The 63,478-nt window shown below is 25.5% G+C and overlaps 5 protein-coding genes and 1 long non-coding RNA gene across 7 annotated transcripts; 4 read left to right on the top strand and 2 right to left on the bottom strand.

The window, feature by feature from the left end:
* Positions 1-7,482: 7,482 nt before the first annotated feature.
* On the top strand, positions 7,483-9,920 carry LOC126549159 (uncharacterized). The gene is made up of 5 exons (XM_050197720.1): positions 7,483-7,962; positions 8,190-8,366; positions 8,440-8,556; positions 9,094-9,271; positions 9,688-9,920. Exons 1-5 carry the CDS (start codon positions 7,817-7,819, stop codon positions 9,727-9,729), a joined length of 660 nt encoding a protein of 219 aa, XP_050053677.1. The 5' UTR covers positions 7,483-7,816; the 3' UTR covers positions 9,730-9,920.
* A 4,244-nt stretch (positions 9,921-14,164) lies between these two features.
* On the bottom strand, positions 14,165-15,649 carry LOC126549161 (uncharacterized). Its single transcript, XR_007603336.1, has 3 exons — positions 15,312-15,649; positions 15,096-15,210; positions 14,165-15,028 (listed from the first exon to the last, which is right to left on the bottom strand). It is a non-coding gene; the product is annotated as an uncharacterized LOC126549161 (long non-coding RNA).
* Positions 15,650-16,917: 1,268 nt separating this feature from the next.
* LOC126549156 (scoloptoxin SSD14-like) lies at positions 16,918-27,453 on the top strand. Of its 2 annotated transcripts, XR_007603335.1 has the most exons (11): positions 16,918-17,056; positions 17,568-17,771; positions 18,229-18,449; positions 18,683-18,878; positions 19,289-19,489; positions 19,727-19,955; positions 20,047-20,237; positions 20,337-20,577; positions 21,785-21,898; positions 21,985-22,215; positions 27,392-27,453. XR_007603335.1 is itself a non-coding variant. In XM_050197714.1 (10 exons), exons 1-10 carry the CDS (start codon positions 17,043-17,045, stop codon positions 22,135-22,137), a joined length of 1,764 nt encoding a protein of 587 aa, XP_050053671.1. In that variant the 5' UTR covers positions 16,918-17,042; the 3' UTR covers positions 22,138-23,257. The 2 variants fall into 2 exon arrangements, 1 of the variants encoding a protein (XP_050053671.1); XM_050197714.1 differs by lacking the exon at positions 27,392-27,453 and having other exon boundaries at positions 21,985-23,257.
* A 4-nt stretch (positions 27,454-27,457) lies between these two features.
* LOC126549160 (ribosomal protein S6 kinase beta-1-like) lies at positions 27,458-28,487 on the top strand. Its single transcript, XM_050197721.1, has 5 exons — positions 27,458-27,519; positions 27,600-27,690; positions 27,763-27,888; positions 28,116-28,247; positions 28,312-28,487. Coding segments are annotated over exons 1-5 (486 nt in total). The 5' UTR covers positions 27,458-27,517; the 3' UTR covers positions 28,447-28,487.
* A 1,281-nt stretch (positions 28,488-29,768) lies between these two features.
* LOC126549158 (ribosomal protein S6 kinase beta-2-like) lies at positions 29,769-34,967 on the bottom strand. The gene is made up of 12 exons (XM_050197717.1): positions 34,787-34,967; positions 34,114-34,332; positions 33,574-33,617; positions 33,076-33,307; positions 32,854-32,987; positions 32,194-32,256; positions 31,408-31,536; positions 31,235-31,325; positions 31,037-31,162; positions 30,677-30,808; positions 30,499-30,612; positions 29,769-30,278 (listed from the first exon to the last, which is right to left on the bottom strand). The coding sequence occupies exons 2-12, from the start codon at positions 34,267-34,269 to the stop codon at positions 29,910-29,912; spliced, it is 1,590 nt and encodes a 529-aa protein (XP_050053674.1). The 5' UTR covers positions 34,270-34,332; positions 34,787-34,967; the 3' UTR covers positions 29,769-29,909.
* A 20,912-nt stretch (positions 34,968-55,879) lies between these two features.
* Positions 55,880-63,054, top strand: LOC126549157 (uncharacterized). The gene is made up of 10 exons (XM_050197715.1): positions 55,880-56,086; positions 56,758-56,925; positions 56,987-57,211; positions 59,914-60,114; positions 60,173-60,355; positions 60,425-60,604; positions 61,661-61,850; positions 61,983-62,104; positions 62,207-62,357; positions 62,629-63,054. The coding sequence occupies exons 1-10, from the start codon at positions 56,024-56,026 to the stop codon at positions 62,778-62,780; spliced, it is 1,635 nt and encodes a 544-aa protein (XP_050053672.1). The 5' UTR covers positions 55,880-56,023; the 3' UTR covers positions 62,781-63,054.
* The last annotated feature ends 424 nt before the right edge of the window (positions 63,055-63,478 follow it).

Below are 63,478 nucleotides of genomic sequence, written 5' to 3'. Positions count from 1 at the left end.
GACCAGCGTCAAACCGGCCGCATATTCATTAATCATTATATGGACGTGTCGAATACGTCAGATGATCTCTGAGCAGTCTGAGCCCAGAGCTAGTTCGGTTAATCGTAATAAAATGCCGTCTGAGAACTTGGCGCTTTCACATAACTTGCGATATACATGATTTATCCCTTTAACCTTCGAAGAGTTTTTTACAGTCATTTTCGGCCGTCTTTGTACAAGTGACCTCGCCATGAATGCAAAGTGTATACGTGTCATTGCCGATTTCCTAAATCACATGTCTGACAGGGAACTATACATTACAACCAGACTGAAGGAATTGTATATGTTATACACTATACAGCATTATTTTTGCGCGTTTTGGTTAAGTGGTACTTGCTAGTATCCCGAATTAAGGTCCAAAATGCTAAAAAAATTCTGCACCTCGCATTTGACGTATCAACGTATTGAGGTCCGGCATCGGTTAGTGCGAGCCGTCTTTCTTTTTTGCTAAGACGACGGGTGCAGCCCACGGGGAGGTGCTTTGTTCTACGAGTCCTTGTTGTTCCATAGGTATCCCGTATCATGGTGTCTATTTTGACCTGTTTTGCGTGCGGATAGGGATATAGTTTGAGCACTATTGGTGTGCGGTTCTTAAAGATAGGATGTCGTATTCGATTAATCTGGTGCGATCTACCCTACCGCTGAATACGTCCGGATAGTTGCAAACTATTTCGGTTATTTTCACGCGTGTGTGTGGGTCACCATGTATTGCCAAATTATCGATGTGTGGGGTCAGTTTTCCGGCCTTTCCAGCACACCGTTGTCCTCCTATGTGTATACCTAAGTGTATCGTGCTCGTTGTGTAATCCCAGGTGACTTCGTTGTGTATGAGAAAGTCGTGTCCTAGGAGCATGTCGTAGTGTAAGGTGTCCAATTGTAGCTCGGTCATACGTCGGAAGCAAAGAGACATCGTGCTTTCACGCGCGATCAGTGCCGGAGCCTTCTCCGGGCCAATTTTTGCGAGTACGACGCGGAGTAGGGAACGCGATCGCTGCGTTGCGCCAATAAAAACGTATATAAAATTCACAATGGTCGTATACAATTAGTAAAAACATAAAAACGAATATAATTCAAATAGTTGTTAACGAATATAAAATAAAAGGTAGAATTCATGTGACGAAAATGGTAACATATAATAATAATAATAATAATATAAGAACATTAATATAATCTCCATGAAAAAAAATTTGTATCGATACCGGATTTTTGCATCAATATGATAAAATTTCGAATCAAAAGTATCGATATTTATCATATCGAAAACATGGAAACGTCCTTAATCTACGGAAGCGTAGTAAGTAGTGCCACTTAGAAAAAAATATTTGAAATAATTTCGACTTATCAACTCAGTATTTCAAATTAAAAACTCAAAATGTTGACTTCCAAATTCAAAATTTCGACTTGGCAACTCGAAATTTCGATTTAACAACTCGATATTTTTGAATATAAGTTTTTAAATATTTTGGTTAAGTTGTTAGGTTAACTGTTATTTATCTTTCCCGATTACCACGGCTATGGATACTATATTTATAGCCGTGCATAAAACCATCAAAATAATTAAATGTTGTTTTATCATTTGTATTCCGTTCGTCCTAATTAATTTGTTATCAATATTAACTTATTAATTATATTTCCCTCGTCAAAATGATTTTAGATATTTTAGCAGTTAATTAGTTTAACTAGTTTAAGGTATCTTATAAATATTAAACCGTACTTGTCGGTGAGACTTTAACTATTATAATACACGTACCTTACAATGGTGTGAATAAGTCATGATATCAATAGTTTAAAATTAATCCATGCATCATTGTGTATTATAATGAATCTAGGAAAAAAAGCCCCATACCAACTAAATACATAATTCTTGTTTATTATGATTCATATAATTAATTATAATCATAAAATAATCATTAAATTATTTCATTTTTCTATGTAACACACCTTAACACATCCAAAACCAATTATTTTTCATTAATTATTAAATTATATTATTATGCATCTAATTTATTATACTAGGTAATATATTTATTTTATTATTTTTATTTTATTTTACAGGTAACTATAAAAAAAAAAATTCATCTAGTATATGATACTTAGATACTAAACAATAACTAATTATATCACAGATAAAAATCACAAAATATAAACTATAAATCAAAATATAGGTACATAATAAATAGTTCAATAATATTCCTTAACATATATTACTCTTATTATAAAATATACAAGTACAAGTAATAGCTGCAATCTGCATTTTACATTGTCATTTGTATATAATTTAAAAAACATTGTAAGGTAAAAAAAAATAGTAGTATTGCTTTCTAATGTTGCGGCTAACAGCCTTAAGAAAATCTAATAAACTTATACCATTATTTTTAATTTGCATGACGTATAAATTTTTTAAGCGATTTTCGGTTTATTGTTTTGTACTTCGTGACAATTACTTTTAATCCTATATACTTTTATCTTTTATATTTCAAATGTATATTTATACCTATATAGTCTAAAATATTTGATGTATTATTTTATTAAATATTATTATGAATTAGGTATGATATAAAAGTATATAAAAATTATTAAACGAATATTAAATATTATATACAAAAAACGTTTTACATTAGTAATTATATTGAAATATAGATAAGTATATTGTTTAAAAATTTAAAATTATAATGTATGTTTTATTAAAATAAGAAATACACAATTAAAATATGTACTACTCTATTACAATTAAATATGAAGCATACCATATTTTAAGGAGTAGTATTTAGGCTTTTCATATTACACGAACATTTTGGGTTATGTATGTTAATGTATTGTTAATGTATGAGAAGTAAACGAACATTAGTCGTGTAATCCGTTATCGCATTTTTTGAAACAAAATTTGAATTCTCAGATTTACGATAGTAATCAAAATAAACCATGCCGCACAAGAATTCGTCGGAAAAAAGGTGTAATATTATTTTTCTATACAACTACTATAAATTATCAATATTTATTCATAATAACGTCGCGTCAGACGTCGTACCCGCATCATAGAAAACTTAATTTACATAAAATAAAAATTAGTAACCATTGATAACTATATTACTTTGCTGTATTTATTATTATTATTGATCACAAATCATTTAACAAACAAGTAACAACAATAATAATAATATAAAAACGAACTGAATAGGTACTCATAATTCGTATTATAATTGTTGGCTCGCATTTGGCTTTCTCCACAATTGGAGTTAAATGCCTTAACGGCCTGGAGATAGGCAACACAATATAAGGCACTACCCACAACCCACCTCAGCGCATTCAGACGATAAATAATAATATATTAAAGATAGTTGGTGGCAGTTAATTTATTACAGTAAATAATATCAATAATGTAATAATGTAATCAAAGTAGGAACATCAGTTTAAATAAATAAATATATTATAAAATAAAACAATTTGCACCTGTTTAGCAATACAATAAAAAGATGCAATATCAGTGATATAATAAAAAAAAGGAAGACCTGAATGGCTATAAAAATATGCACTAATATAATATACTATAATAAATTAATACCCGTCGGTCATACACACACAAATTTTTGGTCGACCAATACTCACATAACAGTTGAGACACACACCTGGTTTTACACCCACGCTACCGCTCCAAGGCCTGTAGGTATATCAAATAGGTAACAATAAAAACAAATTGACCTTGCGTACGTGCGAATGTGTGCCGACAACTGTTCACGAAGACTTCACAACAGTGAAACACTGAATGCAGCCGGGACAGGATCTCTAGTTTACATTACTGTCCCCGCGAGCAACGAGGTACACCAAAACACGTTGAATCACTACACAAATCGCTGGTAATTTTGACCACCCTAAACTGGGGACAAGCAAATTAATGGTGGCAATAAAATTTCAGAGAACGATAATTACCAGACGACGAATTCACAAAATCACAACAACGTGGTTTGGGACGACTGCAACCAGAACATAAATATGGTAATTATTGACAAAGCTGACTGGGGTACTGGACAGCGGACAAAAGAGAAGTGAACATGTAACGGACGAGAGCAAACGAAAGAACAAAATGAATGTTCTTTCAGTGTCACCACACTAAACAATAAACAATGGAAAAACTAAGAACTTTGTGACACTGAAAGCATGACTAAATGAAAAACAACTTAAAGTTTTGAACATAACCGATATTATAAGAAAACACTGATAATGATTCCACAGCTAGCCGGTCGCACACGAAAGCCTGATAAGACTCCGCCGACAAGGCTGCAACCATGGTTGAAATTTACAGCGCATCTCTTTTTTCCCATTGTAATGATTAATTACTTTACAAAATAAAGAATAAATATGGTGAACAATATAAGTATTAAGAATCTAAACACTACACTTCACTCGGATGAAAAATCCAAAAGAAAATATTATAATATAAAGACAAGACAAGTATTATATATTCTAGTATAATGTTTAAAATAATTCAAACTGCAGATCCAAATAATACATTTGAACTGTTAAATAAAATAACGCCAATATAACTTAATATTCTATTTTTATTATAAATATTACAATCAGAAAATTCTTAGAAATAAGATATTTTAAAATGTATTCAAAAATAAACACATTACTTAGTATAAAGTACACAAGTTATACTAAATATAAAATTTATATATTTGATATATTTTGAATGTGTAGGACGTAGGTAGTGAAGACATTCAAGGAATATAATTACAATATTAATATAATATTATTACAGAGCGTATACAGAGCCATATTTCACACTAGGGTGCGGGTTTATTATTTATAATATTACTATATAGACAGTGTATATCTTTGTTTATATATACTGTATATTTCAAGTTTCAATTATGCTGAGCAGTAATTAATACAATTTTTTCACAACATAGTTTACGTAAAAAAATAATAATTTTGACAAATTCAAAATTACCGCGCATATATACTTGATTATGATTGGCTCTCTTTACGCTGCCATTTTTATTATTATCATCAAATATTTGATAGAGAAGGAGTTTATATGCAATAACCTTGTATATTTCTATCATGGCCGTAACTGTGGAACGCACCGTTACGTGCATATGAAAATGATAACATAAAACAACGCATAATAGAAAACGAAAAAATTGCCATATTGGTGTGAACAATAATGATAATTTATTTTTTATATACTTATATAATTAATTAATTCCTTCAGCAAGTATTTGAGGTAACATGTTTGCTAAATAAAATGTTTCTAATTTCATTTTCATTTTGTTTTCCCAAAAACTGTCGTCACGTTTTATTTTTTCCATCATTAAACCTATATAAATATGTATAATAAATTATAAACCATAATAAGTATACACAAAATATTGGTACCCACAAAGCTTTAGGCGTCCAAATACACAAATAGCAATATAATTTATTTGAAATGTGCAATTGCTCTTGTACTTGGTAGGTAATAGTAGTTGTGATTACGTTTGAGATGCAGCTGTCCATTTTTTATTTCACAACATTTCATTTTTTTTCTAAATATTCCATCTTCTGGACTAATACTTTTCGCTAATGCTGGACACTTAATTTCAACTAAAGTATTATTGTCCACGCGCATGCACGAGTCAATAAACACGGAGAAAATATTTTTGCTCCGGTTGTAGGGCAGAAATTTGATGCAAACAGTACCAAAAAAGAAATAAAAATTCACCTAGTTTCGATTGACTTATATTAATTTTGATAACATGATTGAATTCGTCAGTCTATTTTCTAGGTTTGCTCGGAAATAGATTTACGACTTTATTTTTAGTTAATGTAATATGATGCATAATAAGTTTATATTTGTTTCAAAAAAACCTATACTTGACTTAGTTGTAGATAGCGACAAAATGAAAAATATAAGATTGCACTTCCGAGCAAACTTAGAAAAGAGGAAGACAAACCAAAATAAGTTTTCAAAATTTAAATTGAATCTCTAGAAGTATGTTTAATTTTCTTTCGCTTATTGAGCTAAATTTATGAAAAAAAAAAATGGTTTCTCCAGCCCCCTTAATGATTATAATTAATAGTCCACTAAATCATAAATACTCATTTATTTGCGGTGGTGTACTTTTTATCTGGGTAATCATTGATTACTAATCAATGATTACCTAATTATTAAATAATTATGTATCAGGTTAAATTATTATTAATTTTCAGTATAAATATTCGGTAAAATACGATTGAGAACGGTACCATTGAGAACGTTATTTTTGGTATCTATTATATATTATTAAATTATTTAAAAAAAAATTGTGCCTATGTATTCTTATAATTTTTTAATCACTATAATGATCTGTAAGAAATATAATAATGCCAGCCGCAAGCTATTAAAATAAAAAATGTCTGTTTACGCTAATTGATAAGACTAAAATGTTAAGCCCCCACGGATGTGAAAAAATATATTTATTTTTAAAAACATAAATTTAATGTTCTGGCCTAACAGTTATAATTGTGTTTGGCAATATTTATTGGCTGAATGGGCGTTTGTCGGTTTTTTATTATTATTATTATATCGTGCGTGCATAGCAACGGCCACCTACTGATTTATGTATTCTACACTTTTGTAACAGTATTGTTACTACTGTTAAGATTTGAATGATCAGAAAATTTCAATATTCTAGTTCGAATTTTATTTAATGTCCATTGAATAGATATTGAAACTCTGCAAGTCGATACCAGAAACAAATGCATAATATACAGGTAAATTGATTTTATTGAAAAAACCTACAAAAACATTAATTGGTTTACATAATATTGTTTAGGTAAAACAATTAAATGTCGACAAACGTTTTCTAACTATTAGTTTTTAATATTTAAATCTAATTTAAAGATTAATACTATAATAATTGCATATTACTACTTATCGAGGAAATAAAATAAGTGAATTTTGTTATAATATTTAATAAAGGAAATTGCATTTTTAAGAATATCAATTATCATTTTACAATTTGTTATATATTTGTCTAAATTTTCTCAGTCTTAAAAAGCTACCTATAGTAAATAATATTTTATTTTCATAACCTATTGTTCGTTTTAAATAAAATAGTTTGAATAACTTTACTTCGAAATCCAGTACTTATATAAATATATTAGACTAAAATATCATAATTTTTTTCAAAAATATATTCTCTGGTACTGGCCAGTTTTAGTAATTTATATTTTTAATATTATATTCATAGATTCAAATACTGTATATATTTAATATTTTGTATGTTTAATAACACTATTTATTATGGCTGATGTTACAAGATATAATGTATAATGGCTATTATCATGGTTATTTTTTATTAATTATGTTGAATTTAAATTCTAATAAATAATCATGTATATAAATTGCACAATTGTACAGTTATTTAGTTTGTCTTATTATTAAATATTCTTTAATCTTGTAATCCTCCTCCCACGGGACCCACCTTGTCGTGGTGGAGGAGCTTGCGGGCCTTTAACTAGGTCTTACCAAGCGGTCCCAACCTCGGTACTGACCTTAAGTGGTTGGTATCGGAGCTTCCTCTGGTCTTGGCTGGCTGGAGGTGGCAGGTCGGAGGCAACCTACTCGTGATGAGCAAATGCCCTAAGGGAAGGAAAACCCTGACAAAAAACCCCTCAACTCCCAACTCCGTCTGTGGTCACTTGGCACGGAGGTAGTTTCGTGTCAACGAGGATCCTGCAGATACCTGGCGCCCTCTGCAGTACACAGCCTTCCCCGTGGTACGCTGCTCTGCCACGGGGTGACCACCCCTTCATGCCCACTTGTGGGAACTATATGGAAACTAAAAAGAAACCAAGACCACCAATAACTGGCCAATTGGTGGACGGGAGCCAACCCGTTAAATTGGACGGCCTGGCAGACGCCGTAAAGTCTGCGACGAAGGATCAAATTTCTAATCGGTAATTTTTTAAATAAAACTAAAACTAGTGCATTATATTAATCAATAATATTTTTTAATTTAAATTCACGTTAATATTTTGTAAGACAATTAAACAACTTAGACTCTCTAGAGAATAACATAAAATAATACACATTTTAATGACAATACTGACGAATCGCAGTACTTTTTTAAATTTATATTGCTTACAATAAAAGTTAAGAAATCTGTCTGTTAATTTCAATATAGTCCTCAACCTGCTCAATCGTCTATCAACAATCAGACCAATTTCGTAAACAAGCCGAATTATTCATCTCGCGCCGGTAAAATGGTCAAAGTGTTGTATGGACGCGACTACAGCCACTACGGCCTAACCAGAAATAATAATGTTACACTGTTATGCACGTACTTCGCGACTAATAAAAGGTACATATTTTTATACCTTAGAAATGCATCAATTTTGAAGTTTTAAATTTGACATATTATTATGTTTTTATAGGGATCGTAGATTCCCTAATAGATTCAAACCAAATCAAAATGAAACCTCGAGTAATGACTTCCATTCAGATAAACGTAAATTATGTACTACACCTATTAAAAATGAACAGATTAATACGTAAGTAATATTATTAGTTTCTTTAAAAAATTCATTAAGCCAGCATTATCAATTTTGAAAATATGCTAAAATTATTGCATCATTATATAAAAAATAATACTTTTTCAAACAAGAATTTTCAATTCACCATTTTAATATATTAATTATTAATATAAATATATAGACCAAGGATGGCAAACTTTTTGAACACAACGTGCCAAAAGTTTTTTTCATTTCTAGAGTGTCATTTTGAAAAATATTATATAATTTATATTAAATAAACAATATATGATCATAATATTTTTATCTATTATACATTTATATTATATTAATTTTTCGCGTGCCACCTCGGGAACGCGTGCCATGGATTTACTATTCCATCCCTGACGCATATGGACAATGATTATTATTTACTCTATGCTATTAATTACTTATTACAAATAAATATGCTAATAATCAAAAATGTATAAATTCTCACTGATTATATTAAATTATTATACATATTGTACTATTATATAATTATAAATTTATTAATACAGGTTTTTTTTTTTGTTACAGACAATCATATGATAAAAGCTCAAATAAAATGAATGCGGTTCTTGAAGGTCTAGGTTTTGTGTGTAATAATGATAAAATATATACAGATCGTGCATCACAAATACACTGTTATAATGTTAATAAACAATATAATACCGGATACGGCAAAAAAACTTATACTTCACCTGCAAAGTCAAAAGTAAATATATTTTTACTTATTTAATAAAATATTTAAGTGACTAGAGAAAACATAATTTCAGATTAATCGCAAGTTTCAAATTAATTATGAATAAAATATTTAGATTAGTGATAGAAGAATTAAGAGTAATAGGCGTTAAATACTTTTTAACTAAATTAAAGCAATTTTAATTAAAATAAAAAATTAATAGTATAAGACAAAACTAATATTTTTAAATTTGAGTCATTTAGTTATGCAGCTTGTTTATGTTAATACTACATTTATAAGTTTATAGTTTATCTGATGTAATGTTTTAAATAATAAACCATAATGCAATATAGTATCTCATCAATATTATTATAACTGTAACATTTATTTTTAAATTTAAACATATTTTTAACTAACAATAATTTTAAACATTATTTGTTATATTTTAGATTCCAGTTCTTCAAAAACCTTTCGCTAAAGTAGAGATCTAACAAAATATAATCAATGGGAAGCTGAATTCTCTTACAGCATTCTTTGGAGATTTTTACTGGAATACCTAGTAACTGATAGTTAGGTTTTATTTTTTTTAATAATTAATTTGTTTTTTTTTTTTTTGTTCAAAATTATTACCTTTTATTTCTGAATTTTATTTTTTATTTTTTATCGTGTATTTTATTATATAAAAAGAAAAAAATGATAAAAGTTCCAATTTTATAATTAAGTTATTTTTCTATGTTTAAATTGTATGTTAATGTTTTATTTTTTAATACGTTTTCGAAATTTTATAATTCTTTATATATTATATTATGTATAATATCATAAGCCAGTTGGCTACTCCATTTTTTTTTTTTGGATAATTTAGTTTTTTTTTTTTTGCTGTTGAAATTTATAATATTTTATTTCTTATTTTTATTTTTTATTGTGTAGGTATTCAAATATATAAGGAAAGAAGAAATTTACAAATTTTTTATATAATTAATTTTTAATTTTTTCCGTTCAAATTTGTAATATTTTATTTCTGATTTTAATTTTAGACCCTGAACGAAGTGATGAATGTATTGATTTTTTATTGTGTATTTTAGTATTTAAGGAGAAAAAAATGTTAACATGTTAAACATATAACGAGTTTATACTCAGTAATATTAAATTGAATAAAATAAAACAGATATATTGTATGAATTAAGTGTACATTTTTATTATACTAAGATTTATCTGAGTTTAGATAACTTTAATTTAAAAATGTGTGGTTTTGCAGGGGTGATATTATTTTGATTTTTTAATACACACTGCACATTAGTGCAGAGCACAATAGTCTATAAGACATATGATGTTATACGAAAATAGATCGAGTTATTCAGTTGTTCTATTTCCTTTTGTACGGGCACCTATAAATGCATAAACATAGTTGAATGTATTAATATTTACAATAAGAATAATCAAATCCAGTATCCACTCTGTTCATTTTCTAGTGTGCGACTTAGAGTTTGCTCACATAAAATTATACACATTGTTGTTTAGAATGGTCCAGACGACAAACCACACACTGATTCAAATACAAATCAAAGGAATAAAATCGATGAGATTCGAATACCTATATAACTGAAACTCCAATATATGGCTTAAAAAGATATGAAACTGAAGTAGGTACCTAACTTATAGATTGAAAAAAAACAAAATATATTCAAATTATAACTATATGTAATTAATGTAATTGTAGTCGATGATAATATAGGAGTAACCTATATAATCGACCTTAATCTATTTTGTAAGTTAAATTTGAGTTTAAACTAAGATTTATTTCCATTATGAAAGTATTTAAAAAATATTACTCTCTGTGTTTCCAAAATAGAATAAGTCTGTTTAGACAGGTTGAAATACCTTTCATTTCTCCGAGACTTTATTAAAAGTGGTGTCTACGCGGGCTAGAGTGTGGTGTAATATTTTATATCTGCAATCTAAGTTCCTATTACATTTAAAATGTTTATTATTGTTATTGCTTTTAAGGTATGTTATGCTCAAGATTCAAAAATTTATGAGTATGATGAAAAGTATGATAATTATTTCCTATATTTTATTTAATACGTCTATACGATTGACCATACACTCTACGGGAAGGGGGTTATTTATAATTAGGTAATATTATTAATAACATTTAACATTATTTTCTATTTGTGTTTTTTATTCCAAAAACAATACAATATGTCTTGCAATATTTAAAGGTTACACAGATAATAACAGATTTAATAAAATAAAAGTTAGTTTATGTTGAGCTCATATATTTTTCTTATTGTGTATTGACACTAGTATCATTAAAATATTACAGCTTTTAAGTGCAAAAATTATTATTAAAACACAGCATTTACACAGTCAAGGCATAATTTACAGGTATAACTTTTCTCCAGTAACATATTATTGATATGAATGTATTGATTTTACAATGGTTTTAGATTCTGAACGAAGTGATGAATGTATTGATTTTACAATGATGTGTGTTTTTTTTTTTTTTTGTGTCTGTGTACAGCATAACTAGTCGAAATAATGTTCCAATTTCAAACTATGGGGGTGGTTTCCGATGTAAAAGTGAATATCCTTGGTGCATTATAGAGGTAAAAAGTTAACATTTTCCAACAGTTTTCAAAAAAATCGAGAAAAACAAAAAAAAAAAAGTCGGCAAGTGGGTACCGCTCTGCTGTACATTAGAGGGTGGGGTGGACCTCGGACTGGGGTAGATTAAATTTGAATGCAATGATAGGTATCATTGTATACGAAAAACGATTCTGAACGGAGATGATTTGTCAGTCTAGAATATATTATAATTAAATATTGTCATATATTCTATTTTGAAACAAATATTCCGATTTCATAAAAATTTAAAACTCAAACGCTCAAAACATTTTTCCTATAATGACACTTAAAATTTTCTCTATAGCTTTTTGAAGCAAAACTTATGGAAAACTTAGTGTTGAATTTTTTAACGTTAGATATAAATACAAACAATTTTATGAATTTTGAACTACAAAATAATTTGCAAATATTCATGATTTTGACGAATTTTTGTCAAAATTTGAACTTCAAATGCTAATAAAAAAAAATTGTGCCTATGTATTCTTATAATTTTTTAATCACTATAAGAATAACATATGAGGAACTATGTATAAAATTTTCAAGTATTTTGATAGGGCCAAAAAAATTTTATCAACACTTCAAAAAAATTTTTTCAGAAAAATTGAAAATTTCAGTTGTCTATAAATAGCTCAAACAAATTCAAAATATTTTAAAAATTAAATCACGTAAATAAAATGCCAATTTAAATAACTGGTAAAATTTTCAAGTATCTACGACTTATACTTTTTGAATAATAACAAATATCAAAAATCGTTTGACGCTAAACCGTAATAAATTACGTAATAAATTGCCGTTTTTCCGTCATTTTTTTTTTGTTTTTCTCGATTTTTTTGAAAAGTGTTGGAAAATGTTAACTTTTTACCTCTATAATGCACCAAGGATATTCAATTTTACATCGGAAACCACCCCCATTGTTTGAAATTGGAGCATTATTTCGACTAGTTATGCTGTACACAGACACAAAAAAAAAAAAAAAAAACAAAAAAAAAAACATACATCATTGAAAAATCAATACATTCTTCACTCCGTTCAGAATCTAAAATGACGGAAAAACGGCAATTTTTACGCAAAACCAGTTTTCGACCAAATCGATTTTTTTTTATGGTTGTAATTCAAAAACTAATCACTGAAAATACTTGAAATTTTCACCAAATGTTAATGTCAGTGGTATCTGTATATAGTTAAATTTTCAAAAAATTTTGACTTTTTTTGAGTTATTTATAGACTACTGAAATTTTCGATTTTTTTGAGAAATTTTTTTTAAAGTGTCGATAAAAAATTTTTGGATGACCAAAAAGTTTTGAAAATTTAATACAAGGTTCCTTATGAGTTGTTTTTATTGTAGCTAAAAAAAATTAAAAATCGTTAATCACAATTTTTTTTAATAAGAGTTTATAGTTCAAATTTTTACGAAATCTGTCGAAAACGCGAAAATTTGCAAGTAATTTTGAAGTTGAAAAATCATAAAATTTTTTCTTTTATAACTAAGTTTTGAAAATTTGGTACAAAGTTCTCCATACATTTTTCTTCAAATATCTGTAAAAAAAACTCTACCGGATTCAGACAAAAAATTTTTATGAGTGTTTGAAATATAAATTTTTACAAAACCGCGCTAAATAACGGTTTAGCCTCAAACGATTTTTGATATTTGTTATAATTCAAAAAGTATAAGTCGTAGATACTTGAAAATTTTACCAGTTATTAAGATTGGCATTTTATTTACTTGATTTAATTTTCAAAATACTTTGAGTTTTTTTGAGCTATTTATAGACAACTGAAATTTTCAATTTTTCTGAAAAATTTTTTTTGAAGGGTCGATAAAATTTTTTTGGCCCTATCAAAATACTTGAAAATTTTATACAGAGTTCCTCATATGTTATTGTTATAGTGATAAAAAAATTATAAGAATACATAGGCACAATTTTTTTTATTAGCATTTGAAGTTCAAATTTTGACGAAAATTCGTCAAAAGCATTAATATTTGCAAATTATTTGAAGTTGAAAAATCATAAAAATTTTTGTGTTTATAACTAAGGATTAATAATACAACACTAAGTTTTCCATAAGTTTACCTTCAAGTATCTATAGAGAAAACTCGAAGCATCATTATAGGAAAAATTTTAAGTGCGTTTGAATTTTAAATTTTAACGAAATCGCGTAACGATAACGATTTATCCTCAAACGATTTTAAATATTTGTTATTATTCAAAAAGTATAAGTCGTAGATACTTGAAAATTTTACCAGTTATTAAGATTAGCGTTTTCTTTACGTGATTTAATTTTCAAAATATTTTGACTTTTTTTGAGCTATTTATAGACAACTGAAATTTTCAATTTTTCTGAAAATTGTTTTTTTATGTGTCGATAAAATCTTTTTGGCCCTATCAAAATACTTGAAAATTTAATGCAAAGTTCCTCATAAGTTATTATTATAGTGATTAAAAAATTATAATACTTGGAAATTATTTTGTAGATATATTTCATAAAAATTTTTGTATAAGTAGCTAAGAGTTGAAAATTTAATACAAGATTTCTCATAAGTTTAGCTTACAATAATTAAAACAGAACTTAAATTTTGGTGTATTCAGGCCGTTAAAATATAAACCACCTTTTTCACCAACCACTGGAAATTATATCCTAGGCTGACAAATCATCTTCGTTCAGAATCGTTTTTCGTATACAATGATAACTATCATTGGATTCAAATTTAACACTCCTATAATATATAATAATGATCCATACGGCACCTAATGTACAGCAGAGCGGTACTCACTTTTTTTTATATTTAAGACTATAAAATATTATTTTGTTATAATATTTCTTAAATGTATAAACTATGGTTTTTATTTGAGTATTTGTGTATTTAGAGATTTAAATCCAGAAAATATATTATTAGACTATGACGGTCTTTTTAAACTAACTGATTTGGGTTAATGTAAAGAACATATTCATGGAGTGATGTTACTCATACATTTTGTGGTTTAATTGAATACATGTAAGAAATCTCTATCGTTTATCAAATGTATTGAGCATCAATTAAAAAAAAAAAAAAAAAAACATTAATTTAAGGTATCAGGGCACCAGAAATTTTGACCCGGAATGGTCATGGAAAATTTGGTGATTGATAGTTATTTGGAGCTGTCGTGTTTGACATGTTAACAGGAACTGTAAACAATATTATTAGAATTAGTTATGAGTATTACAATTTTAATTTCTTTATTTTTTTATTTACCTTCAAGCCACCTTTTAGAGCTGATAGTGTTGATAGTAGACAAGACACTATTGAGAACATACTTGGTAAAGATCATGAAATATCACTGTATATATCTCCCGAAACTAGTGATCTCCTAGGAAAATTATTTGAAGTAAGTAAAAAACAAACTTGTTATAATTTTATTCATGTTACCTATTAACAAATAATATTTTATTATAAATGGTAGTCACTAACCTCCTGTTAAATCAACATGACGTCGTTCTATCTCGGATTTTCATTACGCCGTAAACATAATCAAAACTGCACACCGATTCGCGGAGAGACAACAATAACAGGTGTTATTGATACTTCACGGGTCGAGGGACCGGCCGCGGCGACAATTATAGAACTGGACAGTTCTAATCAAACGACAGAACGGACGATATAGATCAACGGAGGAATAGTTGCGGAACAGTAACATTTGATATGTGAAAAAAATATAGATTTATTGTATAAGTTGAATACATACAATTTATAAATTATTAAAAAAAATTTTTAGTAATAAAGTGGTTAAAATTTTACCATAACACAAAAAAAACTCTTCGACCGAAAAATTTTTATAAAATGTTTTTAAAATTATACATTAATAATTATTTAAAAACAGAATTCTTATGATGTTAAACGCATCAATAGCATTTTTGCAGATTAGGTATAGTAGTAATGTACAGTATGGGTAAAATTTAATTTATTATATTTAACTTAATAGTTTACAATAATGGTGTTTTCATAGATTTAAAACTCTTTTAATATTTTCACAAAATTCAAAATAGCAAATATTGATGCATTTCGGCAAAATACTTCAATTTAATTTAAATTTTATTATATAATAAAAAATTTAATTTTGTTAAATTGAAAAAAAAAATGAAAATGTGATTCCTAATATACACAACTAAAACTATTTAAATATTGAAACAAAAATATTAAATATGTACATGATAAATAAATAGTTCATACTTTAACTTGATAATGTGTATTTTTTAAATTTTATTAATCATTAAATAAAAAAAAAAAACAACTTGCATCCTTATGATATTATATCATTAAATAAAACACAACTATAGGTACATACGAGTATATATTTATAAAATAACTATAGTCATATTAAAGATACTTATAAATACCTAGATAACAAAACCATTTATATATTTTATTAAAAGAACTTCAAAACATTTTTTTTTTGTTTTATATTATTGTTGTTGTAAGTTGAGGCTTACTGGAATTTCATGTATTTGATTTTTTTTTAATTTGCAATCGAATAAAAATAATAATAATTATACAATAAAAAAATATTATTATATTCAAGTATAAATAAATAATCAACATTAATATAAATATTAAACTTGTTAAATGTGGAATAAATCTAGACATCTTGAAAATCGTCTTGAAAAGTCATTAAAAATAAAAATTTTACGTTTCATTTGAAAAATATGTGTGACGTTCACGTGTTGTTTACTGAATATGAACGTGCATTCATAAACTACGTTCTTTCAAAACACTGCTTTTTATGTATGCTACGATTAAGTGTGAAATTATTACAAATGCAGTACTAATCTTCATTATCTATACCATTTTAAGTTATAATACCTATCATATAATATAAGCATAAGCGAATGTAAGTTTTATGATACATACGTGAATAATTAAATTTGAAGGATTACAAATATCAAATCATACTCATATTTGAGTATATAAAAATTTAAAATCTTATTGGTTTGTTATAAAATAATAACTATAATTATAAAAAAAAAAATAATAATAATAACATAATTCACTTATATTTGATTACGCCCATGCTAATACATATAAAGTATATAATACGAAGGTATAAATTGATTCGATGAATAGTCACAATAATGCATTTAAGAACAGTCATTAGTTTTTAGCTTTTTGAAAAATCTTGGAAGCCTTATATACTTTGTAGATGACATGGCTATTTTCAGGTACGTCTAGCTTAATATGTATGTATGTATTATCTAACTATCTCACCAGCTACTATTCTTTGGTATGTACCTACCATGCAATTTTAAATGTATACGTTACATTATTATAATGAAAATATTATTTAAAAGTGTGAACGAATATCTTATTAAAATAATAATAATAATAATAGTATGATTTCTTACCAAAAAAATCGTTTTTTAAATTCAGCTATTGTTCGGAAAATAAATGTTTAAGTGATTGCTGTAAATTCAGTGTATATATTAGCCCAGTTCAATGGCTTATTTCTTTTAATAATAATAAAATGATTTTATGTTTAAAAAAAATTATTTTACTGGCACTAGAAACTGAAGTGATAAAGGCATAATTGTTAAGTTCATTTTATTATCAAAGTCTGTGTCGAATTTCGTCAATAGACTTTTATTTGTATTTTGACGCTTGTTCCGAATAATTTCAATAATTTAACCACAGTTTATAACTCACGTGGAACGTTAATATTATTTTTTTTTTCAGAATAAAATTCAAACCTTTCATTATTGTAATAGGACTCTCCATAGTGATTGCTATAGTTTCACTTTTGGCCTTTATCTCAAAACGCAACGATGAAAATGAAATGCCCGATCCGCAATTCGAATTGGCCACGTCGAGTATGCCGATGGGCTTGTACAACAAAGCCGGAGTAGTGTCAAATGGTGGACCGTGCGCACAAATCGGAGTGTAATACGATTTATAAACATAACCAAACATGATTATTTATTAGCTCGGAATCGTTTTTCGTATACCTACCATTGGATTCCAATTTAACACTCCATTATATTTATAGTGATCCACACTACACCTAGTGTACAACACCCACTTGATCATGTTTTTTTTTTACAACTGAAACAATTATCACCCATACTACATTTAATTATTTGATACTTTATAAAATTGATAAATATTAAAATGAGCAATTATATTCCTAATTATACATATATTCTTTACTGCATTATTTTGAACATTTAAAATTTAATATTAAATTATCTACAGAATAATTTTAACAATTTCAGGTTTTAACTCAACAATAATCTAATAAACCTTTTGAATATTTCAATTATAGAACTGTTTTCGCATAATATAATGACATCTTAAACTTTAAATTTATTTCCGTGTCTTATTTATTGTTTTGTAAAAGGGACGTGATGGCGAAAGGTGGAAATGCCGTTGATGCTGCTATAGCTACAATGATATGTGACGGTGCTTCATGCCCTCAATTCATGGGTTTGGGTGGAGGATTTGTTATGACTATATACAACGCTACGACTAAAAAAGTAATGTCAATCAATGCCCGTGAAATGGCACCAAAGGCGGCAACTGAATCCATGTTTGTAAAAGAACCTACACTTTCTGTATATGGTACATTTTTTATAAACACGAATAAAAAGATTTTTTTATCTATATTAAAATACATATTATCAATCGACAATCGATGTGAAAATAAATATTACGCATATTCATTTTTATTCATTATTAAATTTAACTTTTTTTAAAAAAATAAACTAAAAACTATAATATTATTATATTAAATATATTTAAACATATTTTTATTTTAATAATCTTATGCATTTTTAAATTTAAAAAATATACAGGTGGTTTGGCGGTTGCAGTTCCGGGAGAAGTTAAAGGCTATATGACTGTCTATAATAGATTCGGTGGTAATGTTTCATGGGCATCACTATTTGAGCCAACTATAAAATTATGTGAAGAAGGCATGCTGATTAGCGAACGTTTCGCAATAAGTTTAAAAAATAAAGAAGAATTGGTCAAAAATGACACGATTCTTAGGTACAATAAAAGTCAAAATTATTTTTATGTATAGGTACAGCTTGAAAAATTTAATAACACAATTTATCAAACCATAAAACATGACGTATCGTTTTTTAGTCAACTGCTATAAGTTGCAAAACATTTGAATAATACTAAATTAACTTTCACGAAGAAAAATAAAATTAAGGGCATACAAATTAACAGATATTCATTATTAGCTAGAAATCTCATTAACATTTCCTTTTTATTGTTAAAATCCAAGGTTTCAGACATTGTATATCCTTCGATGAATTTTACATATTTGGCGATATATTTTATTAATTCTTCATTATAATTACTTACAAAAGCCATTCATTAATTTTTACTATTATACATTAAATACATACGTTATAAAATAAATAATTAAATATTTGCGGATTGTTTCCTAGAAAAACTTTTTTCGACGAAAAAACTGGACATGTAAAGACAATCGGAGAAATGTACACATTACCCAAGTTAGCAGAAACTATGAAAGTCATAGCAAAGGAAGGTGGTGATGCCTTATACAATGGTACGTTAGCTGATAAATTATTAGATGACTTAAAAAAAGTAAATGGGATAATGACAAGAGAAGATTTAGCCGCCTACGCGTGAGTATATTACCTCTTTATAACATACGTGCCTAATTAATTTCAAATTGTGGTTTTATTTTTAATAACTAAAACAGTTAGTATGTAATAGTTGTATATTATATTTTCAATTTGATTAATTAAGTAAATTTAATTGCAAAAAAAAAAAAAATGCTTTAATGCTATTCCAATATTAAACGAATAGATTCCATTTTTTTAATTTACGTAACAATTCACAGCGATTAAATGAAATTTCAGAGTCAAAGTCGAAAAATCTTTTTCTGTTAAATTAAAAAGTGGACATACAATACACACGGGGCCACCACCTGGTTCCGGTGTAATATTAGCTTACATACTGCGTGTGTTGGATGGTTTGTTACCAGCACCCAATGAAGGTTTGGACGCTCACCGAATTGTGGAAGCTTTCAAATTTGGTTACGGCGAGAGAACCCAATTAGGAGATGCTATGTTTGTAAACGTGTCTGCAGTATGTTTTATCGATAAAAAATATTTTCACCATGAGCGAAAAACGTTTAATTTTTAAAAATGTTAAAATACCTATCTTTTGTGTATCGTAGATTTACGATAAAGTCAAGTCGGATAGTTACATGGATAAAATACGTAGTCAAATATTCGATAATTTCACTTCGGCAGATCCTAAGTACTACGGAGCTAATTTTAGTATCCCAGAAAACCACGGAACTGGCAATTTGGCTGTGATCGATTCAATGGGAAACGTTGTCATAAGTACATGTACCATAAACACATAGTGAGCATCACTGATATTTTATGAGTTTCTCGACATTTGTAATTTTTGTATAAACATCCACGTGACCGTTTTAACGGATCAATTTCGCTTTTATTTAAGTTTTGGTTCCGGTTTCACCTCTCCCAGTACCGGTATTATTCTGAATAACGAAATGGACGATTTCTCGACTCCGGGAGGCGTCAACTCTTACGATTTTCCATCTTCGCCGGCCAATTACATTGAACCGTACAAACAGCCAATGTCTTCGATGTGTCCAAGTATATTCACGGACAAAAACGGAGATTTTGCTTTCGCTGTGGGAGCAGCGGGAGGGTCAAAAATCACTCTTGCGACCGCCTACGTAAGTTTATTTTACCTCGAGTTCTAATATTTATGTGTTTTTAAATGTCTTCGATAATACGAATACCTGTCGAGTCCATCTCAACTTTTTTCCTCCGATTCTCCACGCATGTTCTATTATTATGTTTATATTACAAGTATTTTTGATATATAAGAACATTAAACAACTATTAAACAGTTTTTTTTTTATCCTAAATTAAAACTACACATTCTCACTACTATCTATAATAATAAGCTAATACCTTTATTGTTTTATTGATACTTGATTTTATTTGTGTATAACTGTTAAACTATTTTTATCGTATAAGCTCTTATATTAAATTAAAAATATCCTTCTAAATTCATAATATAGACGTACTTATAAAAATCTCGAGCTTAATACTTTTATAGAGTGTGCTTTTGATACTACGAATGTCATCGGAATACTATTATGAAACGCTTATTATAATTTTAAAGTATTTTAAAATAAATTTATTTTAATTCAAATTGTTTTTCTACAGGCTTAAATATTACTTGTATAGATTTTTCGATATTGCAGCTTATCTCAAAATATAAGAATATTTATCCAGTGCTCGACTTGGCAAAATTAAAATCTGTAAACCAGAATCTGTAAACTTTAAAAAAAGAGCGTTCCCATCACTTTTTAAACATTAATGAGCCGTGGGGGCTACGCCCTCACACCCCCTATTCCCCCTCTTTAAACATATAAGCAATATTTATAAATTATCAACTACAAAAAAAAAAATACTGTAAATAGTATATTGTATATTATATTTATACCTTATTAAATGTGACAACAAACTTAAAAGTAACTAAATAAAAAAACAATCCATTAACTGCTTATTTAAATAGTTCCATAAATTATCATAAATAAATAAATTGTCAAAACTATTATGTTATCACGTACATTTTGATAAAATTGCAGAATGATGCAGCGTACCAGCGTTCCGTACGTTCCCCTTATAAATATAATTAGAGGTACTCTTAAATTTCTGAAAAATTCCTCCGTCCCCTTGCGTCCCCCCACAAATCAAGCACTGTATTTATCTAGTCTTATTAAACACACATTCGTATTATGACTGAAAGTGTCAGAGTAATTTAACGAATGTGATAACCAAGTTAACTATGCTATTAAATACAAACCAATTTAATATTACTCTATTCTATATTATACTTAATTTAAAATATTAATTTGTTTTGATTTTAAGGTGTCTGCTTATAAATTATGGTACAATAAGACACTGAAAGAAGCTATAGACAAACCAAGAATTTTTCACCAACTTGTACCTATGCAAATTCAATATGAATACGGAATGACTAAAGTAATATTAGAATATAATAGTCTTACAAAATATTATCTAACTACTAATAACAATAATAATATTATTTATCTTGTTTTATCGTTCAGGATGTAATACAAACACTTAAAGATATTGGTCACCCAGTGACCCGATTGCCAAATAATAGATTTTCAGCATCAACAGCTATTGCTAAAACGATTTCTGGAATGATAGAAGTTATGCCAGATTATCGACGACCAGGAAATTGCTCTGGATACTAAAACCATTATAATAATTTTTAAAAATGTGTAAATTATTGTATAATATATCCTACCAAACACACTTCGTGTAATTAAAAGGTAAGTTAAAAAAAAATTATTATTAATGATTAAATCTCTAAAATACGGGATATAATATGAGAACTAAGTAAAATGCTATTTTGTAATATTACAAATACCTACGACGATAAATAATAAGATCAATAATTGTAAAGTTTAATAGACCGAGTCAACATTTCTAAATTTCTTCATAAATTATTAATTACAAAAAGTGCTATAGGTAGTAGACAGTGGTTACTTATTTGTATTTATTTAAGTATATTTACACGTCCTGCCAAGTAGTTAAACAATATATTGAATAAGTATTTAACTTTACAATTAGTCTTTATTATCGTCGTAGATATTTGTAATACTATAAAATGGTATTTTTACCTAATTTCCATATTATATTATCACGTCTTTTAAAAATGTAATCATTACTAAATTTAATTTTTTTTTAACTTAAGTTATATAACATGGAGTTAGAATGAAGGGATTTTTGGTGTCATATCAGCTATTTTTTTTATAAAAAAAAGTCATAATTTTATAATAATAATCCAGCTAGCATCGTTGGCAATCGTCGTACATTTACGTCGTCGTCATCGCCGAAATTAGGTAGTGCGGACTAATAAACGGCAGATCGGGAGACATATCATTTTACGATATTTCCGTAACGTACTCAAAATCAGTCTTAAAAGTATTTGAATATTTTTGGTTAGAACTTATAAGCCATCCAACCAATCTGCTTGCGAGTTCCTATATTTCCATCTGCACAATATTTCTGATCGATTGATACTTATACGGCTTTATATGTTCAGCCGTTTGCCCTGTAGAGCTGGCTGACGGATTAACAACAATTAAAACGGTATTTAAATATTAAAAATATATTTCCTGTTATTATACGTTGGTGATTAGTACGATATTATTATTATTATTTTTTTTTACTTAGTTTCACGCCACTACCCTCGCACTGAAATAATTTGAAAATTACAAAATAAAACTATTATATATTATAATTACGTCTATTGTCTATGTTCTCTACTTATGTACCATCCTGTAATATATTATATGACTTTTTTATCTATTGTCTATCTATTTTCGACCTTTGTTTATAATAATATGCTTTATGTTAGATAACCTATACACTCAAATTTCTTAATGCAGTGGTAAATTTAGTGCCATGACGATTGTTTTAAAGCAATAATTAATTTTGACACGTACATTTTTACATTGTAATAGTGTGATCTGATAAAAGTCATTTGTCAACCTCACCCAACCTTATAATAATATTATAATGTATTGAATATATTTTATATACCCAAAGATTAACATTTTAGACGGCGCTTTGTATAGGCAATTTAGATGCATATATATTTATAATATTATTATCATTATCACATAATATTATATTATACAATTGTATGTATTGATCTTGAAAATATTAAGAATTATAACATTTAAAATCAATACTTTTAAATGTTCGTGGTCAGGTTAGGTTAACCTAACCTTTCCCTCAACCAAAAAAAAAAAAATAATAAAATTATAATAAAGAGATATTTTGTTGGCTACGGCTTTGACGACATATATTATATTATACATAATATATTAATATATTGAATACTAATAGTTTTGATTTGAAATTTTTAAGTATTATTATAACTTATAAATTCAAAGTAAATTTGATCTAGTGATGCGTTTTAATGAAATGTTTTATTTTAAATTTACATTTGTAATTTAAACAGTATAATATTAGAAGTACGTATTTTAAGAAAATTAGGAAAAATTCAACATACGGTTCTCAGTGTCCAATAGTGTATTTTCAATTTTTTTCTTTTTATATGTAGTTACTCAAGTTGTTAAAATTAATATAACTAAAATCAACATTTTTACAATCTCAATTTCAAAAATATTTTTAGAGTAATAAAGTTTTTCCAGACCCTCTCTCTTAATACTTAAAATAGTTTTATAATTTTAGTTCAACAAAAACCGAATAAAAAAATATTGATTCATAATATTATACATATAGTCATAAAATCTCAAAAAAGTTTGAAATGTTGTATGTTAATTAAAAAATTATTAAAAAAAAAAATGTTAAGCATGTTTAATGTTTATAAGTTATAAATTTTATAAATTATAACATTTGAACAAACCAAATAATTAAATATTTAAATTTTATCATCATAAGCCCTAACAATAATTTTCAGTTACTTGCACAATTGTTTTAATGTTAATGCATGATTTAATTGTATAATATACCTATTAGAAATTCATATTATTTTCATGTTTGAAAATCAATTTAATGGGCAGTATGGTTATTGGTTATCACTTATCAGGTACGTACGATTATTGAGAGTATTAATTAGCACCATTACAGTTATGTTATACATTTGCTTATTATACTACTATATATATAACATGGCAATGGATTTTTATCTATATAAAAAAAAAAAAAAAATACAATACAATCGACTTGTAACAAAAAATGTAATTACTATACCTACTAATGGCTGCATTTACTATTACGACTACAACTACTGTAATACTTTGTTAAGTGATTCTGAACCAAATCGATCGTTCGGTTTTGGTTGTACATTTTGTTAGTATGTAGTATGTTGTAGGTATTTACTTATGATAATTAAATATATGAGTCGGAAGGGATAATATACATGTTAACGTAGTTAACAATATTAGAACAAAAAAAAAATTAAAACCAGATTATTTAGTGTTTACTAGTGAACGACTGTTGAACATATGCTTCTATTAACTTGGAAAAATATAGTGGTGTATTAAAAATGAATAATTTATATTTTCATTTTTTCTATCTTTTTCTTTTACATGCTGAAAAAAAAATTAGATCGTTTTCAAAAAAAATGATATCAATATAAAACTTTTGAGACTCGGGGAAGGTTCGTAACTTAATTTTTCAACCCATATAGGGTTGCTCTCACGTGAATTTTGTTTTAGCTCACGTAAAACGAATATATTTATTTTTTATACTTATATCAGAATTTTTCATTAGTTAAAGATAATAAAATAGTTATTACGATTGTATATCATTTTTTTTATTGTAATTATTTTTTTTTTTATATTTCGGTGAATATAGCTATATTATATAAATTCAAATTATTTGAGTTACGGCTATTAATTACATAATATAAGAAGTAAAGTGTATGGTTGAGGTTTATATACCAATTAAAATAAATAGGTATCTTCGACCGAATTTTACTGTAAGCAATTGAGAATATTTCAATAGAAGTAAAATGGGAACGATAGATAGATCAATTATAAAAAATAATAGGTAGTTTGCTAATACAAATATTATTAATCGGGCAAGTATAATATTATAAATGATGTCTAATAATATGCAAATATATAGTTATTAATTGATTGATTGGCACCAAATTGTGCTTAATTTTTTTTGTGAATCGAGACGGGTTTTAAGATTATTAGAATTTAAGCTACAGATAACAGATATTACATACCAATGGAATAGCGTAAGTCTGAGGCTTATGGAATCAAAAGATACTTTATCGATTTTGACGGTTTATAGAAAAAAATGGGTAATAGATTGAACCGGAATTCTTAGGGTCGCATACCAGCTATAATTAACATTAAAATTATAACCACAATAGTTCGTTTATTGGTTGCATAGGTATAAAAATAATCCAGCACAGGTAGAAGAGGCTCATCTCTGTATTATCATCTGATAACACTGATTAATGCAGCTAGTCATTTGAAATAAATGAAAATTTGTTGTATTTAAAAAATATTATTATTTATTTGCACGTCAGACAATTAGACGAAAACTATCGAACATTTATTTGATCATAAATTCAATGATAACTATTTAAAAAAATTATTTAAGCTCATTCCAAATCAGGAGGTTCAAAAAAAATTCCTGTCAACTCACCTTGCATTTTTGTTTAGTGGAGATCCTAGAATCGGCGTTTTGTCATTTACATCGAAAGCCGATATATTTGCTTCGGAATCCTGATTTTCATCCATATTTGGATGGATGGAAAATAATTACAGTTACGGAGTGTAAAATAAACTAATTTTTAATAATACCATGTAAATCAAACAAAATGTACAACCAAAACCGAACGATCGATTTGGTTCAGAATCACTTAACAAAGTATTACAGTAGTTGTAGTCGTAATAGTAAATGCAGCCATTAGTAGGTATAGTAATTACATTTTTTGTTACAAGTCGATTGTATTGTATTTTTTTTTTTTTTTATATAGATAAAAATCCACTGCCATGTTATATATATAGTAGTATAATAAGCAAATGTATAACATAACTGTAATGGTGCTAATTAATACTCTCAATAATCGTACGTACCTGATAAGTGATAACCAATAACCATACTGCCCATTAAATTGATTTTCAAACATGAAAATAATATGAATTTCTAATAGGTATATTATACAATTAAATCATGCATTAACATTAAAACAATTGTGCAAGTAACTGAAAATTATTGTTAGGGCTTATGATGATAAAATTTAAATATTTAATTATTTGGTTTGTTCAAATGTTATAATTTATAAAATTTATAACTTATAAACATTAAACATGCTTAACATTTTTTTTTTATCATTTATTTATTTATTTTAACATTTATCCATTATATTATTGATTATTTCAAATTTTTAAAGAATTAAAAACTAATAATATTTTACATTTATCCACTTAAATCTAAAAGCCACAGTTTTTTGAAGTTTAATGCTATTAATAGCATTTGGAGAATTATATTTATTTTTTTCGAAAATGTAATAAAAAATGATTATTTAAAGACTTAATGATTAACCACGTTTTTTGATTTCGTTATAAAATACACTACCTCACAAATCCTTTAAAATATTTTCCTAATAAATAAAAAGTAACAAATTAGAATTTAAATATTTACCAAAATGAAATAAAGGTGGAAAAAGTTGGTATTTTGTATAATCTACACGTTTATTATGTTTTTTAAAATATATCTAATTATACAGTTCTTCTCGAGGTTTTTCTTGTCTTGTATAAATTAAATAAACTAATTGTAATATTATATTACATTATTTTTTATTTATATATGTCCTAAATATTTAATAAGCAGAGCTCGGTGGTAATTAATAAATATAATTTTTTTTCTAATATACTTAATACTTAAAAATATTATTTTATTCTAAAATTTTTTAAATGTATAAACTATGGATTTTATTTGTGTATTTAGAGATTTAAAACCAGAAAACATATTGTTAGACCAAGACGGTCATTTAAAACTGACAGATTTGGTTTATGTAAAGAACATATTCATGGAGATAGTGTTACACATACATTTTGCGACACAATTTCATATATGTAAGACATCCCAAACATATATCAATTTTAATGATAATCTATTTAAAAAAAAAAAAAAAAACATTAATTTATGATATCAGGGCACCGGAAATCTTGACTAGGAGTGGTCATGGGAAACCGGCCGATTGGTGGTCACTCGGAGCTGTCATGTTTGACATGATAACTGGCACTGTAAATAATATTGTTAGACTTAGTTATGAATATTACAATTTTAATTTGTTTATATTTATGTTTACCTTCAAGCCACCATTTAGAGCTGACAGTATGGATGGTGCAGAGGACACTGTAGCTAATATTCTTACCAGAGACCTGGAGATACCATTATATATATCGATGGAAGCCAGTGATCTCCTAAGCAAATTACTTGAAGTAAGTAAAAAATAACTTGTTTCAATTTGATTCTTTATATGTTTAATAATACAAACTTTATTATAAATGTTAAACATATGTATACAAATAAAACTATTAGATGGGAATTTTAAGATATAATTATCTTATAGATAGTATTAAAATATTTTATAATACATTGTTTTTCGTTAATAATAAATTATGTAAATTAATTTTAATTAAGTTAATATTATTTTTCAAATTGATAGAGACAAGTTAGCTCTAGATTAGGATCGGGCTTAAATGAAGCCGAAGAGATCAAAAATCATTGTTTTTTTCAACAAATTGACTGGAAAGAGATAACAAACCGTACCTGCGAACCTCCATATATACCCATATTAGTAAGCTCACTCTAATGTTCACTATTTAATACAATCGTGTATTTATTCAGATATAATTGCTTAGAGTGGCGCAGACGACACAACGCAATTCGATTCCAGGTTTACTGATCAGCCTCCAGACCTTTTGGCAAACCAAATCAAAATTGTGGAAAAAGTTTATCTTTATTATAATTTAGTTATACTACGATATTTAAATTGAATGTTTACATTTTGTTTTTGAATTTTGAATTTTTTTATATGTTATATTTTATAAGCCCGTTGGCTTTTTTCTATGAACTCCATGCTAAAACATTATAATTTTATGATTATTATATTATTATATTATTTTATGATAGAGCCCCACAATTTGCAAACAACTATCCATTTGGGGCGGAGCACGCGGATGACAGCTATTAATTTTTATAAGAAAAGTTAGGTTAATCTTTGTCGGTATAGTCTGTATAAAAAATAAATAAAAGGAAATTCTTATAAAATACACTATATTGATTGTATTGTAATAGGTTTCTATAGTGTAAAATACATTTTGATCAAATTAATTTTTTCCTATAAATTTGTAAAAAAAAAAATTGCTAGTAAATTTAATTTATGTTTTTAATGACTATAATATATTTCCAATATATGCACATAGATAATATGTTTATATGTGTTACGCATCTCAATTGTAGGTACGTAATGTTTACCGTAATAGCAGATTAGTGTTTTAATAATAATCCATAGAAATTATAAACTAGTAATTTTCATATAACATATTACAAGCATTGTATATAATATGTGCTTACCATAACGTTCTTAGGAAGTTGCTCTAAAAAATAATAATTATCGGTGAGCTACGAGGAATTTCTTAGTGTTGCATGCAACAATTCATAATTACAACTTAATTATCAGATGTTTATTTTTAAATGTTATTATTTGCAACCTTATGTTAATGTGTTGCCATTATCTATATGTGTATGTTTAAAAAAAATGTGATGTTTAATTGTATAAAGTATAATAAATTATGTATGATATTCATTGGTAATTAGCAAGGTGGATATATCTACCTTGGTAATTAGTATATACTATTATGTTGTAATAATAAATCACGGATGAAGTATCATGATTCTAGATTTACATAAAAGATATTAAAAATTATGTCTTAAAAATTATGTCGACGCAATCGTTGCTGGGCATAAATAATAGTTCTTGGTTATAGTTGTTTACCAGTACAATTATATAATTAGGTTGATATTTGTTGAATTTTGATTAAATTTCATTTTTTTCATACAATAAATACGTCTTATGAATACGTACTAAGTGTATATTATCGACGTACAAACAGTGACAAAATTATGTAGGGCGTTTCATCAAACAGGCTCATTTCTATGTTATTTTTAATGGATAATTTATTCAAATAATTTCTTTTAAAATGTTTATTGTATTAAAAGATCGTATTTTTAACTATTCAGATTTTATTAAGCTTTTTAATAATTTACCCGTGGAAATAGAAATTTATATTTGTCTAATGAGAACCCATCTTCTTTACTGTATATTTTTAAGTAGAAGTCAATTTATTGTTTTAAATGTTCATGTATTTTAACTTAAAATTTGTTAAAGTATAAATCACCAAATATGTTCAATACCAATAAATTAATTAGTGAAAATAAAATTTAAAACAGTCTTCATTCACTGAATCAATTCAATTTGAGGGGGAATACTAGACGTGGACGCCACTTCCATCATCTCATTTTGGTTCTGATTCAGTATATTAGTACCGTTGACTGATGTCAACACATGAGGTCTATTTGTAGAATTGTTTTTGAATGATTGAGGACATGCATCAAACAATTTTGAATGGTCTATCACCCTGTGGTTAGCTTGCACTATTCGGGGTTGATAAACGGGTACGGAATTGGATCTTGTTATATTATTACGGTCGAGTGATGGAGATGATAAATAATGAGTTTCCATTTCTTGATTTATATTAAACGTATGGTCTCGAGTTGGACTCACACTAAGATTGTCTATTAACGATGGAGCTATGTATGTAAAACCCTGAAAAAATAAATAGCAATATTAAATTATTTCTTAAATAATTAAAATAAGCAATGATTGGATGAACAATAATATATTTTAAAAATTGAATTACTTTAATTTTAATTTCATAAAAATCTACACAGAAAAAGGTTTTAGTAAATTATAAAATATATTATGCTACAATCAATAACAGCAATATCACAATAAATGTAAACGAGGTAAGACAGTAAATATTTACATCAAATTTAAATTCATCATTATCACGAGGCATGAATGAATCATCTACAGGTGTATCAACTGGAGGCTGATCAGTAAACCTGGAATCGAATTGCGTTGTGTCGTCTGCGCCACTCTAAGCAATTATATCTGAATAAATACACGATTGTATTAAATAGTGAACATTAGAGTGAGCTTACTAATATGGGTATATATGGAGGTTCGCAGGTACGGTTTGTTATCTCTTTCCAGTCAATTTGTTGAAAAAAACAATGATTTTTGATCTCTTCGGCTTCATTTAAGCCCGATCCTAATCTAGAGCTAACTTGTCTCTATCAATTTGAAAAATAATATTAACTTAATTAAAATTAATTTACATAATTTATTATTAACGAAAAACAATGTATTATAAAATATTTTAATACTATCTATAAGATAATTATATCTTAAAATTCCCATCTAATAGTTTTATTTGTATACATATGTTTAACATTTATAATAAAGTTTGTATTATTAAACATATAAAGAATCAAATTGAAACAAGTTTATTTTTTACTTACTTCAAGTAATTTGCTTAGGAGATCACTGGCTTCCATCGATATATATAATGGTATCTCCAGGTCTCTGGTAAGAATATTAGCTACAGTGTCCTCTGCACCATCCATACTGTCAGCTCTAAATGGTGGCTTGAAGGTAAACATAAATATAAACAAATTAAAATTGTAATATTCATAACTAAGTCTAACAATATTATTTACAGTGCCAGTTATCATGTCAAACATGACAGCTCCGAGTGACCACCAATCGGCCGGTTTCCCATGACCACTCCTAGTCAAGATTTCCGGTGCCCTGATATCATAAATTAATGTTTTTTTTTTTTTTTTTTTAAATAGATTATCATTAAAATTGATATATGTTTGGGATGTCTTACATATATGAAATTGTGTCGCAAAATGTATGTGTAACACTATCTCCATGAATATGTTCTTTACATAAACCCAAATCTGTCAGTTTTAAATGACCGTCTTGGTCTAACAATATGTTTTCTGGTTTTAAATCTCTAAATACACAAATAAAATCCATAGTTTATACATTTAAAAAATTTTAGAATAAAATAATATTTTTAAGTATTAAGTATATTAGAAAAAAAATTATATTTATTAATTACCACCGAGCTCTGCTTATTAAATATTTAGGACATATATAAATAAAAAATAATGTAATATAATATTACAATTAGTTTATTTAATTTATACAAGACAAGAAAAACCTCGAGAAGAACTGTATAATTAGATATATTTTAAAAACATAATAAACGTGTAGATTATACAAAATACCAACTTTTTCCACCTTTATTTCATTTTGGTAAATATTTAAATTCTAATTTGTTACTTTTTATTTATTAGGAAAATATTTTAAAGGATTTGTGAGGTAGTGTATTTTATAACGAAATCAAAAAACGTGGTTAATCATTAAGTCTTTAAATAATCATTTTTTATTACATTTTCGAAAAAAATAAATATAATTCTCCAAATGCTATTAATAGCATTAAACTTCAAAAAACTGTGGCTTTTAGATTTAAGTGGATAAATGTAAAATATTATTAGTTTTTAATTCTTTAAAAATTTGAAATAATCAATAATATAATGGATAAATGTTATAAATACATATAAGTACTTAAAAATATTAAATGATATGTTACTGGACAAAGTAATACCTGTAAATTATCCCTTGACTGTGTAAATGCTGAATTGCAATAATAATTTCTGCCACATAAAAGCTGTAATATTAAAATTATACAAGAGTCAATACATGATAAGAAAAATGTATGGCTCAACATAAATCAACTTTTAATTAAATTAAATTAGTAGTTAACTGACTGTTAATATTATTTACTGACATATTATTATGTTAAATTTAGAATAAAAAATAAAAGTATTTTATTGTCTAAAAATTAAAATGTAGTATAAAAAAAATAATAATAATTAACACTTAATATTTTAATTCATTTTTAACCTATAATCCTTATAAAACAAAGTAAAATAGAAATTTGTTTTGTATACTTTTTCATTAATCATTATAATTTTTGAACACATATCACAAGATATTACTAATGTGGTTTTGAAAGTATTATATGTTAATGGTACACCACCGTTCAACAAAGTACAATATCACATCAATGGAGTTTGTAATATTTGTGAATATGAATCAAAGTTAACATAATTAAATATATCATAAAATAAATCTTCTTATTAAATTAAATACCTAGTAATTGCTAACTAGTCTGTATTACTTTGTTGTAGGAGGTTCCACAGTCATAACTACATAAATATTTTAATAATAATAAACAACTGAAATAGAAGTAAATGTGAAATACCATGCTGTTTCTTCCAAAAATATTCCTTCTCTTTCTAATTGCATAAAAAGTTCTCCACCACTTAAATATTCCATTACAAGATAAAGTTTTTCATTTGTTTGAAATGCATAGAACAAACTGACTATAAATGGATGCTAAAAATATTAAAATATATATAGAGTAAGAGTATTGAGTGTTCTGTAAAGCTATAAAAATATTTTAAAAACAAAATTGAGCTTGAACCTTAACAACTTCAAGGACGTTTCTTTCCGATTTCGTATGATCCATTTCTTTAGGATTTTCGAATATTCTGGTCTTAATCATCACTTTCATCGCGAACACTCTATTGGCATCTTTACCCGTCTTTTTTCTTACTTGAAACACCTTACCGTAGCCTCCTCTTCCCAAAACTTTCATCATTTCAAAGGAATCCGGTGATAATTTTTCATTTGTAGACTTTAATGTTTCTATGTCACTAGAACAATATTATTCAATTATATTTTTAGTATAAGTTTTAAACTGTTATAAAAATATAAAAAATATCTTTAACAATAAAATATTAAAACCATAGGCTTATAAGAATTTCCACATTTATTTCTGTCAGAATATTTCCGACACAAACAGAAAAAAATATTTAATATTATTAAGAATAATACCTAATGATAAATGACCCCGTTCCCCCAGACTGTATGGCCAATCTTATAGGTATATTAAATAAAACATAGGAAAAAAATATCATACTTTTCATCATATTCATAAATGTTTGGATCTTGAGCATAGCATACCTAAAAAATAATAATATTATTAAAAATTTTAAAATAAAATAGAAACTTAGATTGTAGATATAAAATATTTCACCACACCCTAGTAAATACCACGCACACACCACTTTTAATATTAAAGTCTCAGGAAAATGAAAAAAATTTCAACCTGTCTAGGTATAACAGACTTCTTCTATTTTTGAAGTTTTTGAAACACAGACAGTAATATTTCTTTCAAAATTTACTTTCATAGTTTGAAAAAACCTTAGTTTAAACCCAAATTTTAATTACATTATAGGTATGTATGTATATTGTATAATAATACACACAAGATTATAATATGTCAAGTCACAGATAGATTACGGCCAATTATATAGATACGTATTCCTATATTATCATCGATCACAATTACATTAATTACATATTTTTATAATTTAAACATATTTTTTTTTTTTTTTTTTTTAATATATATAACTAAGAATTTAGGATAAATAATTAAATATTTTAGGTATTTAGTTACTTCAGTTTCAGATTTTTGTTTATTTATTATTATGTTTTTTCGCAATATATCATCGTTTTCCATAGATTTTTCAACGTCTTCTGTTGTATGTGTTGTTTGTGTTTTCGGCATTTCTTTTTCATGTACGATATCTTCGTCAACTGTAAGAATTTCCATTTCATCGGTTTTATTCGTTTGATTTGTACTTGAATCAATCTATGTCTTGTCGTCTGGACCATTCTAAACAATAATATGTATAACTTTATGTGTGCAAACTCTAAGGCACTCAATAGAAAATGAACAGGCTGGATACTGGCTTTGATTATTTTTATTATAAATATTAGTACATTCAACTATGCTTATACGTTGAACGGCGCATGGGCAAAAAGGAATAGAATGACTAAATAATTCGATTTGTACGTATTTTTTTCTTATAACATCATACTATGTCTTGAAGATTATTATGCTCTGCATTGATGTGAATTATATATATATAAAAAAAAATGTTATGTTTATTTTTTCATAAAGCTTATGAATACAATTGAATACGTCATTAGTCATTATTCAAACAGGAATAGTATTTTTTTTAGTTTTCTCATAACAATTGTTTTATTTTTATTTTCCTTTATGCCCGGCCATCGTGCATTTATTTTAATTATTAGAAGAAATATAATTATATTGGTAACGGTTGTACCTTTAATTCCTGTTCACTTTTTAAAGACTTTCTTAGACATTTCCTGTGACACGTCTTTTTGCATTGTACACATTTGTAAATCGATTTGAACAATTTGATTTTTTTGCAAAACATGCATTTTTTTAATGAGTTTGGAAAAAAAAATGATTTTACAAAATTATGATTTTCGAAAATATGCATTTTAAACGGCGTTTAATTAAGTTACACTCGACGTTTTTAATGTAATGTTGATTACGAACTGTTTGTATCATAAATATATTAATTGAATCCCCGAATAACACGAGTTGCTATTGGTTTCTTTCATGTAATGTAACTATTATTTTTCTTTTCAGCCAGATAGTATTTTATTTGTTAAAATGTGTATTTTCATTTATTATCCTTATACTATTAGCTCCGTCTCTCAAGTACCTCTCGTAAATTTTTTCACCGAAATTTCACAAGAATATTTAACCACAAAATCTTGTTTTGTAACTTAAAAGAAAGTTCAGAATTTCAATTATTAATGTCACCCCAGCACCCCAGTACCCATCAAAATGGTTTTATTGATAAGAAATTTACACAAAATTGTGTAACCAAATGTAATCCAATATTCCATAATTTGTATAGTTTCAAATATACCCCTGCTTTAATAGTTAGGTACAATTTGTCGTACTAAGCTTTGTTTTTTAATTTATGTCATTCCATGTAGTATAATTTGTGTCTGTTAATATTTACATTCCTAAATTTATTGTTCTACTCTGTCATACGAATATATACACTCAGCCCACCGCCACGGTCTTGGTGTGAGCTAAGTAAAAAAAAAAAAAAAAAATAACTGCACATAGGTACTTATATGTAGGTATAGTATATGGAAGCAGGATTTTCTCATATTTTAACTGTATAAAATACAGACAAATCTGTATAGGAAATAACTAATTTTGTAATACATCAATTAACTCCTAGTAAACTCCAAAACATCAGAAATATTGTGTATAACGTTCTTTTGTGAAAATAATCAAAATCGTACGTTTACAAATCTAGTTATAAATTAAATAGTGCGATTTTTTTTAATGGAAATTTATATTAGATTCAGAATCACGGCAGCCGTTTCTAGCGTTGTCGTTGCCATAGATAATAATTCTTTATTATTATTATTATTATTATTATTATTTTGCATTGATGATAAAAATTGGTTATCACATCTTTATAGTACTTAAAGATGTAATATTTTTTTTTTTACTTAGCTCTTTTTACGCCTAATTCACGAAGGGGGTTTTTGTTGTGTATATATATATCGAATATTTCAGATACCTAATTTCACTTTAATCAATTATGAATCGTTTTAAGTGAGATAAACATCGTAATATATTATACTTACGTGTGTACAATATTATACAATGTGTAAAAAAAATTTTTCAGTATTTATATTAATTAATTATTTTGATGGTTTTTTCGGATAAGTTTTATTGTTTTTTTAATTAAAGGTGGTGTTGATATTTATATAATTAAATGTACGGTAAATTATATTATAATCTACTGAGATTAAATGTATACATAATATATTTATGGTTATATTTATAAATTTAAACTTTTTAAATCCAAATTTTTTTGCTTTTGGGAAGTATAATAATCATCGATTTTTTTCGGTACACAGCCTTTATGATATTATCGATATAATATAATACGTATTTATGATAGGTGTTTACCCATTTTCCAATTAATGAATTGTGATTCCTTCTTCTATTATATATAGACCTAATGTATTGCCGGTCCAGGTTTAGTTAATACATATTCCTACGATTCATTTTTAGAAAGTTTAGGCCTATATCACAATACCTACTTATTATAGTTATTATAAAGTACTAACTGTCACCCGTGGATAGAAGGTTGCAAATTATTGTGGATCTGTTTTTTTATTCTGATTGGTTAACTATAGATACTCTTTAAACAATTGTTTTAATATATATTACGTCAAAATTCGAAATTTACAAGAAAGACCCAAAACTTATTTTGTATAACTTATTATGATCCCTTTTCGAAATAAATTTAATAAAGATACACATACTCTTACTAAGGTTCACGTAGATATGTTTCGTTTTCACACCAAATAGTTTTTTTTTTTTTTTTTTTTTTTGATCTAAAGCCCGGCGACTATGGCCATTAGCTGTGCAGGGGTTATGTACGGTAGGGTTGTAACGGTAGAGTTGTAACGGTAAGGTTGGAACACGTGTGTGTCGTTTATTTAAATACAAATTTACAAATTAACATATTTCTATATAAATCTGAAAATGACAAAATATTGGACATGTTCCCTGACAAAAGTGGTACTAAAACCTTCAGCAAACTGTGATTGTAGGAATATCTATCGGAATACTTAATAATCACTAGTGCTCGGATTTTAAGCGAATGCTTTTTTTTATATATGAGATTGGTAGAATCTTTAAAGTTTATTATACTACTATTATAGTCATAATAAAAAAAATGAATTGTTTAGAAACGTAAAAACCCAGAATGAGGACTAAATATTTATATTGGATAATTATTTTTTTTTCGTTATCGGCTTAATTATTAAATGTATTAAACGTAAAAATTGACCATCTACATATTATAGCCTGCAGTACCTATATATGGGTATATATGTATCCAGTGCATATATGTTCAATATGCCTATAACAACGATATCGACCATTCCAAAATTTAAGATTTAGTGTTGTAATTTGAAACCTCTTGTATGAACTATGCACCAATCACTTCAGTGGATGTAGAGTTCGTGTTTTATGTTATATTCTGTCGGAAAATAGAGCCAGTTTCACTACTGCAAATCTAGAATCGCAAAGTCACATTGATCGGTCGGTAAAATAAAATTAAAAATAATCGTTCATATTTTATTTTTTTATTTCATAAAAATTTTAAAAGCCCTGACTATTGAGGATCATACCAGTATTCTGCGTTTATAAAAGACCTTACCAGTTTTCCGTTTATTGCAGACTGTCTGGTATAACAGTCAATAATTTGTTGACGATACGTTGAACGGTGTAGATTTGTATATGCGTGAAAAAAAATCGGGACTTGCTTTTATGGTATAGATATTGTACTTTCATTAAAATGAACAAAAAAAAAAAAAAAAAAAAAAGTATGTACCTATCGTACATTTTAACCATCGGACGTGCATTTGTTTATTATTTCATCACTTATACTATAGTTTATTGCACGGTGCTTTGCTAACGTTGGACCCTTTTTCTCTATTAAATGTATTTAGTTATACTTATTTATTAAACTGACACTGTGAGTAATTGTATATTCTAATGTAAATTAAATGTTCAACCCCGTGTTATTTTATAATGTTATTTATCATAGTTCAAAACTATATAATATCGTAAAATATTTTTTTTTTATGCGTGAATTAATAAATAAATAAAATATAAATCATACTTTGCATATGAGGAAGGTAAGGTTGGTAATGATCCAAATAAAAATCAACAATATAATTTTTGGTAGTTTATTTACAAAATCTGTTATATTTCTTTCACTGCATTAATTGTTAATCGTTATCGATTTAATACTATTTTAAAGTAAATATGTATACCGATCTATATAATATTGAAGTTTATAACTGTCTAAAAAATTTAAACCATAGGTATTTAAAAAGCGACTACCGTAATAATATCTGTTTCTCACTGAAGTTTCATACTTGTACCAATTAAAAAGTTCATAAAAATGTATCATAAATAGTTAGAAATATATTTAAGATCTGAAACTCTTTTAATAAAATACAATTTATGCAAAAATTAAGAGTAAATAATATGTTTTCATAAGGTTTTTCTAAAAACACATAGGTAATTGGTAAAATTATAATATTGTTTACATTTGAATGATTTTAATCTAGACAATAATATTGCTTTACAATAGATATACTATACTTGCCTACCTACCTTTGATCTGATACGTATATAGTGAAATTTTCAATACAATCAACTATCAAGTCTCTGGAGGAACAAAAAAAAATCATCTTATTATAGAGCAATTCGTCAAATAGAATTAACGCATTATATCAACAAAGGTCAAAAATAATTTATAAAGTAAAACATTTAGTTAAATGAAAGTTCATTATATAGAAGTTTCACCGTATCTACATAAGATAAATAAATATATATTATTCTAAAACACTCATATAAATTATGTGGATAAATCTTGGTTCTCGTAATTTCCATAGTTGATAACTTACAAATGTAAAAGTTATGAGTAAAAGTAAAAATATAAAGGAAGTATTCACTGAAGTAAACACAGTCTTATACAACCATAATCAGGTATTTTGATGCATTTTAGTTTATGTAATTGCAGTAGCAGTAGTATAGAGTAGGTACGTACTAAGAAGTCATATTAATTCAGTCAGCTTCGAAAACTGTTTACATAAGAGTCCCCATTAATATTTAATTCTAAGAAAAAATGAATAATACAGTTGATACCCTAGTATGTTCCAAGATATTATAAATAATTATTAAAATAATATTTTCCGGATATACCTAAGCAGATATTAAAAAGATAAATAAATACGATTCAATTCAATGGTTGTAGGTAGATGCACTGTGCATATTTTATAAGGAATGTTAAAAAACGAAAACCGGTAATATTAATGTAATATATAATATAACACGTTGTAAAAGATATATTTTCCATAGGTATTAAAACGATTAAAAATAATACAACTCAATGAACATAAAACTTGGTATTTTGTTCATCGGTAAAATAAAACTTATAATATTATGCAATAATATTATCATAATATCTATACCATTAATAACAATTTCATAACGGTTTGGTATCTACTTTCGTTTATTTGGACTACGTCCATATGTCCAACAGTTAGGTATGTTATAATATCTACACATTAAGTGAGTTTATATTATACGATATGTTAAATCACTATTTATTTATTTATTTCGATATAATTCAGCAGCATAATATTAATCTAGAATTAATTATAATAATAAGAACTGATACGTGTAACAACTGAGATGAGCTCGTACCTAAACTAAATTCCTGAATAAATATAATTCGTTTTATAATGATGGACGGAGGAGTGGATTCGCTATTTTTATAGGTAATATTATACTTTTAGACAATATGTATGATTGTAGAATTATCTGTGCTATTCGTATATTCCCAGTACGTTAAACTATTTAAATGCTGCACACAATTGCAATGTATATTATAGGTATGTAGTAGTATGCAATTATACAATTATTTCACTTGATTTTATGTTATCATGCAGATCGACCGTAAAAGAAAAATTAATGAAAGAGTTATAAATTTCAAAAACTTGTTTTTATACTTACGTGTGGGTACGCGTGTGTACTCGAAGAAAACAAATTAATTATTATTTTAAATTTTTAAAGTAGGAACTATACTTATAATAAATATAACGTGTTAACATTTTTAATGTTATTTGATTTGTTTGTAAAAGTCATTATTGTTCGAGGCAAAAATATAAATAATTTCTTTATATAATCTCGTGAAAAATTGTATTTTTATTACAAACTAAAATAAGTATTATACCTATACATTGTTACGCGATTCATTAGATTAACCTATGTCAGAAGTTCCTTCGTATTTTCATCAACGCTATTGTACCACGTTACCAACAGGTCTTTTATTCAAATCCAATATAATAATATTGTATTTATAATATGTCCCGGAGATCTTAGTCGACGATTCACCTATACAGGTGCTTTGGTGCTTATTGTTTTCGAGAAATCTTTATCTATTCGATGACGTCTTTTTCGGCACGTTCTGTGTTTGAAACACGCTGGTGAAAGTATTTTAGTGAAACTGAAATTTATATTGTATTCTACAAATTAAAATAGTCGTTGATATTCTATAGACGATATTATATTAACAGTTAAACGCATTGACTCTCAATTAGTTATTACATTAAAATGTTTACGATAGGTCAATGTGTGTGATGATTACATAATGCTAAAATACAAAATACATCATTGCAGTACTCAATTCTTTATTTGTTTATTTATGTGCAAAAATAATATGGTTCTTCGTTAATTTATTAATTTGAATACGATTAATGCATCCACAGCAACAATACTTCAAAGGTACTTTTAGATACCTACTGAGTATTAGTTTTAAAATGTATACGAAATTAACTTAAAACAACAATACGGACTAAGTAATAATACCGAAATAATTATAGACTTACTATTATATTTAAAAATATTTGAAGAAATGAAAATATTAGATGCGCTACTAAAAATATAATATTATAATATACAATTAAATAATTAAAATAAAATACAAAATTAACATAATTTAATTCATCAGCAAGAAAAATGAACATAATATACCTAATACAATATATTCGTACTGTATGAAATCCTTAAAACAATTCTACCTAAATAAATAATTTCTTTTAATTTTATTTATTTCATTAATTAGCTGATTTGATTGAACAATGTTACAATTATATTCACAATATCATATAATTAAAACTATAGTCGTTATAGTTATAGTTTAAATTTTTAAACTATCTTATTGAACAATTTTTTTAAGTAAACATAGTTTTATTCTTATAAACACCTGCAAATATACATTTTCCACGAAACAATTTATTATAAAAAATAAAAATTTATTATTACTATTTTTTTTTTAATTCATTAAACACCCAACAATAAATATAATATAAAAATATTGAAGTATAAATTACTGTTTTGAAAATTAATATTTGTGACTATCTAATTTTTAGTTAATATTACAAGTAATAATATAATAAATTTCTTATTACCTGCTGCTAGTTATTATAGTCGTATACTTGTGTATCTCTTTTCTCATTACTATAGTAATGTTATGTAAATCTGTGTTCTAATTATAATAGTTATAAATACATATACTTTTAATTTATATATTTATCATCATAAGTGTTCTTAAACAAGTTTCCGTAATAGCATTAATTAAGAAGTACATATTTACAATAATAACAATAATTATGGTATATTATTATGATCAATAATATTATAGGTCACTATTATTTATTACTCCATTATACTATTCAAGTACCTATTAAATAATAATAGTTAATATTTAAACATGACTCTTAAAAACAGGAATCATGTTTTTAGTCTTAACAAATGTATACAATAATTTATTATATCTAGTAATGTTATGTTGTGGATAACAGATAACATAAAACCTATCTAAACTGAGATGGGAATATGGGTTATAATTTGTTTAAAACTATTTGTTTAAATTAGTAATGTTGATCAAAATAAAACAATTTTGGAATTAGGATACATAATTTCCTATGTTATTGCGTTTTGAAAAATGATTTCACTAGTAATTCAATTCAATAAATTTAACTTTGAGTTTAGATTAAAAAAAACTAATGATAATATGTTATTATGTCTCACGCAAATTTTGTAAAATGTATAATCTAAGAAATGAAAAATAATTTTTAAATTTAAATTAATATTAATTCAAGCGACATCAAATGCTATTTTCGTATGCAATGTACCTAATTAAAAATCAACTTTAATTTTACTCTAATAAGACAATAAAATTATAAAATGTTATAATAAAGAAGACATAATTTTCTTTTATATTCACTGTATCAAAAATCTATAACATTTTAGATAATTACTTCCAGTATTTAGTATAAGAAAAAATAAAATGTTTTTGGAGATGATAAGGTTAAACAAATGCACACCAAATAATACTTCATATACAAGAATTAAAAAAAAAAAACTAGGTAAAAATATTAAAACATGAATACTACATCTGTTTTACTAATAATTAAGATTATTGATAATATTTTTTTTTTCTAATAAACAAGTAATCTTAATAACTCTACATTAATAAATATAACAAATTCAGTACATTTAAAAAATAACAATAATAATAACATCATAATATAATATTAAATTATTATCAAGGCTCACAATTCATTGCGTAGGTAACACAACACAACCATTTTATCGAGCCATTCAACCAATTAAAAGGCGTCAAAATAATATCATAACTAAAATGCACCATCGGCTAAAATCAGCCTTGGTGTTTGCTCACATATGCATATAAGCATATAAAAAAATAATAAAAAATGTTTATAATAGATGATAGGAGATCAATCCATTTTTACTGACAGACCGGCCAGCATCATAATAAAACAAAGTGCGTATGTGACTACCGTCACTTTGTTCTGTTCTATGTTTGGACCTTCTTCTAACAATTCTTCATTGGCTTCCTTTACCGAACTCGACCTCCACCTCCACAGTTTCTTTAAGAATCTAAAATCAAATAAAACATCATGCATATCTATACATTGAATTCACGTCGTATACATTATACACTTTCAGTCAATAAAATATTAAAAAAATTAACTCTAAAAACTAATATTGCTTGCTTATACGTTTATACATATTAATTATATACAAATAAATATACACAAGGATTAAAATAAGCGTGCCTAAATAAACTACGTAAAAACATAGGTACTGATTTAAATTTTTAAACATGTATAATAATATATTATTATATATATATATATATATATGTATATATACATGTCAGACGCAACGTTATTATTCTATTAATATAAAATATCTACACGAGGAAACTCAAATCATTTTTTTTATCCTATCAGATCACATTGTTCTATAGAAGTAATAAAATCTTAAGCAATATAAGATATCCGAGTCACAATATTAAAGTTAGATTGATGTTAATTTTATTTTTAATCTTTAATTACAACCAGTGCTATCAAATGACAATATGATATATACAGCTACAAGTTAATAGTAATATACATATATCATATAGCCTTCAACGTATCGATGCATGAAATCTTATAATTTGATCTACTCCAATAGTTTTTTTTTTTTAATTTTTGCAAAAAATAATAATTATTTACTATGTTTTAAAGTATAAACTTAAAAATATACATATATATTATACATATTATAGATTTTAATACATAATAATATGACAAAAATGATCTTTTGAACTTAAGATAACCCCTATATTGAACATGTATGTATATAATAGGTAATATAATATTACGAGTGAGAAAAATGTGGTCAACCGCACAATATACTGCACCACTAATAATTGTCAATATCCTATAGACCCAATACACAATATTTCTACGGTGCATTGTAACTATGACCAATTCAAGGCTAATAAATGTTCATACGTCGATTTTTCATGTTCAAGGATAACATAGTATAATCATTTGATATTATGACATTGATGGTTGATGGGACAATTGACTGGATTCGTGTACATAAATAACATAATATTATATTGTATCGAGAACCTCAAACTGCTTACGTTTCATGTAAATTTTACAGCATTAAATTATTTATAAAACGCATTTAACTACAAATCAATTTGTCTTGTGTTGATAATTTATTCTTTTTGTACAATATTCTGGCCATAAGCAATTATGTTTTACAAGACAAAAAATAGCAATATCCGAAGTAAATATTTTATTTATAGGCACATATTTATTATCATGACAAATAAAGCTATAAGTTAGCTATCTGAATTGGCATTATTATAATAGTTTATTCGTGTTAATTTTTAAAGAAAAGCTTTAAACAGTTTTGATTTCGTTCTACGAAACAAATAAAATAAAACACGATTTTTGTAATGGTTATAAATTTGTATTTCAAGAGCTTGAACTTCTACATCAGTAAAATCATACCTATTATACTGTTACATAATAATGCACTATTATTTTCTATTTCATAACGTATCATGAAAAAAAAAATTGAAAAAAAAACCATAACACCTACTTACATCTGTAATAATTATTAATAATAAATGATTACAGCATATTATTACTATTATAATGTATACATTAAAATATTGTCTTTGGTTCTAGATTGTGTGTACCAAAAAAAGGTTCACAATATTTCTAATTAATAATGATATCTGTATTATTATTATGTTTTATATTATATTATAGAACTACATCGTATTGTTAAATATAATCAGTGCCGTGTACGGAGTATTGCGTTGTGCAAACATTATTTTGAATTGAACTGTGAATAAACATTTTTTTTTTTTTTTTAATTCAATTTGATTAAACGTTAATAGAATACTTCCACTAGTTCCAATTGCGCACATTTTTCTACTATTATCATATTAACATAAATAAAGAAAGTGTTATTTTTTTTTGTTTCTGTGCCGCATTAAACGGCGTAACAAGGCACTGTATATAAATATACTATGATAAACTTAGTGCAATTAGTAGAAAAAAAACAAATTATTAAATGTTATGAATAAAATAAACACAATTTATTATAAAACGTATAATAGATTATAAATTTTAATTTAATAAACTAAACTTAAGTTTATACCTTAAAAACAAAATGGCACATGGTACAAAATATTAGGAAACACATAAAAAAATATTTTAATCATAATTTATTGTTTTTGTCAATCTTAAATAGGTAAAATTATGTACGTATTAAATAATTTAAAATATTTAAACATGATGGTTAGTTAAAGTGAGGTATATTCGTGATATATCATATGTTATATAGATTTAATTAAATAGAATTCGTTATACTTTAATAGCGAACCTATCTGTATAGATAGATATTTGTCAGTGAACCTCAAAATAATTAATCTGTTTGATGTTAACTGTGGTATTACTATCGATTGACGTATATTTGTTAAGTTGCATAGATAAGTAAGCTTAATAAAATTACCAAAATTGAAAACGTAATGAGATATTTTGTAAATGTATCACGAACATACCTTGCTTGGTTCGCTTTATCCTATACATTAACACATTATCACATTAAATATTATAATAGGTATGCTACATTGCTAAATAATGATAATAATTTTAAAATGTCCATAATTTTCTAAAACTATAGTCTTTGATCGTTCGTATACAGTTCTATTTGAATTTTAGATCATACTCAAAGCACCAATAAACATCCAATAATGGTCATAGCCATGCCCAAGGAATATGTTGTGAACACGATTTTCTTGTACCTACGGTTTACTGAGTCTAACATCAAATCCGCCTCATAATTATAATACATATCATCTTCACTGAAACATAAAAATCACACGATCGCCTAACCATGAAAATCTAAAGATCCCAAATATTTATTTTATTTTAGCCTATATATCATGCATTATTTGTTGCAATATCAATAATAATAATGATTTCCCAGTGCGATAGTGCATTTTGATGTATTTTATATTTTTAACTTTCATTGATAAGCCAAAAGCTATATACTAATATGTTAGTTTAATTTTGCATCCAATAAAACGATTATTGATAGCAAAGGCTTAAGCGCCTTTCTCTATTTTCTAAAAGTAAGATGCGGTACCTATACAAATTGTAATACTAATACCATTATAGTGGTATAAATGATCTCAAAGTTAAATTGTACTGAATTTCTACTTAATAATATTAAATATATTTCGAATCATAACAATTACTGTTGAAAAATGCATTTGATTATGATCTTCAATACAAGGAATTGACGTTTTCGTAATATTTTAACTAACAACTTTTAACTAAATAAAGTTAGTGTTGAACTCTGATACCTATTGTTAATTTATTACTAATTTAACTACCGATTGTGGTTAAATGGTAGACAATGGTTGTTTTAATTAATCTGTCAGTTTAAATATCAATGGAGAACCAGTACAGTTAATTATTCACATATATACTCAGAAGTCAGAAGCTTTAATTTAATAAATGGATTTATAGTTAAATTATAATTATATAATGATTACCTATACTCACGTGCAAATCTCAATACTTAAAAGTTTTAACTTTAAATAATTTAATACCTATGTAAATATGTATATATTTAAGTTAATACAATCCTATTGAATCCTAATGACGATAATTATTAATTAATATATATTTAACTAAAATTGTTATTACACTGTAACAACATTTTAACAATTATAATATAAAATAAATATAACTGTAATTTAATAAGTAATAAGAAATTAATTTAAGTTTATTCAATTAGTTAGTAATATTTAATTATATTGGTGTAAAAAATAAATAATGATCTCAACTGATGTATTTATAATCAAGCTGGATATTCTTCAGTGTTAATCGAAAATGACATAAAAATTACTAAAAAGCCAGAATTTCCAAATGCATGCTTTATATCTTCATATTATGTAAATATAACAACTAATTTTATACTTATATTACCAATCTACTTATTATAAATTGTAATTTACCAAGTATATTAAACCCCTACCCCTTTTATATTTTAACAAAACATTTATTCAAATTCTGATGTTTTGGATTGTTATGTGGTGATAAAATCTACTCTAGATATATTTGTTTTAAAATATTATTACACTTATTATTACATGTTAATTGAATAGTTATAGACTTTATGCACCTACTAAGGATAATATAATCTTAAATAAAACTATTTTCAATTTATAAAATATTAGTAGATTAGTATTAACTATTAATAATTATAATTTTAAAATCATTATGGCCCACATTTCATTAAAGTAAATTATCACATGAATTATTTTACTTAGTACCTACATAGAGTTCATAATAAAGTTTTTAATCATAAAAAACTATTAGCACAAGTACATAAAGATTTAATTTCATTAACAATTTATAGAAAAAAAGACAATTTATTATCGTTTGAAAAAAAAATTTTATTCACAAAAGTACAATACTCGTAAAATATATAAAATCATTGATATTATAATCGTTTGAACTACATAAAAATTACAAACATTGAAATTTGAAAAATTAAAGAAATAATTTTAGGGTGAACATATTTAGTGATCCACACAGGAAAGTTAACATTTAAGTTGTTAATTCATATTAATAATAATTCATATTTTTGGTATTGATTTTTTAATTTCAGATTTAGTGGGTATTAACATTATTTCTAATACTTTAGTGGTATAATCATAAAGCTTGTTCATTTTCAAAGCCCTTGTAATCATCATCACATTCAACTTTTTATTGAATAATATATATTGTATTGAATACATTTACTTAATAATGCACAAGATATAAATATCAAAGAAATATCAGCCACTTTCCTAAAATTCTATAATAATACGGACTAATACCTAATTAATACAAAAAAAAAAGCATATAGAAGATAACACATATAATTATAATTTCTTATACAAATATTAAGAAAAATAATACAACATATATATTAATTTGGACATGTTTTGATGATTAATGGGAGCAAAATATTCAAAGCTAAACACCTAATAGGACTTGATAGTAAGACCATGTTATAAAATAGGTAGGTACAACGTATTAACAAGAATACAAGATTAAACCTTTTTGAACATTGATCTCATTACAATTCATAGAAAATTATAATTAGTACATATTATGATATAATAAATGAAACTCATCAATTACCTATCTATTATTGTATCATAGCCCACATGACGTGTAGATACCTAAAATTATTACGCAACTACTGTTCACCAATATGTCGTTTTAATAAAACTTTGAAAGCATGTATCTTATGTGTTTATTAATAATAATTATAGATAATAATTTACTTTAGTAAACAGAATTAGCATATGATACTTTAAAATTGTCAGTACCTAAATAAAATGTATATATTTTTCGTTTCAATTTTTTTTATGATCTTTTTTACTAAAACTATAATACTTTAAATCGTTTTTTTATTTTTACAACATTGAAATAATTTATTTCATAATATTTTTATATGTTTAACACAAATTTAATTAATCTTATAAATTATTCAATATAATACTATTATAACTACAGAATAATTGTTGCGAAAATATTATATTTATATTATGCAGTAGGTTTTCCAAGATATATTCAAAATACTCGAACAACTTAAATAAAATATTATAAAAACATAAAACTCCATTATAATTAAAGTATCTACTTATAAAATTTTAAATATTATTTTTCACTCAGCAAAATCTATACAATGAAAAAAATAAATATATTGGAGTAATTGCATGTAAAACTTATAAATACGAAAATACTGTGATTTAAATGACTATTTATATTTTTTTTGATTTTTAATTTTTGTATAAAATTAATTAATACATAATATTTTAATATTATGACGTATATGACGTAATATTATCATTATTATGTTATATATATATATTAATTGCAATCAACATAAAATTCGATACGTTTGTTTGAATGAAAACGAGAAAAACAGTATTCAAGGTCATTTTCAATCCATCTGTAGGTATATGTTTCTTTTTTAATACAAAATAAAACAATAGGATTAATAATGAACGACTATAGTTACATCCCACGGTAGTACAGATAAATAAAACAATAAAAGTACAATATTTTCTATGAATTGTTCTTTAAATTTTTTTTCTCGAATGTAATTTATTTTTAAACAAAGCATAATATTAAAGAACAAAAACATAAACATTCACAACAAATTTATACTTTTCTAATTATTTACACTCGTATCAAATTACATACAATAAACTCTAATATAATTTAAATAATTATTTTTATTAAACGAAATGAAAACTTATTTTGAAAATTCTATTTTATAGCATAAGATATCCAAATAAATCTGTATACCATATTATTGTTATATATCAAGTACCTATATAACATATATTAATTATATTATGTTATAAATAAAATACCATATTATTATTATTATTATTTAAAACTATTACAATTGAAATATATTTATCATTATAATATTATACCTATTACCTACCTGCATAGATAATAAATAGTACATTTATCAAATTCCAAAATTCCAATATTTGTTAGTACTATAAAATAATACCTATTCAAATTACTATTTCTTACGGTTTGTGTAATACGGTTTATATAAAATGAATAAATATTTTAAGTAATTGAATAAAAACTGAAAAGTTTTCCAAAGTTCTTTCGATAAATTTTACTGCAATAAGTTAAACTTTATATATTTTGCAGGTCACGACTTACAATACTTATAGAGGTTCACTTAAAGAATAGAAAAATATTAAAAATATCTTAACAGAAAGTGGGTCAGAGCCCAGAGGATGCGATTTTTAATAGATAGAATAATAAATTATTTTACCAATATAACTATGTTCATTGAACCTAATTTTACGTCCGTTGACAATTTAACTAACAATCGTTTAGCATCCGGTTTAAACACAGTAAATACATTAGACATACATATAATATATGCCTTCATCATTTTTCCAAGTACACTTATGACTACATTATACATTGTAATAATTGTAAATTAAAAATAATTATTTTGTAAAATTGTAATTTCATAAATACCCATAATATATCATATAATAATATTAGAAATATTAGATTTTATATCTATGAAATACTATAGTTATTTAGTTAGGTTACAACTCATAAATTAAAACCTATGAAAAGATAAATACCTAATCAAAAAAATATATACTTTAAATAAAAGTACATATTAAGACATTTATAAATAAATACTTTAAACAGAAAAGTATTGTAGACAGCATACGTGTATCATAGTAATAAATTATACTAAAAACAGTATAGCTATATAGTATATATATATATATAATCTTTACCAAAATAAAGCTATTTAAAACTTTTTTAACTTTAAGACCTAACTATTATTTACCTTTTTGACGCTAGATATATACTTTTATATGATCTTTTATTAGACAATATATTACAATCCATTATTTATAAATAAATAATTAATAACGTAGATCACAGAACATGAAGATCAACGACATAAAACACATGAAAAGAAATAATTTAGCAACATAACCTCAGAATAATTTAAAGTACATAATTGCATAAAATCGATTTTATTTATATGTGTACATAAATATTTATATTTAACATGATAAAAATATATAATTTAGTTCTATTATAATACATCATGCATTATAATGTTATGTTGTATAATTGATTTAAATTGTATAGGTATACATAATACACCAATGTGAACTTCGTATCTGTCTTTTTTTATACATCACATAGATAAAACAACGAATCTTAAGAAAAAAATTGGATCAAAACAATTTGTAACGTTATGCAGTATTTATTAGAAATTTTACGTAACGACATATTTTTTTAACGTTCTTCATAAGTCTGCTCACGATCTATGCTTAAGCCATTTAAGGTCAAGTAAGGGAGCGAATAATGTTTTCAAATTAGATAAGAATTAACAATTTAAGTTGTTATGATGCAACATCAGAATATATCATGATGTACATTGTACATAGTACTGTTATAGTAGTATATATTATAATCCAAATATTATTAAGGTGCAAAACAAAAATTAAAATCTTTATATCAATATCCATATTATGTACCTATAACAAGTAATATCTAAATTAATGTCTATATTCAAGATTTTGTTTTTATACAATTTTATATTATTTTTACTTACGATTAAATTAAGCATATTTATTATAAATATTTATACAAATTTACAATATAATAAATAGGTATATATTATAAAACAAAAGTACATTAAACGATAAAAACTAATTTAAAAATCAATCAGTTAACTGCTAATTGTGATAAAATATTAAATTTATTATCCGAGTATAGAATTGTGTAATAGTTAAAATTTCAAATTATAATACTATATTAAAATCAAGGCATAGTTATAAAATAAACTACCTCAATATTTAGAAAATCACTGTAATCATAGACAAATGAAAAAAAATCATTTAAATTGTTTCGTTAAAACAATCAAAAATATTCAATATGTATATAATAAAGTAAATAAAAACTATATAATATAATTATTAACCTAATGATAATAAAATATAGTAAATAAATTGAGTGAACCTTTAAAATGGATGTCTTCCACATTGTTAGCAATGGTTTTTATTTAAATAATAAACTTAATTATCAGTATAATTCGTAAACTAATCGTAATCAAAACTTGTGTTCATCAAAATAGTTAGTACTAAAAAATATACTATTTATTGTTAATATTGGTTAAAACTAGTTTTTGTTTAAAAATTATTACATGATTTCTCTACTGTTAATGTCTAATGAGAAATTAAAAATATATACTTATAGTATACCTTTTACATGACGTTCTCAACTTTATACCTAAAGTTCTGCATATACATATATAATATATATATATATATATATATATATATATATAACTTTTGAGAGTTTTAAACCAAAAAGTAGTTAACTGAAAAAGCGCCCATAGGTTATTGTAATTATGTGAAAACAAAACAATTCCGCTCAAATACTAAAATATACATAAACAAAATTTAAAATAAAATATAAAAGTAATAAATACTTAAAAAAAACTAAACTAACTTATTTTAATGTCTTAATATTTAAAATGTAGTTCGTATAATGTATTTTATCATCCTACCCACTATTGTTTATTGTGATAATTAAACGTGTTAAATTAAATTTTGAAAAGAAATATTGGATCTAGAACTATTTTATAATTATATAATATTATACAGTACTCAGGTTTATTTTCTAACGCGATTGTTTTTTTCCCGCTGCACGATGAAGTCGTTGAAAAGAAATGCAGTCCATTCTTTCATAATACTATTATGTATTAATATATTATTAAACAAAACAAACGCATGTGTGTATATATGATGTAGCGTAAAAATAAGCGTTGAAAACTGCATAAACGAAACTCAAGCAATATCGCACAAAAAAAAAAACACACACAACACTTACTTTAATTTCCGGTATTTTTGTTTGGTGTCGATGACGTTGACTTGTTTCTGGTCGTTAGTCGACCCGTACGTGTTTCGGAACACCCCCTTGGTCTTGCCGATCACTTTTGTCAAGCTACTCTTCTCGTCCAACATCTCGGCAGATTTATTCAGACTGTACGTGTGTGAAATCAAACTGAAAAATTCGCGCTTAGGCTTAGGCCGAATGTGCGCTCGACAAATGATAATTACGAACTACACGCGGCGACCTCAACACACCGGTTCTTATATTGTTATGAAATGTATATCGATGGTACAGAGCACACCGTCCGACCCGCACCATCTCCCACCGCCCTTATAACCGACACACTCGGCACTACACGGTTTTCACCGGCTTACTATAATATATCAGTGTACAACTCGAACAAAATGCTTTATTTTATAACACTCTCGATCTGAACGATGAAGAACACAGCGATGATATTAAGAGTTTTTTTTTTTTTTTAATCGTTCATTATCATTATTAATCGACAGAATACTATTGTTATAGGTACATAATAATATTTTACCTACTCAGAACAATAATATGATTTCTAGTGTTTCTACACACACACACACACACACACACACACACACACACACACACACACACACTGCAGTGTTAATACTATTTCATGTTATTAATTTATTATTATTATTTTATTAAAACATAAATACGATCACATTTATTTAGTCAGCGAATACCAATATTATGTAAAACTTGTAAAAGTGAGAACAAAAAGTCATATTTATATGATTAGTGCGCATATATAATAATTGGTTATTTTTTCACTTATTTTTATAATAATATTATTATTGTTTAACTGTTATTATGACGTGTCCAACAATATTAGCATACATAACGCATTTAACCATAATATATTCATCAACAAAATACAACTCTAGTTTCGTATTGTATTCTTCATAATATATCATTAAAGTGTGTTAGAAATCTAGGTAACCGGTTTATTTATCAAATAAGGTAACAATGATTTATATATTTTTAGGTACCTTGTTTACATGTTGTCAGTTATTTTTTATTTTAATTAAATATATTTTAATACATAACTTACGGTTATTGAAAAATGAGAAACTGAATACTTACTATACTATACACATTATAATGCAGTTCATGATATAACCGTCATAACTAATTAAATACGCTATTTTTTTCGTTCAATTAAATGTTATCGAATTTATCTATTAGAGATAAAACTATTTCAAAATTTAAAAAATGGAATTTTTTTTATAATATAGTAGGCATATTGCATTTACCTACACATTTATCTAGGTACTTCCATATAAATTAAATACTTGGAAAACAAGAGCAGAACCCCTTCGGTCAAAATATATATAACAATAAGCCTATTATATTACTTTTAGGTTAATGCATCATTGCGTAATTATTCGCTACAACATCGATACCAGTTTGGTTCAATACTATAATATTTAGTATAACTGAACAAAATATCGAAAATGTATATAAAAATATATATATTTCGAGATAATAATAATACTTTGTCTAAACAATATTATATAATTAACTAGTACAGTTCTGTGACAATTTATACGATATAACATTATTTAATAAGTACCTATAACAAAGGATGAAACAGTCTCAAACTCTAATTATTTTTGTGACACATAAACTTTAAATTGTCTTCAAGGTTGTACGATAATTGCAGTTTATAGGTTTTCTTTAATCTTACAAAAACTATAGAAAAAATATCAAAAAATGAAATATTTTATGTCTGAACCCTTTTTATCTAAAAAAGTAAGCACAGAAAAGAATAAAAACATTCCATATATTATAATTTTTGGCAGTCAATAATTATTATTGTTTATTCAAAATGTATCTATATATTTATAAAAATAAAATGCTGTTATAGTTGAAGAGCGCATACATTTAAAGCGAATGGATCAATTGAGCTCATTTGAATCTTAATAGTTGAAATGAGATTTTTGTAGGAAGAAAAATGAAAGTATTCTATATTACGAGTATACTTAAAGTATTTTTTTTCGGTGAAATTTTTGTTTGAAATTGCAACCATATGCATGTATTTTCTGAAATTTAGCATACATGTAGATTACTGATGACAACATTACTCTGAACTAATTTCAAAATAATATTTACTAAGTCAACTTTAAAATATAAAAATTATTTATAGCTAAATTATATTAAATAATAAAAATAAAAATGAGCAAAACCGACAGCCATAATTGATTAATGAGAACATAAAATTAGTAATTACTTATTTCTTTCTTCCTCAAAAATGATTGCTGAATAATAACGCTCTTAACTTTTAATTCTTTTATAATTTGGGTTACAAAATTAAAATTATTTTATATACTTCAGTGTAAATTTCCACAGCTAAATAATTTATAACTTAAATTATCAATAACAATGGTTATATTAAATTTGCTTACTAAAACCAAAATAAATATTGAGTACCTATGTTCTATATATACATAGATTTTTCGTAAAAATTATATGTTTAAATTAAAAAATTAAACCTAAGATATGACTTAATAATTATTTATGGGTAGGTGCTTACTGATAACCATATATACTGCGTAAATATATTATTTATATAATACTATACTTTTAACGTTTTATAATATCAAAATAAATGCTTTCGTTATTGTAAAGTGTGTTTCATAGTTATTTTACTAAGCAAAACATATTATGAACAAAATGCAAATACATACTGAAAATTAATAAATGATTATATTAAAATATTACTTAAGCAACATCAAACATTTTTTAAGAGTCTAAAAATAAAACTCTAAACAAATTGTAAATGCATAGTATTATCGTAGTATTATGGTATATATATATACCAATATTTAATAATAATATATAGAATCATAATATGATTGTTATTTTTTTTCCTATTATTTTGAAGATTATTTAAAAATAGAGGGATTTAAATCTAAAATACTCGTCGAGAAGAGAAATGTTGCTACATAATATAGAGATTTTCTCAACAAAAGCACAGTATAATCAGAATGTACAGGGCTGTTTTAATAATATTCCTAGTACCTAAATATATGGTGTTATAAGTTATTGTTATCGATTATTTTGTTTTTATTCGGTTATATAATCGGTAGGATCGATTATGATTATCTATACATAATTGTACAAATAATAATGTTTTACTCATATGTATTCGTTGGTTTTTTATGTTAATTAAAAATGTATACGTTAACGATAGTGAACTGTTATTACATCAGTTCATTTTTCAAGCAAATCGTAAACGATTAACAATCTAATATTCTTATCATAATGATAAAGCCACCAAGTTGCCGGGGTTACGGCTTTGGTTCAAAACATGGTGTCATATAAACGACCACGCCATCAGAGATATTATAACGTGTGTATAACTAGGTATAGTGATACCTACGCATTATGCAATCGTAACGTAATGGTTATGTAAATAAAAACAAAACAATCGGCTAATGCAAAAACTATCGCTTGTACAGTTATTATTTATCAATTTAAATTTTTTTACCATTTCCTAACAATTATAGCAATTATTATAAAAACCAAAATTGTAGATAATAGCTATGGTAAGTAGGACTGGTCTTTATGCCAGCGTGGTGAAGGATGATTTCAAAGATATAAATCAGGTAAAGTTATAATAATTATTTACACAAATTACTCGATATTAATGCGCTCCACTTATCGACTCAACATAGTTGCGGTAAATTATTTTAAAATATAAATCATTTTAGATTTTTTTAAATCCACTAGAAACATTTAAGTCTTCAACTAAAAACGTATGTTTAAATAATTTTTAATTAATGTTACTGTGTCCGAATTTTTACTAAGCCATTAACATATTTACATATTGTATTGCATTTTGTTAGGATAATATTATATAATGATAAGTTTAAGTATTTAAAATTAACACAAATGATCATATAAAACAATTTAAGTTCATCTTTGATAGTAACTAGTTGTTTATTCTTTCTTGATTATATTATGTATGTGCGATGTGCATATCCCTTCTATATATTAACGTATAAAGTAATAATATAATATATATTATAATATATTTTACAGTTGGTTATTCATAAAAGTAACTAAATTGCCTATACAAATCGCCGTTTTTTTTTATTTTATTCTTGTACATAATTATTGAATTGCAATATTTTTTATAAGCCACTATATTGACGTAAATCACGTGTAATAAACATTTAAATCATTCAATAAATAACTTCTCAACATTTTAATATTTTATTTAATGATTTCATCATCTATGAATAATTTGAAGCTTTGTTCATTTGTTAAAATGTAGAAAGATGAAACAATTGATATCACCGGAGTATCATGCAACCCAGCTCCAATTGTATTGAAACCATTGGCTTCATTGTACAATCCATATCCATATGGTTGTTCAGTGTTGTGCAATCATCCGCTGGATAGTGAAATTAAAGATCTAGTTAAAAAAGCTAAGGACGCTTTGGTAATTTCTAACAAGTTATAGAAATAGTTTAGATGGCCTTTATATTTTGTTTAATTTTCAGGCTTTGGACCCTAAGTCACCGCATCGCTATCCTGATGTTGATGAAATTAATATTATCGTACCAGAAGAATTGTTCAGGAAATATACAGAAACAGATTCTAGAGCAACTAGTCCAATGCCTACAGTCGTACAAAAAAAAACCCCAGCTGAATTAGATATAGACAAATCTAAACTTGTATTGGATTTAAATCGAAGTAGAAGTCAACAATCATCGATAAAATTTTCGGTTAGACATAGCTGAGTGAAACAATAATATTAAGTAAATAATAAAAGAAAATAAACCATACATTTTAATACATTATGACTTATTAAAATAAATCTTGAAAAGTAGTTCTATTACATAATACAGAACGATTTACCAAATACGCTCAACCTATTTCTTTCTTCAATAAACAGCTATTCAAAATCTAGTATTTTAGATTTTTCAAGAATAAAAATATAAGACAATATTTTCAAATTCTTGAAATTGAATTGTTTTTCATTTCTCAAAGAGTGTCCTTTGAAAATACAAATCTCCTTTTTTTAATGAAACCTCTTTTTCTACCATGCATTTTTTAATGGATAATTTTTCAGAAAATTTTGACCTAATAAATTCTTTTTCGAACTAGTAATTTTTGACTTATTTAATTGTATATATATTTGGGTAATATGTCTAAAAATTTGGATTTAAAAGATATGATAACTATGGAAAGAAACATTCAAGTAACTAATATTAATCTACAAAATGTATGATGTGTAATAATTTTGAAGGATTATAGTCAGAAGAGAGGTTCTAGTTTGAAAAACAAAAATTTACATTATCATAGGAAACTCCTTGAGTAATAAAAAAATCTCAGGGAACAAGTTTTTAAGTATATTTAAATATTCCAAAAATCAGAATTAATTTATTTCAATGAATTTATTATAAAATTAAATAATAAGAGTTAGTGTATTTGATAAATCTGAACCCTGTATAGTAGCTTTCAAGTGTATGTCGTCATTGAATAAGTTACTGTAACGGAGATGATAAACTTAAATTTAACCCTTTTAGATTTAACTTTAACTTTTATGTATTATAATGCAATACACCTAATAGTCTTAAATTATTTGTATAAAAATATAACTTTTGTACTAACCTACACATTCATGTAGACATTCAGATAAATCAATATTGCCCTAAGGACTTCATATAAAATAAAAATAAAATAAAAATAAATATGTACTAAATTATAAATAGAATTTTCATCGAATACTCTGCTTGATTATAGGTAACACACACAACCTTGTGATATAGTAACAAAACTCATATTATATTTCATAAAAATAATACAATATTTTAAATCTAACCTACACATTTGTGTGGGATAGCAAACAATAAGGAATAAAATAAAACTCAAACTTGGTACTTTGTCAATATGCACAAAAGTGTAGACAATTACGTTGGTAAATTGTTGAATAGAGTTGAAAGGGTTAATTCATTGCATACGAAATACAGTTCAGAGGGAATACCCGATATAACAACACTTAAGCTGCTTATTTTGTATAATTCATTAATACAACGATTAGTAAAGCAATAGGTAGAACTTATTTTGGTATTCTTGTCGTATGCGGTCTACCGCACACTTGTCATCTACCACTCATGTTTCTATAAGTCACATGCGGTCTACCACACGTCCACACACTTTTTATCTACTTATGATTATTTTCAATGATTCGACGGCAATGACGATTAAGTTTTATCTTAACGATGTGATTTCTATATCAATAATAAAATACCTGCTATAATAAAACTTGGGTCCTGCCAAAATCGTGACTGTAGTCGTAAACGTAAAAGATAATCATTTCAGTTTGTGCTGTAATACCTACGTGATCAGTTTTTCTTCAGTTTATTTACTGCACTTTTTAAAATTATGTTAGCCAAACATTTCAATGTAATTATCCAATCAGAGGAAAATACCATAGCTTTTTTAAAGGAAAAAGAACTTCTTGAAACCGATAATCATCCTTGTGTACACTGTGGTTCGCTAACCAAATATTATACTCGCAAAGAACGGGGAAAAGAACGAATTGTGATACGATGCACTAAGAAAGGTTGCCAAAGAACTCAATCCGTCCGTAAAGGTAACATTTTTTTCACATACAAAGATAAAAATGGTCGATGTAATAGTAATAACAAGAATACCCTTATTTTTAACTATACATTACAAATATTATGTAATAATTTTTATAATATTATACCAAATATTAATGTTTTAACAATAAGTATTACTTCAATAACGACATATACCACAAAACGTTAGATTTACAATTGAATGTAATTATATAATTTATTTAGGTTAATGCCTGTAGTAATAAATATTTTTTTAAATTAATCTACATTAAAAAATGCATTATATATATATGTATAGTAATATATATATAATGAAGAAAAGTATCAAATTCCTATAGTTAATATTTTTTGATTTACTTTAAAATATTAAATCAAAATTATTAGAGCAAAAATTGTAATTTTTATATTTTTAAATAAGTAACTATAAGAAAAACTTATGACGAACATAAAAAATTTAAATTTAAATTTTTTATAATAAGCCTTTGTGCCATACTCAATCAAAAGCTTTACAACCATGGAAGAAGACTCTTGAACAGTGTTATTTTGTTCTAAGGAACTGGCTATTTTCTAAGTAATTTAGTGAATTGTATGAACTATATTGTAATAGAAGTGGAGTTTTTGGGAATATATTTTTTTTTTTATATATAAGAATTAGTTTTTTAAGAAATAATTTTTTGAACAATAAATCAAAATTAACTTTTTGATTTATAACAAACATAATATTATGGATAGAAAACTATAATTTCAAATGTCTAAAAACCTGTCTAGTAAAAAAATATGCAAAATATTTTCAATAAATCACTATAATCTTATGAATGTATTGCTAAAACTTATTTTAGGGCGTTGTGGGTCAAGATTTTTGCGAAGCGTTTAGTTTATGTCATGGTTCTGTACTTCATATCGCACATTATTTTCGTCCAAATTATACAACTAGTATTTTAGGAAGAAAAATAGAAGTTAAAAAAGAAGTATTAAAAAAACGACCTCGACATAAAATCACTATTACAGAAAAACAAGCAGACAACATCGCCGATAATTTGGTAAGTACTTAATTGTTAATAAGCAAAGTCCACTCTCCATAATTTAGTTTCTTCTTAGCGGCATTTAGATTTACCTGGTGCTTATGATGTACAAAAAGATACAGAAGAAAATAAAGAAGTAACTTGGAGAAGAGGAAAACCTATTAAACCAGGAAAAAAAAACAAAAAAAAATCAGAGAAAAAGAAATCGGGACAGCATAATAAAGAATTTAAAGAAGTCCAAGACTCATTAGAAACTCAAGTCATTATAATTTTTAACAGAATGAATTTTATAAAACTTATTTTTAATATTTGTCTTAATTATTAATAGGTATCAACAATTAATCAAAATTCATTGAATGGTAGTATAATTGCAGAAAATGACGCAATAAAAAATGAAGAAGAAATTAATGAAGAACCAAAAACAAGTTCATTCATAGACATAGATATTTTAAAAGAGCTTCAAAGAGAATTGTACTTACTTGATGTCGAAAATGAATTTGATGTGAAGGTTAAAATAGAATTCTGATATAATTACGTAATATTAAATATGAATTTTAAAACCTCGAAAATAAATTTATTTTAAATTACTATGAATAAAATTACATTTTATTAGTTAAAATTATAAAACATTACATTTTTTAATGATCTAGAATTGAAAATACACACATATATATATAATGTATATACATACAATACAATTTTAATAACCATATGTCTATTAGTTTTACATTAATCTATTTACATATTTGTTTTAATATATTTTTTAGTTAAAATTATTCCAAATTAAGTTAAATATATTTTATAAACTGAGTAATTTTTTTTATCAAATAACACTCATAATTTAAACATTTTCTAATGATTTTGAAAATATTTTCCTTACATGATTTCTAGTCAAAATAAAACAATATTTTTTTTAAAAAAATATATATATATTTTAATATTTTTATCGTTACAATTCTTTAAGATTTTACCTTTTTTCAACATACATTTTTAATTTTATATTCTGAAGTAGAATATTTTTCAGAGAACTTCGATCATAAAAATCAAATTTCGGACGGATAGTGTATGAGTTATAAATATTTATAGTTTAAGTGAGCGGAATATTAAACTAATAATACATTTTGCGTAGAATTTCCTGTACCAATCCACTTACTTCGCTATAATTTTAAATAATCATAAACTTCTCGTCCGAATTTCCATTTTGATGTATTGCAAAAAATATTTTGCTTCAGAATATTAAATTAAAAATGTATATTTTCATTAAAAAAGTAAAAACTTAAAAAATATATAGAACGATAAAAAATATAATATTTTTTTTTAACGTTATTTATTTCGACTGGAAATCATGTAAAAAAAATTTCAAAAATTTTAATAGATTTTAAAATAATGACTGTTATTCGATAAAATAATCACCCTGTATAGCTGTATATATCTTAATAATAAAATATAAATTACACAATTAATTATCGTGTTATGACATAAGATCAATAATTAATCAATAATTTTTAAATGATTCAAATAATATTACTTAAACAGTATCGTATTATAAATTATTTTTTTTTAGAAACATATGGCATTACAAGAAGCATTCAAAATGAAACCAATATTAATCAATCAAGAAGTAAATGATGAGCTAGATGCATTAAAGCGTAAACTAGGAATGAATACAGAAGTAATTCTACCAGGTTTACCAAGAACATTTTCTAGAAAAAACATAAGATTCGAATTACCTTTAGACAGAAAAAGCTTAAAAGGTTACAATTTTTTTTTTAAAGTTAATTACGATTATTTCATAAAACCATACTGAAAATATCATAGTAAATTATAATAGGTACTATAATTATACGATAAAATAAATATGTAATGCACGCTCACGTATATTTCAGATATGACACCGTTAGATTATTTGAAAAGTAATACAAGTATCATTGGGAGTTGCCTAGTCATCTATTCAAGAGTTTTCGAAAAATATAACACAAACTCGAAGACGAGAACAATTCATGAAAATGTAAATGATTATTTCACTATGGGCGAAGACTTAATATTATATATAATATATATATACCTAAAATACCTATATGTTATTTTAATCTATTTTAAACTTATATAGAAACTCATACCTGCATTGGGCGAGGTGATGGGTAGACAATTTTCTAACCAGGAAGCTACAGATTTACATCAGATGATTGGATGGTCAAGTGATCAAATCCTAACATATCGTGAATGGTGTGGTTTATGTGGTGCAGCAGAACGTCTTCTAGGTAAAATTTTTTTTCATTTTATTTTCTATGAAAATGTTATACATAACTTAAGTTTTTAATTCATTTAATGATATTTATTTTTGTTTTACAAACATAAAGTCGTGGTATATATACTATACATTTATTATTTTCAAAATAAAATTTAAGTTAAATAATAAAAAAAATCTTTTATTTAGAATAGTCTATATCGCAATTCAATTATTTTTATGTCGTTATATTGACATAAAACACTATCGACTGGTAAAATTACTTACGAAAAATAATTTTACAGGACATCGTTTTGTTCCACAGCCATTGAGTAAAGCCCAAGATCCCTGTAATGAAGTGGAAAACGCTGATTTTGCATTGTTGGACAGATGGCTTCAAGATTTATCACCAAATAATTCATTGCATAAATTATTAACTCTAATAAAAAACACTTAGAATATTTGAATTTTGTTACTTTCAATAAAACTGTAATATAATTTATAGCTTTGCAAATTTTCCAGGTGTTCAAAACAATTTCATTAATTTTATTTAATATGCATAATAGCAATACTAAACTTAAATAGTAGCCAATCATCTTTTAATAAGACGATTTTATTACATCTATGTTATTTGTGAGGTATTCGTATATTCTAAAACCTAAGAACATTCCTTACTTTATAGTACCTATTATATATGATTATAAATTAAATAATTTATGTATCATTTTCCAATCACATACATGTTATATAAATCTAAAAACAAAAAATAATAATAATAATATATTATTATAATTATTATCTTAACTGATTTATATCTCCAAATTAATTCTTCCCATTCCAAATCATTAAATTCATACTATCACAAGCAACTATAGCTTATTGTATATTTTCAAATGTTATTCGTACCGTAAGTAATTATGTACTATTTTATTTCAAACGTAAAATGTGTTTTTACGAATAGTGCTATGATTTATGTAAAATAAGTTAGTAAAAGATATGTATATACTGTATAATACAGTATATAGTCTGTATATATTTGGAAACATTGAAAGATTTATAACTTTAATTTTGAACATCACATTTTAATGGTTTAACTTAAATTTGATCTATTTTTAGTGCGTTTTGAAAACTAATAATAAAATCAAAATTATTTTA

The sequence above is a fragment of the Aphis gossypii genome, chromosome 1 (assembly GCF_020184175.1).
Source record: "Aphis gossypii isolate Hap1 chromosome 1, ASM2018417v2, whole genome shotgun sequence".
Classification (NCBI taxonomy): domain Eukaryota; kingdom Metazoa; phylum Arthropoda; class Insecta; order Hemiptera; family Aphididae; genus Aphis; species Aphis gossypii.
The sequence above is the reverse complement of the archived record's forward strand: the minus strand, read 5'-3'. Positions and strand labels throughout refer to the sequence as shown.

Coding starts and splice junctions, on each gene's coding strand:
- LOC126549159 (XM_050197720.1), top strand. CDS start 7,817: ATGCCCACTTGTGGGAACTATATGGAAACTAAAAAGAAACCAAGACCA. Junction 7,963..8,189: donor AAGGATCAAATTTCTAATCG/GTAATTTTTTAA, acceptor ATTTCAATATAG/TCCTCAACCTGCTCAATCGT. Junction 8,367..8,439: donor TACTTCGCGACTAATAAAAG/GTACATATTTTT, acceptor ATGTTTTTATAG/GGATCGTAGATTCCCTAATA.
- LOC126549156 (XM_050197714.1), top strand. Junction 19,490..19,726: donor GAAGATTTAGCCGCCTACGC/GTGAGTATATTA, acceptor ATGAAATTTCAG/AGTCAAAGTCGAAAAATCTT. Junction 20,578..21,784: donor TCACTCTTGCGACCGCCTAC/GTAAGTTTATTT, acceptor TTTGATTTTAAG/GTGTCTGCTTATAAATTATG.
- LOC126549160 (XM_050197721.1), top strand. Junction 27,691..27,762: donor TTGACATGATAACTGGCACT/GTAAATAATATT, acceptor TTTACCTTCAAG/CCACCATTTAGAGCTGACAG. Junction 27,889..28,115: donor TCCTAAGCAAATTACTTGAA/GTAAGTAAAAAA, acceptor TCAAATTGATAG/AGACAAGTTAGCTCTAGATT.
- LOC126549158 (XM_050197717.1), bottom strand. CDS start 34,269: ATGGAAATTCTTACAGTTGACGAAGATATCGTACATGAAAAAGAAATG. Junction 31,163..31,234: donor TTGACATGATAACTGGCACT/GTAAATAATATT, acceptor TTTACCTTCAAG/CCACCATTTAGAGCTGACAG. Junction 30,809..31,036: donor TCCTAAGCAAATTACTTGAA/GTAAGTAAAAAA, acceptor TCAAATTGATAG/AGACAAGTTAGCTCTAGATT.
- LOC126549157 (XM_050197715.1), top strand. CDS start 56,024: ATGGTAAGTAGGACTGGTCTTTATGCCAGCGTGGTGAAGGATGATTTC. Junction 60,356..60,424: donor AAGACTCATTAGAAACTCAA/GTCATTATAATT, acceptor AATTATTAATAG/GTATCAACAATTAATCAAAA. Junction 60,605..61,660: donor AAAATGAATTTGATGTGAAG/GTTAAAATAGAA, acceptor ATTTTTTTTTAG/AAACATATGGCATTACAAGA.